The sequence below is a fragment of the Leucoraja erinacea genome, chromosome 9, assembly GCF_028641065.1.
Source record: "Leucoraja erinacea ecotype New England chromosome 9, Leri_hhj_1, whole genome shotgun sequence".
Lineage (NCBI taxonomy): Eukaryota > Metazoa > Chordata > Chondrichthyes > Rajiformes > Rajidae > Leucoraja > Leucoraja erinaceus.
In genome coordinates, this window is record NC_073385.1 from 50,895,668 (window position 1) to 50,967,119 (window position 71,452).

General features: G+C 42.9%; 4 protein-coding genes and 1 long non-coding RNA gene across 7 annotated transcripts in view; 4 read left to right on the top strand and 1 right to left on the bottom strand.

Annotated features, from left to right (window-relative positions):
* The window catches only part of LOC129700364 (cysteine-rich motor neuron 1 protein-like), a 191,288-nt gene extending 183,357 nt beyond the window's left edge, over window positions 1–7,931 (top strand). The window contains exon 14 of the mRNA XM_055640788.1: window positions 5,357–7,931. Coding sequence (XP_055496763.1) covers window positions 5,357–5,551 — 195 coding nt within the window. The 3' untranslated portion in view covers window positions 5,552–7,931. The remainder of the gene's footprint in view (window positions 1–5,356) is intronic.
* Window positions 1–13,647, bottom strand: part of LOC129700365 (uncharacterized) — a 14,608-nt gene extending 961 nt beyond the window's left edge. Inside the window, exons 1-3 of the long non-coding RNA XR_008724046.1 lie at window positions 13,481–13,647; window positions 5,267–5,408; window positions 1–2,306 (exon numbers count right to left, since the gene is read on the bottom strand). The exon at window positions 1–2,306 is cut by the window's left edge and continues 961 nt beyond it. This is a non-coding gene — a long non-coding RNA (uncharacterized LOC129700365). The remainder of the gene's footprint in view (window positions 2,307–5,266; window positions 5,409–13,480) is intronic.
* Window positions 13,648–28,919: 15,272 nt separating this feature from the next.
* LOC129700368 (acyl-coenzyme A thioesterase 1-like) lies at window positions 28,920–41,190 on the top strand. 2 transcript variants are annotated; one of them, XM_055640791.1, is made up of 3 exons: window positions 28,920–29,497; window positions 35,791–35,993; window positions 38,201–41,190. In XM_055640791.1, the coding sequence occupies exons 1-3, from the start codon at window positions 28,945–28,947 to the stop codon at window positions 38,789–38,791; spliced, it is 1,347 nt and encodes a 448-aa protein (XP_055496766.1). In that variant the 5' UTR covers window positions 28,920–28,944; the 3' UTR covers window positions 38,792–41,190. The 2 variants fall into 2 exon arrangements, with proteins under 2 accessions (XP_055496766.1, XP_055496767.1); XM_055640792.1 differs by lacking the exon at window positions 28,920–29,497 and adding an exon at window positions 29,510–29,675.
* A 3,081-nt stretch (window positions 41,191–44,271) lies between these two features.
* Window positions 44,272–52,265, top strand: LOC129700366 (acyl-coenzyme A thioesterase 1-like). Of its 2 annotated transcripts, none has more exons than XM_055640790.1 (3): window positions 44,272–44,869; window positions 48,675–48,877; window positions 49,922–51,076. In XM_055640790.1, exons 1-3 carry the CDS (start codon window positions 44,302–44,304, stop codon window positions 49,928–49,930), a joined length of 780 nt encoding a protein of 259 aa, XP_055496765.1. In that variant the 5' UTR covers window positions 44,272–44,301; the 3' UTR covers window positions 49,931–51,076. The 2 variants fall into 2 exon arrangements, with proteins under 2 accessions (XP_055496765.1, XP_055496764.1); XM_055640789.1 differs by lacking the exon at window positions 49,922–51,076 and adding an exon at window positions 51,083–52,265 and having other exon boundaries at window positions 44,283–44,869.
* A 12,270-nt stretch (window positions 52,266–64,535) lies between these two features.
* On the top strand, window positions 64,536–68,719 carry LOC129700369 (acyl-coenzyme A thioesterase 5-like). The gene is made up of 3 exons (XM_055640793.1): window positions 64,536–65,404; window positions 67,227–67,429; window positions 67,926–68,719. The coding sequence occupies exons 1-3, from the start codon at window positions 64,723–64,725 to the stop codon at window positions 68,493–68,495; spliced, it is 1,455 nt and encodes a 484-aa protein (XP_055496768.1). The 5' UTR covers window positions 64,536–64,722; the 3' UTR covers window positions 68,496–68,719.
* Window positions 68,720–71,452: the final 2,733 nt, after the last annotated feature.

Genomic DNA, 71,452 nt, shown 5'->3' on the forward strand with positions numbered 1-71,452 from the left:
ATTTAAGATTTTACTAAAAAGAATCCTTTGGAAATGAGAGAAAATAAATTATCCAAAAACAGGGGAATGGATAAAGTGAGCACTCAAACTTTTCCCAAGAGTAGATGATTCTAAAAAGTTGAAAGCAATGGTTTAAGGTGAGAAGAGAAAGATTCAAGAGGGGCCTCAGGAACATATTTTTCACTCAGTATCTGGAATATGCAGAAGTGGATACAATTATGACTTCCAAAATACATTTGGACATATATATGGACAGGAAGGATTTAGAGGATCATGGGCCAAATGTTGGCAAACGGGACTCGCACAAAATGCACAAGTCGGACTGAATGGTCTATTTCCATGCTGCATGGCTCTATGACTCTAAAATGTAAAGAATAACTTAATTTGTTTATTTGTGCGCAAATGGTTAAGGTGATAACTATACCATGTTAGAAGTGTAACCATGAATTTTCTTGTTTTCCTAACTGAAATCAGTATGGTACATCAGTGATTGTATTTGATGTTTGCGATTTCCATTATTACTGATTTTGATGTCCAGAATTATATTAAATGTTCCCCTAACCTTGGTCTTCAGTGTGTTCAAAAGTGAAGTTTATCCTCTCAGAACCTCAAGATGTTACAATCCTAGTTAAGTAGTTGCTGTTCTAATCTAGCATCGAATTTCAAAACTTACGCTGCATTGTTACAATATCGTTGGCTGAAATATTAATATTGGTGAAAGGCAGCAAGGGAGACCGCAGTGCTGCACAATATGCCCGTGGAATAGTTTTTCTCCATTCAATGGTACTCCAGTTAACATTTCACCTGAAAAACAATGTTCTTACTACTGCAGTGGATCACCAACCTAGATTTTGTCCTCATTGAAGTGAGGCTTGAACCACGTGGGGAATTGAGCGCTGCCAACTGAAACTCAACTAACACCTCAGCATCAAAGGATAAGCTTAGCATTAAGTGGATTAGTTAAATAAATCGGAATTGTTTAGAAATTCTTGAGTTCAACAACATTCAAAATATCAAAGAGACCTCCATCACCTTTTCTTGAACATTACATTTGTCTGGTTAAAATTCCAACTCAGTTGAGAAGAAAATGTTCAATGCATTGATTCAAAAGCTTAAAAGCACTGTAAGGAAAAATGTTAATCGTTGTGATCTGAAAGAAGATTTTATTTGGTTAGACACTTTTATTCTGCAAATGTTTTGACCTCACCTTCAGTATTGGGGTATTTAGGGTCTGCTGAGTAAAGGATCCAAATAGATGTGGGATTGGTCCCTTGGATTGAAGGTCATGGAGGAGCAAGGGATATGTCAGGTCATAAAGCTACACTTTGCGGTGGTTCAATTCTGCTTCTGCTTAGTTGCTTTAGTATCCCTTGAATGCTATTTTCAACCAGTTAGATTTATTCAGGATTTTATGCCCATTTAGGGCAGCAGGGCTGTGAGAAATCTCCAAAAATGTTCATGACTAACATAACCAGATCTCAAGGGGTTCCTCATAGTTTTCACAAAGGATTCCTAAAGCTGCTTGCCTAAATTAAGACAAAATATCATCAGCAGCAAGAATAGCTTAACATAACAGGGAATTTAATGTATATTTTGCAGAAAAATCCCCAAAAAATGTCAATGCCATCATCCTGCAATAGCCTTTGGTATTCCCTTAGGAAATTAATTGGAGAAAATATATCTTTGGTGATCTGCCATTACATTGAGCAAAGATTGTGATATTCTCCAGCCTAAAACTAGCACAGCCTGACTAGCCACACTCCCTAAAGGCCTCAGCCCACATCTATTCCCTCGTTATTCTGCAACGGATCACCTAAAATATTAAGCCTTAGGCAAAAGATTTTTTATAGATTTACAAATTAAATGGGTAGAATCATCTCCATAGTTTTTAATATTTTATTTTTAAATGATTAAAGGCGAGAGGGGAGTTGTCTTTAATTTGGTAATAAAGGAAACAATGGTTCAATGGTCCTTTATTGTCACGTGCACCTTGAGGTGCAGTGAGATTTGATTTATCATACAGTCATATCAAATAAAAGCAACAAGATACAAAACTACATAAAGATTAAACATAAACAGCCACCACAGTGGCGTGTGAGAATCCACCCGGGCACACAGCATAAGCAGAGACCCACAGCTACAGTTCAATGTCCGGGCCACACACACTCCTTCACCGTGATGTGACCAGAGTTGTACCAACCGCTGTCACTCTCTCTGCAGTCCTTGTCTGCCCGAACAGTCAGAAAGCCGTCCTCACTCGCACCAGACACCAGGATGTCCTCATGGCGTGATGTCCGCAGCAAAATCTAAAAATAACACAACGTGTTTTAAGTAGCAAATCAGAACATCTATGGCAAAGGAAATTATTAATGTTTCAGATTTTGCTTTCATCAGAAATGTAAAAGCTTAAGAATCCATTAGATTTTATGACAAAGTATAGAAGAGGGAAATGGAGAAGAATGAACTGCAGATGCTGGTTTAATATTGGGAGGTGAGAAATTGGGAGAATGATACAAGAAAGAAGGAGATGTTACAGGACAAGAAGCAAATGAGATTTAGAGGAAACAATGGAAATATCAAAACCTCAAGTTGCTCAACCAATAGAGGAGCCCACTTCAAGAGCACCAAATATAATTTATTAAATAGAAAGTCGAAACACTGCCTCTGCTGGAAGGTATAAATGAAGCTCTGGTTTATGGAATGGAAGAGATAAAGGGGCAGGCATTTGTACCTCCTGATCTTGCATGGCAAGTTGCTAGGAACGTGCACCAGGGTGTTAGACGAATAAACCATGATATCGCAAGGGGCTACTGTGAAAGTGATAGGGGTGAAAATTTGTGTTGGGTTGTAGCATCACGTTGGAGTTGCTCTTCCTTTAATTGCTATGATCAGTCCGTGGACTCGTATGAAGTTCAGGTCATTAAATACACTGGCAATTTGCTGAAAATATTTTTTTTTTCCGCTCCCTATCCCATGTCTAGGGGTGAACAGTCATCAATGGTCTTGTATATCAAGCATATTAAACATGGGAAAAGCATGCTTCCAAGTCAGTAGCTTTTTATGTACACATGAGGTCATAAAGAAGTTACAAGTAGTTACTATGTAGCTAAGTTTTAATTGTCCTCCATGTCTTGGCTGCTGTTGTAGTATTCCTATGATCGACACAAAATGCTGGAGTAACTCAGCGGGACAGGCAGCATCTCTGGGGAGAAACAATGGGTGATGTTTTGGGTTGAGACCCTTAAGAATGGTTGACCTTCTTAAGGGTCACGACCCAAAACGTCACACATTCCTTCTCTCCAAAGATGCTGCCTGTCCCGCTGAGTTACTCCAGCATTTTGTGTCTCTCTTTGGTTTAAACCAGCATCTGCAGTTCCTTCCCACACTTTGTAGTATTCCTGCTCTCTTCAGTTTTCACAGGGAAGGGTGGGAATGGGGGCATGGCTGTAGACATTTTTTAGGAAAATATTTTTTATAATGTTGTCTAAATTCCTTTACAATATCAACCACTTTCTTGGCATATGTTTTTTATTTATTACAAATTTGGAAAAATAAGTGACTCGCACCTCCTTGCCATTTGCTCACCGAAGTTCTGTCACTCTTACTTTTACAAAGTCCTCAGTGTTAGTCATCTTTAGCAGTCTCAAATTCACAAAAATGTGCACAAATATCTTATGATTTGACTTTTTACAGAAGAATCCCCAACCGCAGCCTGCATCACACTGTTAGATTAAAATTACATAATGCCCAAACTTTAAGCCTAGTCTACCATACTTTAAGTGTAACCCAAATAAGTTCTTGTAGAAGTACAACAATGTAATCTTGTCATCTTTATTCACTGCAATACAATCATCAAAATGTTGCTACTAATGGAAAATTATATTAAAACGTTCATTGATCATAGGTTTTACTGAATTATGGTTCTATATGAACAGCATTTGTTCCAGATCTTGCCTTTTCCTATCCTGGCTATTATTCATGTTAAAATTTGATGGTTCTGTGATTCCATCAATTCTTCCATTTAGAGATGGCATGCAATCTTTTTCCTGTTCTCATCATATTCACACATGCGGTTATTGATGGAATGCTGTGCATTGCGGTGAACATTTCCTCAGTTGATTTTTTGTCCTTTGTTCATAACACTGAGATGTTGAGGGGTGCATATCAGCATGAGCTGAACACAAGCTCAAACATTTTACATTCTCATTGAGTGCTATAATGTTAAATATATATTTCTTAAATGTAGACATTTCTGCATTGTAAGGAATTGTTTCTGCAGTGCAAGGAATTGTAGCAACCAATATGCAGACAGCAATATTGCTCAAGGCCCAATGAGCTAAAAGACTGGGCAATGTGTTTTGAGCATTGGATGAGAGAAAAATGTGTTCCAGGACATTGAGAGAAAGCCCAGTACAGTATTTCATAGAAAGGTCCCACAGTATATTTTATGTGCAACACAGAGGCAGCATAGAGCTTTCCTTAAACTGCAAATCCAAAAGATTACTGTACACCTTTGATTATACTGAACTGCCATGGCAGCCCAGATTTATGTGCTCATGTCTGTGCAGTTAGAATGGCTGACTTTTTGATCTTCACTGCACCGGATGCACTCTGTTTTCTTAAGAATACAGAGGATAAGCTAACACTGCAATAAAGGATAGAAAAGCTATCTTCTACATTGATTATAATCGAATTGTAGATTTCACAGATTCTTCTGCTGAGTCCCAAATTCCAATTACACATCCAAGGATATTCCCTTCAGAAGCAAGAAGAGGAAACTCTTAAAGTAAAAAATGGGAGTCACAGCTACGTAATTTTAGAATGCGTTTGTAATATTTTTTGATTTGTGGGTGGACTTGAAATCCACTCCACAATTAATTAAATGGATCATCTTGTCAAGACATGGAGAATTGCTTTAAAATAACAGGTACAAAGAGGCAGACTAATTAAAATGAGGTGGAAGGGAACAATTATTTTGTTTGATTGGTTTCAGCAGTCACATTTTCATCACATATTTGGCCTGAACTCCAACCCTCATACATCACATTGTCATGGCGATGTTTGACAAAAAGCAGCTGTTTTGCCAATAACTAATGCTTTTGCACCATCAAAGTTGCTAAGTCAGGACCAAAGCTCTGCTTCTTGTAAAACCATCTATGAAAAGCCACTTTTCACTGTTACAAACTGAAATTGTGCAGTTGATGGGGAAGAAGCACATCTGTTTTATGTCTCCATTCAAGAAAAAAGTGTTTGATTGTTTGTGTACCTGCAGAATTAGTTGTTACTGATTCGAATATTTCATACCAGCTCAGGAATGCTTTCATAAAATTGTCTTTCATCTTTGCTTCTGAAACAGACGCAGTTTTTGAAAAATCCAGTTGACAAACAAACTGTGGTCTACATGGACTCTGTGAAGGGAAACAAAATGCACAGCATTAATAACTGCTGCAGGAAGGATCTAATGGTGGAAACAGATTCCCAGTGCAATGAGAAATACAGTGTGCGTGCAGAAAAACAAAGCAACAGCCAGCAAAACAAACTGCTTGGATAGAAACATGAAAAAAGTTGGCTTCCGAACTGATGGAGACTTGGCAATAATTCAAAGAGTGTGCTCCATTCACCAGCCTTGCCTCTTCTGGTTTCCATTATATTTTGAGTTAATGATTCCAGCTTGCTATCTGTGTATGATTCAGGTACTTGCAAATTAACAATTACTTTTAAAACCATATGTCTTTATTGACTTTCCTGTTCATTTAAAATGCCCAAAAGAATTAAGGGAAAAACTTGCCAAAAAAGAGTAACCAAGCCAGCAAATAAACACCAATCTTTTCAGTACTTTTGTACGATATAGTGGAAAAAATGTGTGGGGATAACACATGGGAGGAGTAAGCCTTTAGTCATTTACTTAACCACTTTATTCAAAGAGTATTTAATCAAGCAATGGCTTCATTCAAATCATCCCCAATGTTGTAGAATAAGCATTTTCAAACACAGGTGGATTTTAGTTTGTTTAAAATTGATGTTTGGATATGTGGTAATGGAATATATATTTCTTAATGTCTTGAGAGAATAAAGTAGAATTTTTCCTTGTGAAGGAGAAATCTTAAATGATTATCTTTCATCATGACATTTTTCAGGTAAATTACTGGGAACCAGAAAATAGCCTAAATCTGACACTTTATTCCACCTGCAGGATACATGCAAGATAGTAACATTTTTACTAGGCTTTTGAGTGGTGGAATTTTTCATTAATTCCAAGGCAGCACTATAAATCCCAAGAGAGATGTACAAATGATGAAATAGGAAATTGAGATACCAAATTATTACTGCAGAACTATACCTTTAACTATTGCATTATTAATATTGCTGTTAACATTTGCAATGGCAGTGATTTACATGTTGTATCAATTCCTATATCTGTACTCTATATTTTCATTGTGTTGAATGTATCCACAATTTTTGTTTGTGGGCAGATTTTCATTCCAGTTTTTAAAAAAAGAATTGAATAGAGCATTGTTGCTTTATTTGTCTGGCAATAATAAAGCTCAATACAAATGCCAAACGCAGGAACGGCCAACAGTGTATTATCAGCTTTAAGTTAAAGTTGTTGTCAAATTTCTGAGGTATAATGAAACCCAGTTACGCACCACCTGGGAAAGATGGGTCACAGAGAGGTGAATATTGCTAAAATATATTTGAGACTCGGTAATCTGATTGGGGGAGGATGGTGTAAAGGAGTTGAACATAAGTAGTGAATGAATGATAAAGACCACTCACCTCCCTCAGCAGTTCTAGCTTCACCCAGGCTTAAAATGCAGGCTTTACCCATTTACAGTGCTCTAGATGGCTGAGATTAGGATAAAAAGAATTTCAAAATATTTATGGTATTTTGAGGTGACAAGGAAGAATGAAATGTTGTAACTACTCGAGTAGTTTAAAATGTGAGAGCACAGGGGATATGTTGGTAAGCGGTGGCACTTTGTAGTCAATGTTACAAATAACATTAAAAATAACCCTATTGATAGCAGGCTGTGAGCGTATAAATTCTTTTAAGTTGTAAGAAGTTTCAAGTATTTTTGTAGATACTTAGTTTGCAGATAATTGAGCAAAAGGGAGGAGAGTTTCTTAATTTATTTTTTCAAATAGCTTAATTTATTAATCTAAGTAGAATCTGTATAGAAGAATAGCAGAGGGCTTAACAATTCTGTTTACTTCTATTTGTTACTGTGATTGGTTGCCCAATAAGTTAAGATGTGGCAAAGCTCTTTGGCCATGCAGTGTTGCTGGTTGTTATGCTGAGATATTGCTATTACCTGATCATATGCCTTTTAAACAAAACCTGTAAATCCCTTTGCTGTACTTTTTACGTAAGTTCCTATTTTTTTGGTTTAACTCTTTACTGTTGAAATATAGAGATCTAATTTGCTTATTTATTTACATTAATGTGTAGTAGCACTTGTAAATGCACATGGCCGAGCAGCTGGGTTGTAACTAGTAAAAGGCATTTACTCCATTAAATAAATTTTGTTGTGGAAGTTCTTTGAATCTGTGGTAACATATTTTCCAAATTTGCTTTGAGAAGCAATTTATCAATAAGAAGTGGCATATGTTACAGTTTGAGAATATGCTTCAACCTAGGCTTCAAGAAAATATTTCCAGCATTGAGAAATATATATTTCACTATCAAGAGTAATACTCAGCAAGAAAGATTTTCTCATTCATCGTCTATTCAGAAAAGCAACCTCTGAGAAATTACCGTGCTTGATAAATACCTCTTGATAAACAAAATTTTGAAAATTGAGTCTCATCGTGTAACTTTCAGTGTGATTAGGCCTTGTTTTGGAGTATGTTTGGCAAAGTAAACTGTATAACACATTTTAATAACTTTCAGTCAGCAATGGATTGCTAAAATAAATAGTCAGTGTCCTCACTGGAAATTGCTTGGAAATTCACTTCTTTTTCGGAACATTGATATTTGTGTGTGTATTTTTATTCTGTGCTACTCTCTACACGTAAATTAAAAAGACAAACAATGTTTCTAATGTGAAATTACTTTGAAAATTTCTGACCCATCTCCCAAAACATACCAATCTGCTGCTCACAGCAATGGAATTCATTTCTAAAACATATTCGGGAAGCTGCAAACATCATCTTTAATGATTCAATAGCCTGTAAAATCTATTAAGTAACCGGAGGTGAAGAGGGCAAAATTCATAAGGTAAGTGACTTCACAGCCCTGTTTGTGACCAGAGGGAGTCAGCTTTGACAAGATACCCAGTAAACATATCCTGGACTGGAAGTAGACAGAAACTTCTTCAAAGAAACTATAGGAAACATGTTTCAACAATACCAATAAATTATGGGTTTGGGCCTTCCTCTGGTGTGTTATTGCAATATTAAAAGTTTGTCAAGCATTAGAATGACATTCACGCAATCCAATGTGCTTGCACGAGTGAGCAGGCACTAAATCACCCAATCTACTGTAAACTGCCTGTCAATCTAAAACCAGAGTGGAATACTTTGCTGGGAACAAGAATGAAACTGAGTATTTGCTGCAGTATAAGGAGAATGTTAAAGGGGAAATGCCTGAAATTCCAAAGCTGCCAAAGGAACCAATGCAGAAAGAGACTTCCAGCTGCCTTCAAATCATGTTGCTGATTCCATCAGAAACTGTGGGTTCACGCAAATTCAAAATACAGAAAATACTGCCTCACGTCACAGCTATTATTAAAGACTCAAGAGTATGGAGGGAATTTCAATTATTCATTTCATCCACTGCCACAACTGATCCAGAGTAGATGCAATCTTGCTGGCTCTTCACTCTGTGCTACACCATTTGCTGGTGTTTATCGACTACTGCTCGGAGTTCAACGCCATCATCCCTTCCAACTTCGTCCTCAAACTCGGTGAACTGGGTTTTGAGATGTTACAGCTCCTCCCTATGCAACTGGATCCACTACTTCCTCATCAGCAGACCTCAATCGGTACATTTCCTTGCTAGCCATCAGTACAGGAGCATCTCAGGGCTACATGTTCAGTCTCCTTCTCCACTCTATACCCCTTACTGTTTAGCCAGATACATCTCCAATGCCACCTTTAAATTCACCAACAATACCACTGTCATTGGACAAATAGCATATATTTTGCTTACAGATCCTGTAAAAACAGATGTAGCATCGAGCACAGGATCCATAATCCTATTGGTTTGCATGTGTCAAAAGGAAAAATGAAGTACTGTGGGTACCTTTCTAAATATTTTTAATGATTCTTAAAATGTTCTGGTATGTTCTTTGCTTTTTCTTTCAGCAAATTAATTTGTAAAACATATTTTCCCAGTATTGAAATATTTCTGAATGTTAGAGTTTATTGAAATATTTGAAGAACTTTACAGTATTAACAGCCAACAAATCTGGGGGAAAGACTGCCAACTGTTAAAGGCTTCCAGAGGAGTTTCAACAGCTGCAAGGGTTTGTTCAGACCCACCTTAATCATTGAAAATCCTACCAATGCTTGGACTCTGGGATGCTGAAGACCAGCAAGGTAAGCCAAACATTTCAGGTTTGGGTAAGATAAGCAGCGAATGGAGGAAAGAAAGGAAAAAAAACGAGTTACAGCCCACTCCTGTAAAATCCTCTTTTGGTGCATAAATAACTTAAAAATGACATATGGGGAAAATGTCAAAGTTTAAAGATGACACTAAATTTGGAGATGCCAAGTGGAAAGAATAAGGAGAAACTATTTAGTTCTCGGCAAAGTTCCCTACACGAGGAATTTCAGAGCTGGCTGTATATGTGTTAAAGTTAGCAGACATGTTGAAAGGGCAGGTGGTAAATCATTTAGGTGTTTGGGCTTAATAAATAAAGACATGGAGTGCAAAAGCAGGGAATAATGTGTCTCACAACAATAATATTCCATTCAATTGTGGTTATCACCAGTGAGAAAGTCTATATACTAGAGATGATGCAGGAAAGATTTACTTGCTCCAGAAAAAAAAAGAAGCAACTTTAGTAATTAGATTACACTGGAGGAGATGGGGTTGAAGCAGAGTAGACTAAGAGCAAAGTGCTGGAGTAACTCAGCAGGTCAGGCAGCATCTCTAGAGAACTTGGATAGGTGACTTTTGGGTTGGGACCCTTCAGACTGATTGTGATAGGGAAGGGATGAAGGCTGGAGAAGTGGGGCAGGACAAAGCCTGGCAAATGATGGGGAGGGTGATGATTGCATATAGGCCAGAGATGAAAATGTGTGAGATAAGGATAGAAGAGTTGCAAATCGTGACGCCAGAGGAAGAAATGTAGATGGAAAGAAGGGGAAGGGAGAAATGGGTGCGAGTCCTGGTGGGGCACAGGAAAGGGGGGAAGGGGGAAGGATAAGAGGTTAAAGAAGACTGAGGGATACAAAGATTGAGAAGAGAGTTGATCGAGCTGTATGTGACCAGGATGGGGATCAACTGGATAAAGAGAGGGAATCCTTCACATCAGTAGATGGTTCGAGGACCAGGGACACTGATTCACAGTTCTGGGCCAAAGTACAAGTGTACGAAGTGGAAAAGCACTCTACGCAGTAAGTGGTTCTAATCAGGATTTGGATTAGCACTTGAGCAAAAATAATTCACAAGGGTAAGAGCAGAGTACAAAACTGCTCTACACAGAGCCAGTCTGAGCTCAATGTATTAAATGGCGGCCTCCTGTGCCATAGGAATATAATGATTTATTGTAGGCTGAACTCCATTAATAGCTGTGTATAGGGTTCAATACCCCAATTGTCATTCAATCAATGTAGATTGTTGGAGGTAAAGATTAAATTGAGTTTACAATTTGAACTTTTCATATAGTCTTATACCAAGCAGGATAATTTTTTTATGTCTTCCAGACATTTTTTAAAAAGGCACATTCTGATTAGATTATATCACTTTACAAAATTATTTTGTATTTTTCCTTTCTCTTCTTGTCAGTACATTAAATTTAACTAATTTTCATGCAGTCACGGGATTTTGTGATATGTAACTTAAAATGAACAATATTGGGCAGTATCATAAGAATAATCGTAGCGAAACACATTTCATACGTAGAATAAACCTGATCAGACGCCTTTTTCCTTCTGATGTTTTCCACCCATGAAAAATTGAACAAAATGTAATTAACTGATAATGTGATTGGCCACTTCAAAGCATTATTGATCTTCCTCCGTGTGCTTTGATTGACCAGATTAGCCTGTCAAAATTCATCCACAGATGTACATAATGTAACCATAATTTGTTCAGCTTTATTTATTGTAACCTGATTTTTCCCGGTCGTATGTGAGTATTTAGGCATAGCTTGCACTAGTTATTAATCCCAATGTATCCTGTTATGATAAGTTTATCTGTGTGAGACATTCATCAATGATTGTTGAAATTTGAGATAAGACAGGATGTTAAGACAAGAAAGTGCTTTTTACTACAACTTCCCTCAATCGTTGCTACATTGCAAAAAGGCTAAATAAATTCAATATCTGCTGTCCAACTTAACTGGGATAGTTCTTAACTACCATAGTGCATTCTGTTATCAAAGGGTTGGCACAGTGTCACAGTGGTAGAGTTGCTGCCCTACAGTGCCAGAGACCCGGTTTTGATCCTGACTATGGGTGCTGTCTGTATGGAGTTTATCCGTTCTCAATGTGAACATGTAGATGTTTCCGACTGCTCCGATTTCCTCCCACATTCCAAAGACGTGGAGATTTGTAGGTAACTTGTCTGGTGTCAATTGTCCCTTGTGTGTAGGATAGAACTGGTGTCTGGTGATCATGGCTCGGTGTGGACTCAGTGGGCTAAAGGGCCTGTTTCCATGCTGTATCTCTAAACTAAACATGATATTTTTGCACGTTTCTCTGATGTAGTTACTTTGGTCCTGTATTTGACAAATGGCACCACACAATAACTCTGGCAAGAGTGAAGATGATTCCTCCTTGATAACATCACAACAGCCAAAAATTTCAGTCAATTTCACTAAAATTTCACTTCAACTTTCAATAACCAGTACCTGTGCATAGCTAACAGAAGGATTTCACTGCTGGCTTTATGCAAAGGCTTCAACTGGGAAAGGTTTATCAAATGCGATATGGCTTATTGTCGAGATATTTTTGAAGCCCATTGAATTTTGAATAGGAATCGAGACATGGCACCTTATGACAGCACAGTTATGCAACAAATAATTCTGCTGCTACATTCTCCCCATGACCATGTGGTTTTTCTCCAAGTGCTCCAGTTTTCTCCCAAATCCCAAAAGTAGACCAATTGGCAATTGTAAATTAACTTGCATGCAAGTGAATGCCAGGAGAATCAGTGAGGTTGATGGGGATATGAAAGAGAATATATTATGGAGAGTGGGACTGATGGCACTGCCTTCCCTTGAACAGGCGTAGTCAAGGGGTTAAATGGCCTCCTCCTATATCATAATAAGATTCTCATTGACATAAATAGCAAATTATCTGGAAATCCAAGAGAGTTTCTATTTGATCCCAGCAGAGGAAGCAGTACAATCAAATTAATAAGGATGTAAAAACATAGAGGTAAGTAAAAGAATAACTATAATTGGAAAAATGTGAAGGGATAATAGAGGAGTTAACACTGGAAGGATGTAAAATGTGGCGAGATGTCCAGTAAACATGAAATACGCAACAGGAAGTTGGAATTGATTCAGTTAGATACCTGAGATAAAAATAAACAAAATTATAATTTAGGCGTTTGGAACAAAAGGGGAGAGTGTTTTAGGACCGAGATGAGAAATTCATTTTTTACACAGAGAGTGGTGAATCTCTGGAATTCTCTGCCACAGAAGGTAGTTGAGGCCAGTTCATTGGCTATATTTAAGAGGGAATTAGATGTGGCCCTTGTGGCTAAAGGGGTCAGGGGGTATGGAGAGAAGGCAGCGATGGGATACTGAGTTGGATGATCAGCCATGATCATATCGAATGGCGGTGCAGGCTCGAAGGCCTTATGGCCTACTCCTGCACCTATTTTCTATGTTTCTATGCTCTACACGTAACAATAAACTAAACTAAACAGTTTATATCTTCAAAACAAGTAAATAACAATGACCACAAAAGGTTACGTGTTCAGACCAATTATTTTTGAATGGGTATATCTCATTAAATCTCAACACACAATCGTATATCTTATTTGTTTATTAATGTACCTGATATTTTAATTCCACTCATGATATTTGGATTCTTAGAATTTGTTAAAAAAGTTCATTAGAAAATTTAACCATGGACTGCCAACATCTATTTTTCTAACATCTCTCAAAGGATTACAAGTTAGTTAGTGCTTTGGAATAATTCAGCAGAACATCAAATACATTATTACACAAGACACTAAGACACGATGAACCAGTAAGCTTTACACATAAGCCTTAACTTGTTCCAGTTGTACTTGGCAGACCAATAATGTAACTTGCTATCCTTCTCAGAAAACCCTCCAAAGATATATTCGACAACTTACGCAATGTATCAGCACCTTCGACATTACAGAATCGGGAGAACACATCAATCAACATATAGTGCTCCTCAGTCAGCATGCCATGTGGTTCTGTGCCTGAACAATTTTTGCCTTTCGTTTTCCGTCAAACGGCCACAAAGGATGAATGGAGATCTTTTTCATATAGCTTTGCACTACCACCTACAGGCTAAAATAGAGATGACAGCAAACTTTGCAGAGTGTGAAGGAAAATCTGGTAATAGCAACAATTCCTAGTCCGACATTCCTAGAGGACATTCTGCAGTTGTGAAATAAATTATTTTGCAAAATTGTAAATCTTTTAGTTAAGAAATTACAAATATGTTACAAACTCCTAACAACTGATTGGATATAACTTTAGTTTTCAGATGCTAGCCCTCAATAAATCATTTTTTGGGCAAGTAATAATAATAATAATGCATTTTATTTATGGGCGCCTTTCAAGAGTCTCAAGGACAAATACTATAGTCATTGGGTCCCTTTATTTTAACACTGACAGGAAAAATGTAACATGGGAGTTTGGTGCAGTGCTAAAGTGCGATAGTCCATGTTGACTACTCATCATTTGCTTCATCCTTGGTTGCGTCGTAAGTCCTGAGATTAAGTGTATGCAGAACTATAGATGCCTATAAAAGGCACTCTTCGCTCATTCCGGACAAATGATAGAGTTTGGGAATGGGCGATGACAAGTGTGTGTGGATAACTAATTTCTAAATGGCACCATCCTACTCCATTTGTGCTTCTACTGACAGGCAATGAAATTATGAAAATAAAAGGTCACTTTTCAGTCATCACCAATAATCAGTTGCTTTGTCTCTTCTCACCTCAGTAGAAAGGAGGGCATTGGAGTCATACAGCATAGCGACACGTTGTTCGGCCAAATATCATCCATGCTGACCAAGACGCCCTATCTCAGCTATGCCCACATTTGCCCTCTATACCTTTAAATCTTTCCTATCCATAAAACCTTTCCTATCCATTGTACACATCTTTACACTCACATCAGGAGATCGACATAAAAAGATCAGAGCCCAATGCGTCCATGTTTCTGTCACATATTGCCCTCCAAACTAGGCATTTTGGGGCTAGCAAATTAAACTATTAGGAGACTTTGGGGGATTGGTTCCAAACTTGTGAGTTGCCACCAAACTTAAAAACAGTTTAAAACCAGCTGAAGGAGAAGAGATGTTAGCATATTAAAATGGAGCAGATTTACCATTATGTTTCTTGCTCTTTGTTCCATTAAGTCAAGCAATCAAAATCAAAAGGAATATGCGCTTTAATTAGCATCAGTATAAGATTTACAGCATTCAGCAAAGTCCAGGTGTATTCTTTATCTTCTAAATGCCCTTCATAAATTCCCTTTTCCAGTCACATCTGTATTTGAAATCAGCTCCCAATAACAATAATCCAGCCACATCTCCAATGTAGTTACATGCCTGTCTTAGCGCAGAACTCTCCAATCCCAGAAATCTGCACACCTGGTCGTCTACTAAAGGCCCATTTATTATGTCCGTTTGACATGTGTTGGTAGACAGGAACAAAGCACATGAGGATAATTTTCTTGGGCTTCTTTCATCCATGCTCTTAATCTACAAATGACACCAGATGTGTAGTTTAGTTTAATTTATTATTGTCACGTGTACTGGGGTACAGTGAAAAATTAAAAGGCAACGTTTCGGGCCGAAACCCTTCTTCAGACCCGAAACGTTGCCTATTTCCTTCGCTCCATAGATGCTGCTGCACCCGCTGAGTTTCTCCAGCATTTTTGTGTGCCTTCGATTTTCCAGCATCTGCAGTTCCTTCTTAATACAGTGAAAAGCTTTTTGTTATGTGCTATCCAGTCAAAGAAAAGATTATAATCAATGGTCCACAGTGCACGGATAAAGGGTACAACATTTAGTGTAAGATAAAGTCCAGTTAAAGATGATCCAAAACATCTCCAATGATGGTCAGGGCCGCACTATGGCTGGTGAAAGGATGGTTCAGTTGCCAAATAACGTCTGGGAACAAACTGTCCCTCAAACTGGATATATGCGTTTCAAACTTCTGTACCTCTTGCCAGATAGGAAATGGGAGAAGAGGGAGTGACTGCATGTACAATGCATTAAATTGTACAGCAGCTTTAAGGGAATGCTACATTTACAAATGCTTCCTGTTCTCTTAATTACTTAAGCAAAAATGGTTTCCTTGCTCATTCTTTTTGCAACAGGAATTTGTAGTGAATATTATAGGATTCTTCATTGATCATTTTATCAAATTAATATTGCATTGGAGAAGCCTCTACATCTGTGGCAGAAGTGCTGGCATTTTTACAAAAATTGGGGCGATTGGAACACGCTGCTTTGACAGCAAAAGTATTGGACAATCAGCTCTGGAAACAGAGCAAATAAATCTTCCTTCTTGTGGGATAAGAAAGGAGGGGGGGGGTGGGATTATGTAGTTACCTAAAATCGGAGAATTCAATGTTCACTTCATTGGGATGTAAGCTACCCAGGTGGAAAAAGAGGTGTTGTTCCTCCAGTTTGCATGTAATCTCACTGGCAATGGAGAAGGCCCAGGGCAGAAAGGCCAGTATGGGAATAAGAAAAGGAGTTAAAATAGTTAGCAACCTGGAGATCCAGCAGACATTGGTGGACTGAGTACTAGTGTTCGGCACAACCGTCGCCGTATCTATTCTTGGTCTCGCCAATGTACAGAAGCTCATATCGGGAACAACGGATGCAATAGTAGAGGATAAACCTCTGCCTCACCTGGAAGGGCTTCTGGAGTCCCTGGATGGAGGTGAGGGAAGAGGTATAGAGACATGTGTTACTTCTGCAGTTGCAGGGGAAAGTGCCTGGTAGGGGGTGGTTTGGCTGGGAAGGGACGAGTGCTCCAATGAGCTCAGAACATTAGTTTAGAGAGCGAGAGAGAAGTACTGCAAGCTGCAACAGTCATTCAGAATACTGCAGCAATTCCACGTGAAGTCACACTGGTCACTCTTGATTCAAATTTAAATTAGAACGTGTTGCAAGTCTGCAGCATAATGAAACATGTTGGATGTGAAGTCAAAAACACATTGGATGCTTGGTTATTGTGATGCTATTTTGGTGGGGGGAAAATAAAATAGCAGCTGAAACTGAAACATGCTTCACAGCTAGCCTGGGATGTACAACAAGAGATTATTACTGAACACCAAGCAGAAGGGGCGGCACGGTGGCGCAGCGGTAAAATTACTGCCTTACAGCGCCAGAGACCCGGGTTCAATCCTGACTACGGGTGCTGTTTGTACAGAGTTGGTACGTTCTCCCTGTGACTGCGTGGGTTTTCACCAGATGCTCCTGTTTCCTCCCACACCCCTTAGGTGTACAGGTTTGTAGGTTAATTGGTTTTGTAAAAAATTGTAAATTGTTCCTAGTGTGTAGGATAGTGCTAGTATGCAGGGATCGGTGGTCAGCGCAGATGGTCGGCCATTGGCCTGTTTCTGCGCTGTATCTCTAAACTAAACTGAACTAAACTAATCCCTCTAAACATTCACACATTTACGAGTAGCAGCTCAGCAGAAAGCCAAGGATATCCTGTTTGCAGTGAGAGTTCAGAAGTTCACCAGAACACAGCCACCTGAGATGGTGGATCTCCATGTATGCTATCAGAAATGAAGTTGAAGCTGTTTGGTACAAAAACCTTGTACTTAATTTTGTTTTAAAAAATTTCTAACCTCAGTAAAAAATGCAAGAAATTATATATTGGATGAAGTATTGAAACAACTCCACTTTCTCATTCAGAATTAAGTGTGGAGATGCATCTGTCTTCATCTGAGGTTGTAAAAGCCTGAAGTACATTAAAGATCAGGTGGCAGCTGTTGTGAAAATCAAGCATCCAGAAACTACTGTATCAGAGGGTTTTTTTCCATTCAACAACCAATTCAATATTATTCCAGATTCATGCCTGACTCGTATTCATATTATTGTGGATGTTCAGCAACTGTGCAGGGCTTGAATGCCATCACCCCCTACAAGGTGAAATCAGGAGGCAGCTCAAGCGACAGCAAAGCATCACTCCCTGACGAGCTCAATGCGTTCTACGCACGCTTTAATAGGGAGAACACTGATGTGCCTTCCCGAGCCCCCAAATGCCCTGATGGTATTACAGTCATAAAGGCCGATGTCAGAAGATCCTTCATGATGGTGAACACTCGGAAAGCATCTGAACCTGATGGTATACCCGGTTGAGTTCTCAAAACCTGAGCAGACCAACTGGCTGGAGTTTTTGTGGACATTTTCAACCTCTCATCACTGAGGTCTGAGGTTCCCACCTGCTTTAAAAGGGCATCAATAATACCGGTGCCCAAGAAGAGTAAGGTGATGTGCCTCAACGACTATCGACCAGTGGAACTAATGTCCATGGTGAAAAAGTGCTTTGCAAGGTTGGTTATGGTGCATATCAACTCCTACCTCAACAAGAACCTCAACCCACTACAGCTTGCCTACCGTCACAACAGGTCAACGGAGGATGCAATTTCACAAGCTCTCCACTCCGCACTGGACCACTTGGACAATAAAAACACGTCAGGCTGTTGTTTATAAACTACAACTCGGCGTTCAATACGATCATCCCCTCCAAGCTGGTACCAAGCTCACGGAACTGGGTCTCTGCGCATCCCTCTGCAATTGGGTCCTGGACATCCTCATCCACAGACCGCAGTCTGTTCGAATTGGCAGAAATACTTCTTCCTCATTAACAATCAGTATGGGAGCACCTCAAGGCTGTGTGTTCAGCCCCCTGTTCTACTCACTCTATACTCATGACTGTGTAGCCGGACACAGTGCAAACTCCATCTTAAAGTTCGCCAATGACACCACCGTTGTTGGAAGAATTACAGACGGTGATGAGTCGGAGTATAGAAGTGAGATCTATAACCTGGCTCGCAATATTAGTAAAATGAATGAACTGATTGTGGACTTTGGAAGAGGAAGGGTGAAGACCCACAATCCTGTTTTCCTGGTGGAGAGTCAAACACTTCAAATTCATAAGCGTGCATATTTCCGAAGATCTTTCCTGGACCCAGCACACTGATGCAATTATAAATAAAGCACATCAACTCCTCTACTTCCTGAGAAGATTACGGAGATTCAGTATGTCAGCGAGGATTCTCTTGAACTTCTACAGGTGTACAGTAGAGAGCACATTGACTGGATTGCATCGTGGCCTGGTTCGGCAACTTGAATGCCCAGAAGCAAAAAAGATTGCAAAAAATTGTGAATACTGCCCAGTCCATCACCGGCTCTGACCTCCCCACCATCAAAGGGATCTATTAGAGTCGCCACCTCAAAAAGGCAGCCAGCATCATCAAGGACCCACACCATACTTGCCACACACTCATTTCACCCCTGCCATCGGGAAGAAGGTATAGGAGCCTGAAAACTGTAATGTCCAGGTTCAGGAACTGCTTCTTCCCTACAGCCATCTGGCTATTAAACACTATAACCTCAAATAAGCTCTGAACTACAATAGACTATTATTATTATTGCACTGTACATATATATATATATATTATATATGTGTGTGTGTGTGTCTTTTTACAACATTGGAGAGATTTTGAGGAACAAGATTATTATTGTTTTTTACACCAATACACTGTTCTTAACAAAAATCTACCCATCATGTGAAACCTTATAAATACCAGATATAAATTAGATAACTTCAAGACCGAAAGTCAAAAACTTTTTCATGACAGACGTTTTACCACCAATTTGGACACCAAAAATGTGACATTAAAAACGCTGCCACATTTAGTCATGAATATTTAATTCATAAATAAACTTCATATGTCCCCTCATACATATACGTTTTGATAATGATCTAGGGAAATATCATCAATACCAGGAGAAAAATACAGTAACATAAAGATAATACAGTACAGTAAAGTCCATTGTCACAACGACCGTTATCGAGGTCGGCACCTCCGTAAGTTAAATCACGGAGGCTCCAAACATCTTAATGCTTTTCAAAAACCCAACGAGGTATCCTATGGTAGTAGCGATATTTGGGCGAGTTAATTTTTTTTTTCCAATTTAATATTATCAAAAACATCGTGGTGTCAAAAACGCAACGACCGTTTATGATATATTTTCCGACTTTTTAAAATCAATAAAAATAAATCTTTGGACATAAATTGGTCATAAAAACTAAGAAACTGAGCCAATCTTCAATTTGGCAACACACTGTCTCTTGTTTACCTTTCGTACGGATGCTAAAAGTCACTAACTTCATTCCTTCGTGTCAACTTCAGGAAGCGCCACAACGACCGTTACGGAGACATTTTGCTTACTAAAAAATTAGCCCAAAATCAAGTGTTCTGACGAATCATCGGCCATCGATAGCTCAAATCCATAAGGTAATGTACCGTTTAGATCACATTGGTGAATATTTTTGGTTTTCGCTAATTATGTAACGTTCATTTTCTGCGACACCAAACCTTTTAATGTTCACGTATGTTTGTGTGTATGATGTGTAGCGCGCTTTGCGGTGTCCACTCAGATGGATGCAGTATTCTACTACATGATCAGGTGAATGAAGTGGAAACGGTGTTTGCAATTTTATTGTTCCATGTGGTATTCATAGAAAGGAATAAGAAAGGAAAGGTCACTGGTGGACACCACAAGACAACTGTTCCACAAAATGTATCTGTGTATTCTGATGCCATTTTTGGAAACTTGCCATCAATATGCTATCTTCTCTTAGATTTTTTGTTGATACTATGTTAGTCATGAACCCAATAAAGTGCTTGTCAACTTTTTTGAAGGCATTTGAAATTTGATCCTCTTTGTCACATTTTTATGGGCAGTAATATAAAAAGACACATATATATCCTCTCAGATAATCATTTAAAAAACATGCATTTTTGAAACAAAACTTAAAATAAACAATCTGCTCTTTAGCATATTGTTGTCTGTTAGAGCTTGTTGTCCACAGATTGGCTGCCCAATTCTCAGCATTACAGTTGGCTCTCTGAAGAAGAAGAGTCTCGACCAGAAACGTCACCTATTTCCTTCGCTCCATAGATGCTGCCTCACCCGCTGAGTTTCTCCAGCATTTTTGTCTACCTCAGCATTACAGTAGTGACTTTGTTTAAGTATTACATTGGGTTGGAGAGAAAAGACTTTGCCTTCCATCACAGTGAGGAGGAGATTCACTGTGATGGATGTTTTGTGTAAATTGAATTGTATGTATGTCTTGTAGGAATTGTCTTTGTTTTTATGGCTGTGGAAATGGGGTTTCGGTTGAGCCTCACTGAGGTTCAAATGACCTGTAATTAATATTGTATTGTATTGTATTGTATCGCCATATCCTGAAACTGTTGACAGAAATTTATGTGTGATGAGAAAATGTGTTGGTCCTCATCTAATAAGAAATGATTGCCAGTGTACAGAAACTGAGCACATGACATAACACATTCATTCGGTTTGAGCACAGAATGGTGTTTAAGTGCAGGTTTATGACAGTTATTAGCTCGTATGATATTTAGTCTTTAAAACCAAATCCATTTGGTGCATCTTGTGCAAATCCTACAAAATGTAATCCAACCTTCCATAATGCACATCTATGCAGCATATTTTATGGTCAAATCACAATGTCCTAAAATCCTTTGCAGCCAATTAAATATTTTTGAAGTGTAGTCACTAATGTAATATAGAAAACATGAATGCACAGAGTATAGTAATACAAGGAAGTTCTTCTTGGTTACTTGGTCCTCCAAAATATTCCAACATTGAATTTAAACTGGAGGTGGTGAAGGGAGGGATTAAGCCAGAAATGGTTATTGGGAAGAAAGTGCTACTTTAAATTTAGTTGCATCTGGTTGGGTAACTATAGTTTGGTGGAGATTATTCCATGCTTTAATTGTGCGGGGGAAGAACGAATTGCTGTACACATCTGTCTTTGTAGCTGGGATCACAAATTGGATCGAATGCCCTCGTCTGCTCCTAATAGGTTTGGGGTTGGTGTAGGTCTTGTGATCTATTTTGTAACATTTTGTAAAAACAGGTCAAACGGTGAGATATTTTTCTGCAGAAACCAAATGCAGATTGGGTGGCCATTTTGCAGAGCAGCCCATTCCGTCTAGAAGGATGAGCCTGAGCATCCACACTGCTGTCATTTAATTCTCCATCCCACTCTGGCCTCGGCCTTCAGCCTTCTACATTATCCCAATGATGCCCAACATAAGTTCAAGGAAGAGTACCTCATCTTTCATCTCGGGATGTTGCAGCTCTTGAAACTTAACACTGAATTTAACAATTTCACGCGAGTTAGTTTTCTTTGCACAAACCTGGCTGCATAGAAACATAGAAAATAGGTGCAGGAGGAGGCCATTCGGCCCTTCGAGCCTCCACCGCCATTCATTGTGATCATGGCTGATCGTCCCCTATCAATAACCCGTGCCTGCCTCCTCCCCATATCCCTTGACTCCACTAGCGCCTAGAGCTCTATCTAACTCTCTCTTAAATCCATCCAGTGACTTGGCCCCCACTGCCTTCTATGGCAGGGAATTCCATAAATTCACAACTCTCTGGGTGAAAAAGTGTTTTCTCGCCTCAGTCTTAAATGACCTCCCCTTTATTCTAAGACTGTGGCCCCTGGTTCTGGACTCGCCCAACATTGGGAACATTTTTCCTGCAACTTTCTGTTTTGTATTTATTTTACTTTGCTCCAATTGATGTTTTTTTAAAAGGTAACTTACTGTCACAACTCTGGTCTGCATCTTAAAGACATTACCTCTGTTCTCCGGACCCCCTCTCCTCTCTACAATTAAAAATCCATTTGCTTCTTTATTTTTATTTTTCCATTGATTGAAAGCATCAGTTCTGTTTCTCCTCCCATGGAAGATCTCTGAAAGCTTCCAGCATTTTTCATTTTTGTTTGACAAAGAAGGTGGTTGGATTTATTCAGTGTTACAACAAACAGATATGATAACGACCAAACATCATGTTTCAGTGATGTTAGTTTAAGGACAAATATAGGCAGAACACTGGGCATAAATCTCCTACTCTTGTTCAAATAGGACCTTTGGATCCTCTGCATCATGCCACTGATAGTGACCCCAACCTGATAGGGGATAATTCAAAAATATCTCATAACACCAACTTGATGATCACATTATTTAGCAATGTTACAAAATGTTGAGATTTAAAAAATCAAGTCTGCAATTTTTCTCAACAGATAAAGCAAAAAAAAAGTTTAATTTGACACCTAATTCACTTTCACTCTTTAAAAAAAAGTTATGGCCATTTTCATACTCGGAAATTAGCATCTTGTTCCCTATTGCTTTTCCATTGATTTAACACAAAAGTTGGGATCGAGGACAGTCAAAATCCCATAACTTTCTTAAAAATTAAGAGAACTGAATGAAATTTTCAGTTTAGATTGAAGCATTCTGAAACAAATATAAAACACCTTACTTGGATGACCTGAAATTAAAGCATATAATTAGTTAATCACCTATTGTAGCTAATTACAAAATTGACCATTGTGACGGATATAGTAATAAACACCCAGACTGCCTTGAAAATTCAAAAATGTGATATTCTCAAGATCAGAACTTTAATACTATTGTATAATATGCTGTGTCCGTAACAGATAGGTAAATAAATTACAATTTCTAGTAATAGACCAAGTCTTTATGGAGAAGATCAGTTGCTAGCTGGTACATTGGCATATCTTAATCAGTAGCATCATCATACTCCGCAGATTGTAACCAATAGGCAACTCTGTACGCCTTGTTTTTCCTCATCTTTTTAATTTTGGCATTGTAAACTACAAGTTTTTGCTCTTCAAATCACACATGACATGCCTTTTGGCCCACTACTTTCCCATTAACAATGTCCTGTAGATTCCATTTCTTAAGAAAAGGATTTTTTTTAAATAGCCTAAGTATCCAAATAACAAACTAATCCCATTCATACAAGAATTCACAATATAACATGATTTTTAAATTTCACTGTCATGAATTTATATCCCAGATGGAAGGAGTTTAATGTTTAATTCCCATAAATTAATCTAGAAACATCCACCCAAAATATAATAAAATTATTGTTTATTGCATAATACATGTGACTCAAACTGTTGTGAATATTTAGTTAAAAAATAATGATCATGGAGAGAGAGAATAACATAAAATATAGACAATTTAGACGGCTTATCCAAAAAAAATGGGCATTTTAATCATCTTGCTTCTGGAACGCGATCGATTGGAACGTTGCATTTGAGGTGAATTTGAACCCCAAATCGGCAGGAAAAACACTGCCGGTTCGTATGGGGCCCAAATCACATTTTCGCAATGTAAAATTAGATTAAAGCCATCCCAAGAAGCAGGATTATATGTAAAATAGACGACGCACTCTGTTTTGTCCCGTTCTTGCGATCCATCACGTAGGCGTTGAGGGTGTTCGAAGTCACTTTTTATTTTAATCCAAATATTAAATTGTCCAGCGATTCTTTTTAAAAAAAAATTGTTTTAAATATAGCGCGAACGGGAGGCGGATCAATTATTCTGCAGCAGCTTAGCAGCCCGAGGAAGTCCGCCTCCGATAGGCAGTACAAAACGGCATTGCAATCCCGCCCCCCCCCCCCCCCCCCCCAAAGGCTCCAAAGTCGCGCACACGGCCAGTGGCAGAACTGCAGTGCCGCTGAAGGTAAGTATTGTAACATCGCTCCATTATTGTGAATGATAAAAACTGTTTTGATGTGCACAATTTTATATAGCTATTGCTGTATTATTTTTACAGAAAATATACTGCAATTTTATTGAAACTAGGTTTGATCTTCAGCTTTCCCTGCTCTTTATCTTGTCTAACTTCTGAGTAAATGGACAATTGCAGTCATGTGCCATAATCCACTCTCAATCACATGTTATTGTTGATGGACATTCTCTCCACATCCAGCTGAGGGCACAGAATGGTCCTTGGTTAAACTCTCCACTTAAAGAAGCATCTTTGGCAATGTGCTATTGCACTTGTGAAAGCTGAACTTTTATTCTCAAACCTATCCAGTTCCCTTAAACCCAAGACTCAGTATACTGTGACACCAACTGACCTGATAATCCTAAAATACACACAATATGCTGGAGTAACTCAGCGGGACAGGTAGCATCTCTGGAGAGAAGGAATGGGTGACATTTAGGGTCAAAACCCTTCTTCTGTCAGATAATCCTAACTTTGTTCTATGCAGAGTTTATAATGTTGTACAAATCCACCTCACTTCTGCTTAATTCCGGCACAGTACATCTCCAATCCATAGCTCTTCATTCAAATAATTCTATGGCTTTAACTTCGATCAAAATAAGTTGCATCTGTTTTTTATATTAGTCTCCATGCCACTCTGCCTGATGCCAATAAATCATTTTACCTTCAATCTAACGCATCTTAAAGAAGGTCTCTTACTACGGTAGAATCAAAAAGAAAATCAGTCTGAGACTCAATTTTAAGCCAGATCACCATGCCTCACTGGTTACAAGTGTGCATTTGGAGATGCACAGCTTGAAAAAGTCACTGATTCATGGCTTTGAGTTTGACAACCTATGGGGTCACATGTGGAATTTTAGTTCCGTGAAGATAAAAGGAAAAATAAATGGCATGGAAGAAACTTTTGGACTTTCTTTACAACTCCAACCTGCAATTAAATCTTCACAAAACTTGCAGCTGTGTATTTGAGTTGTTGCGCTAGTCTGTCAGTAAATCAAAGCAAAGCCTGTCTGCTTCTGTATATCAGTTCCATACCTGCGTTGCTGCTCCAGCAAAGTAACATGTATGTTCACTGTGATTTTCTGTCCGACAAGTGTTTCAAATATTTAAATAAAATTACATTTGTCTAAATGCACACAAAGAAATGCAAATTAATAAGATCCTGAACTAAGCATATTAACCACTGGGATTCATTTCAGGAGGTGTAGAATTGAAAACAAAACACACAAACCTATATTTGAACTTGTAACAGGTCTAGGTTCAATCACACTGAGCCATGTAAACAGTTGTGATTTCCATTAAATATAGTCATAGAAGTATGAGAAAAGATGCAAAAAGATTTACAAGAATATCTGGGTTTATCTGTCTGAAAAGAGTGAATAGTTTGGGTTTTTCATTTTGGGAAAGAGAAGACTGCAGAGAAACAACAAGTGTAGACAGAGGCAATCCCACTGATGAGGGTATCAGAACCAGGGCTCAAAATATAGATAAATAAATATCTCATCAGTTTCCTCAGACCAGCATGGCATGTCTGTCTTGGTTTGGCTTTAGTAATCACAATCTAGTATATTTCAAGACAATAATCAAAAGTGGATCATCTGAATGTTCGTAGATTGGAAATAAAGGTGACTTTAGAGCATATGAATAGAATTTGAGATAATACCAGAAATACAAATGTATACACATCAGGAAAGGATGAACTGATTGGATATCTTTTCTCTTGAGAATAGATGCTGAGTGTGATGTATATGTAATATAAATGCCAGCGCCCCTTGAGGCCAAAAGCAGAAGCTGGCAAATGTGCCTGTGCCTCGTGACTGAGGTCAGGTGACCTTCTAGAAGTTTTGGTTGGTTGTTCAGATTAAATCTTTCTTACAAGATGGCGGACGTGTATTAATTGTGCTAGTCACAACAGGGCCGTACAGCAGACATTACATGATGTCAGAAGAAAAATACTAAAGAAAAGAATGGCTGGACTCAAGCCACCGGGACCACTCTCCATGCAAGGGAACTTGGCACAGAATTGTAAGGACTGGATAAGGGCATTCCAGCTGTACTAGACGGCAACAGAATTGACGAGTAAGCCTGAAAAGATTTGGTGTGCAACATTCCTCCACGTGGCAGGGCCGGCCACTCAGCTTTATGAGACCTTACGGTTCACCCCTGAGGAATGTGACAAAATACAACCGCTGAAGAATAAGTTTCAGACATACTGTGAACCAAAAAATAATTTAACTGTTACAAGATACATATTTAATACACGTAATCAGCGGCGAGGGGAGTCCTTCTCCAGCTACCTGACTGCAGTGAAGTATTTAGCTAATGATTGCGAGTTTGGCATTATCCATGACTCGTTGTTGCGAGACAGAATCGTCTGTGGCATCACCAGCCAGCCGCTCCGGGAGAAACTACTACAATGCGAAGATTTAACACTGGAAAAATGCAGTGACATGTGTATTACCGCCGAAGCATCAGCCAAGCACGTGCAGCAGATTGCCCCAACTGCCATCGACACCGAAGACATTGCTGATTATTTGAAACGGGACAGCGCCAGTCGGCCATGGGGTCGAGGCAGGGATTCGCGACCCAGACAACCACAGACAGAAATCTGTGATTTTGGTAAGGATACCGTCTGCCGGACATGCACCCGCGGCCACAAAGGCAATTACTGCCCCGCTCAGTACATGAGATGTCACAGCTGCGGAGAGATTGGACATCTTTCCAGATTCCCCGACTGCCCGGTAAATAGAGCACCCAACAGCCGCCCACGTTCCCGACAACATGACCGGCTAATCAGACAAAAGGCCGGGGGACTGGAGACGTGATGTCCGCGACATTGATTTCCAGATGAACGCTTCACCGCTGCCTGAGCCAGTGGCCAACGACGTTGATGTATTATACATTGACGCCGTGACTGACGCTGTGATTGAGTCCACGCGTGAATGGGGACAGATGTGCAGCATCAACAATGTGGACATTGAGTTCAAACTTGACTCTGGCGCTCAAGTCGACATCCTGCCAGAGCACTTGTTCAGAAAGACTGGTCTTGCCTTACTGAACACGAACATGACATCATACTCTGGACATACAATGAAGCCTGTGGGACAGGCAAAGGGGAATGTCAAAGTAGATAAGAAAGAATATAGGGTTGTCTTTCAAATAGTGAGGGGGAATGTGAACCCCATATTTGGGAAACTAACCTGTGAAAAGTTAGGGCTTCTTGTGCGAAAGGAGGCGGTTGATGGTGTGAGTGCGAGCCCATCATACACTGTAGGTATGTTACAATACTTACCTTCAGCGGCGCTGCAATTCTGCCACTGGCCGTGTGTGCGATTTTGGCGCATTTGAGTGGGGGGGGCGGGGTTAAAACGGGTTTTTTTTCTGCCCTGGTTCTGGAATATATTTGTTGGAGTGCAAGATGTTGCTAAAGAATCGTTCCTACGGCCATTCTGTGTGTTTTTAAAAAAAATTCGCCCGACAAGTTAATCGCTGGAGTCATTTTAAAATCAGCTTCTGAAGCCGTCAATGCCGGCAACGGGGACGGATTTCATGTAGGTGGCAGGTGAAAGAAAGTAGTTTATTTTTATGTATAAAGGTGTTTCTTAAGATGCATTTAATTCACATTTTAAGTTGCAAAACGGTGATTTTTTTCCCCGAAGAACCGGCAGTGTATTTGCTGCCGATATGGGGACTAAAATCACCGCAATCTCAGCGTTCCAAATAGACCCGTTCCAGAAAATCCCACCAGCAAGCTGATTTAAATGGCCGTTAATTTACAGGTATTTAACATTAAATTCCTTCCATTTGGCCTATAAACCCATGACAATGAGATTTAAAAATAATGTTATATTGTGAATTCTTGTGTGAATGTTATTTGGACACTTAGGCTATTTAAAAATGTTAATCTATTCTTAAGAAATGGATAGGTGTTTAGATCTAGTAATTGAATTTTGTAATTAGCTACAATTAGGTAACTAACTAATTATATGCTTTAATTTCAAGTCATCTAAGTAAGATTGTTTCATTTGTTTCAGAATGTTTCAGTCTATAATAACTGAAAATCTCTTTCAGTTCTCTTAAATTTTGGGCTTTTAAATGTCCTCAATCACAGCTTTTGTGTTAAGTCAATGAAAAAGCAATAGGGAACAACATGCCAATTTCCGAGTATGAAAATGGCCATAACTATTTTAATACTGAAGACATGAAAGTGAATTAGGTGTCAAATTAAACTTCTTTTTATGCTTTATCGGATGGGATAAATTAAAGACGATTTTTTTTTAATCTGAAAATTTTGTAACATTGCTTTACATTGCGAAGATCATTGAGGAAAACTGCGAGACAGGGCGCACGACATGATGAGACACCCAAATGTCACCCCAGGGCAGGGAAGCACTGTGCATTACCACGGGTCACTGCATGCATCACCACGCCTCACCATGCGTCATGCCCATGTCACGACCATGACGCGACAACCTCTTTTTAGCTGTAGCCTAAATGTCGCCCAAGTGAGACAGGCCCTTTACTTTTCAGAAGCTTTTTCTTTTTGCATGTAAAAACCCACTTGAGAACCATGGACGATTTAAAAATTTTACAGCCAGATTTATCACTTGTGAAACTTTGGCCTGAACCTTGGTCTCGCAATGCTCTTCCCGTTGCCAGGCAACGTGCCGGGTCAGGCGCGTGCGCACGGAGCAGGCGGCGGCGGCGGACCCATCGGCGACCGGGCCAATGTTGTGCGGGACCAGGGCTGCGGCCGCGGGGCGGTTGTTGCTGCTGAGGAGCGGGTTCGGGTCCGGGTTCAGGCGCCACGGATCCGGGATGGCCGCCCGCGTGTGGTTGGAGCCCGGCTACAAGTGCCTGAGCGACGAGCCGGTGCGGGTGCGGGTGGGCGGTTTGTCGCCGCTACAACCGGTCACCATGAGGGCCGGCCTGAGCGACGAGAAGGGCGAGACTTTCGGCTCGGCGGCTTTCTACCGGGCGGACGAACGGGGCGAGCTGGACCTGAACCGCTCGCCATCCCTGGGCGGCCACTACACCGGCACCGAGCCCATGGGGCTCTTCTGGTCGCTCACCCCCGTCAAACCTTTCAGTCGGCTGGTGAAGAGGGACGTGGCCGGATCGCCGCTGCGGGTCCACATCGAGGTGTTTGACGGGCACGACGGCGACCCCCAGGAGCGGCCCCTGGCCTCCTGTGTCAATGAGCGGTGGTTCATGAAGGAAGGGGTGACCAGGATCCCGGTCAGAGAGGGCAGGGTCCGCGGGGTGCTCTTCGTCCCACCCGGTAAGACATTTGCAGTACTTAGTTCACCGGGGTGAACGTTTCCTGCATCTGCCGCTCGACTACTTGTTGTTTTGATCTGCTCCCACTTTAAAAGTTGCGAAAAATATGGGAAAACTAAAACGAAAACTAAACACTCGATCTCCAGCCAGCAGTTCGATCGCTGCAGAAGTATTTGGACGTAAGTTCTACCTTTAAAACATTTAGTCCGTGGGCCAGAGGGGCCTACCGTCTATCCCCCCCCCCCCCCCCCCCCCACCTTCTTGAGTGTCATTTTGTTCATTGTTATCTCTTCTGTCGGAAAATTGATGTCCCCAAAAAAAATCTATGTCAAAATTGTGTTTTTTCACACTTTGCCCTCTTTCTTGAGGTCTTTGAATTTGGTACTTGCTTCTTCAGAAACTCGTAAACACTCTTGAACTGTACTAAAATCTGGATTTGCTTTACGGTTGACTTTGGATGATGGAAGAGGGCCTTCATGTTGAATATCCAAGGAACATTCTTTGGTACGAACTACTGATGGTACCGGACCAATTGTATCTCCAGCAGATTCAGCGTTTGCGATCTCCTGCATCATAATCCCATGGGCTGTGTGGACAGAACCAGAACCTGTCAGGCTTGAAACTAATTGGTCAAAGTTATCAAAGTCTGGATGGAAGACTGATGGCTCCACAGGATGGTGGATTACTTGTCTAGATAGAATGCTAGATGTTTGCTGCAGAGCTTGTGCAATAGCGGTTTCAAGCTCAAGTGAAAACAAATAGATTTCTGAATGAATGAGACGGTTCATGAGTGTGATTAATTGAGCACTGCGAAAGATGTCTGAGAGTCATGCATACAAGAATGTGCTTGGACATTTTCCACTTTCCATTTGTGGCTGCTCTGCAAATATCTTGTCCAATAGATGTGACCAGTCTAGTGACTTTGTGATTGGTGAGATGGATTTCCACCCAACAAGTAGCTCAGAAACATCTCAAGCTCAACAGGAATTTGGTCATCTCTATTTGCAAGGGCTTCTGCAGTTGACAGCCAAGGAAGAGTTTCAGACTCCTCAAATGCATTGGTAATCATTATGTGGAGGAAAAGTGCTACATCTCCATTTGTATTAGCAGCTCAGCTCATGTGTACTTTGTATTGCCTTATCTATACTCATCCCCAAACTATAAATCAAAAAGCTTTCGAACTTACCCGTACCACCTATTTTACAAAAGGATGTATTGTCCGCTTGGGGGCAGGGGAAAGGGGAGTTCATTCTCCACTTTCTGAATCCATCCCTGTGAAAAGTTATAGAGACTGTGATTGGATCTGGAAGCGCACCAGTGCATAAATAAAACTGAACGACTCAGACATCTTTTCATTTGCATAATTGATTTAATTGTATTAATTTTAATATATTAATGTTTAAAACCCATGCATTGAAGGAAGAATATTTTACAGCCCATCTGTGGTCCCTAACCCTAACCCTAAACGAGCGTCACCCACAGGACAGGATACGTCAGCGTGTGACGGCTCACGGCATGATGAGACACCCAAATGTCGCCCCTGGATTTTGAACATTCCAAAATCCTGGGGCAACAGGGAGACACCGCGCATCACCTGCACATCACTATATACGTCACCAAGCGTCACGCCCCGACCACGACGCGACAACCTTTTTCCAGGCTGTCGCCCAAGTGGGACAAGCCCATTACTAATCATCACCAATCCTCTCTACAACATCATGCCAACCATCAAATTCAAACATTGATGTGTTTTCAGTTGTCCAAGAGCTTTTCACTTTCACTGATTTTGGGCCTTTCATTTTACAAAAGATACAATCTGTTCAAATATGACTTTATCAACTGAAGATCTGGAAAGACGGGAAGTTAAAGGACCTGCGATATCAGTTGAGGTCTCTGTCAGTCGTTTGAGATTCTTCGTAAATACATGATAACCGTGTACATCTGAAATGTCTTCAGGAATGAGGTTGCAAACCTCTGCCATTCTAAATGGAGCGCCATGAGGTTGGGAAAGTCGTTGATCACGAATGCCTTCCAATATGGTCATGCGTTCTTTTGGATCCTTGCTCTTACATATGTACGTGAAGGGTCCACAATTGGAACCTGGACAATGAACAATACTGACTTGTCACCGCTTGTTCACACTCTCGACTGTTTCTGTATGCTTCCTTTTCTCCCCTCTCTGTTGACTACCTTCCATGATGATGAAGTCAGTCAGCTAAATTTTAATATGAAATATTAAGAGAATAATGTTAAGTGTGAAATGTTAAGAGAAAGTAGAAGAAGAAATTATCTGTTTGCCAACAAAGTATATAATGATAAAATATTTTTCCTTTTTATTAAAAACGTGTTTATTTGATGTAGATTGAAACAAGGGGTTAAAAAACATAGTCCAAATTCGTTTTTTTTTTCTTGGGAACATCATGTTTCCGACAGAAGAGATACCAATGAACAAAATGACATCTAAGAAATAGGATCACAAGCACGGTAGGCCCCTCTGGCCCATAGACTAATTGCCCATTTATAACTGCCTTGGGAACATAGTTTGGGGATTATATTCCCAACATAATCGTGAAATTATAGGGAGAGAATGCTTCTGTTCTGTTCTGAACGGATGCTGAAAAAGTTGAAAATCTTGTTTGGATCACCTTTGACATAAATATTTATTTAATCATTGTCATTCCAAAAATGCAATGTCAATTCATGGTACAGGTGCACAACCTTTTATCCGAAAGCCTTGGGACCAGACACTTGTCGGATTTCGGACATTTTCGGATTTCCGAATGGAAGATTTTTAGCGTAGATTAGGTAGGTAGCACGGGCGGCTTCAAAAGTCTGGAGCGGCTGCCTCCTTCCCGGAGACCGGGGAATCATTGTAAATCATTGCATAAATGTTAGTCAGTTAGTTTGGAGGGATTTTATGTGGTGGTGGTGGGGTGAAGGGGGAAACTTTAATTCTTAGTCCCCTACCTGGTCGGCGACTCCCAACATCGCGAAGCTGGGGGCTCCGTCCGGCCGCGGGCGGCGCCGGTTGGAGCTCCGACCCCAGCATCTCTACCCCTGGCTGCGAGGCGCTCCAAATTCAGCGCCGCCCGCAGCCGGACGCCTGCAGTCCCAGCTCCGCGAATGCTGGGAGTCGGCGGCCACAGCGCTCCGGAGCTTACCGCACGGCGACCCGGTAAGGCATTGCCTGCTCCCCGCTGGTATCCCAGCGCTGCAACGCCGCCGACTCTCAACATTCGCGGAGCTGGGGCTGCGGGCGTCCGGCCGCGGGCGGCGGTGGATTTGGAGCGCCTCGCAGCCAGGGGTCGGGTTGCCGGGGGCGGAGCTACAACCGGCGCCGCCCGCGGCCGGAGACCCGCAGCCCCAGCTGGGAGTTGGTGGCCACAGCGCTGCGGAGCTTACTGCACGGCGACCCGGTAAGGCGTTGACCGCTCCCCGCCTCTCCGACCAGGTAGGGGACTAAGAATTAAAGTTTACCCCTACACTACACCACCTCACCTCCCCCCCCCCCCCCCCCCCCCTTCACATAAAAGTCCTCCAAACTAACTGACTAACATTTAAGCAATAATTTACAGATGTTTAAGTGTCTCCCCGTTCTCCGGGGAGGAGGCAGCCGCTACAGTAGTACAGACCTGGGTTGACCGTGGGTCGTTTCAGGTCAAGTTTGACGCCAAACGCGAGCTTTGATGTGCAGACGACATCCTGAATAAAATGGCTGGTTTTCGGAGTTTTTCAGTTTCCGGAACTCCGGATAAAAGTTGTGCACCTGTACCTTGTTACAGCAGCAATGTAGTGTATGTATGACATTAGTTTTCCTTCATGTTCGTATTTCAAAGTTCATCCTTAGGCAAAATGTATAAAAGGTTATTAACCTCCAGTTTATTGCAGCTTGGTTTCTGCAGTTTGAAACCAAGCTGCAGTAAAGCTGATTTCAGTGCCATAGCAATAGCTATCCCATAGCACAATTAATAGCTAATTAATTATACCTTTTAGCATAATTGCACAAATTTAATTACAGAGGTTTAAGTTCCATCGAACACGGTCTTCAATCATCTCAGTCCCCCATGTCACTAAATCTATTAAATACTAGACTAAGTGGGACCCGTTGAGTCCCATGTTCACATGGGAGGGCTGGACCCCCAACGCAATATTCCACCTCTCCACCAATTCCAATATTCGTGACCAGAGGGTGGGGGGAGGGGGGCTTTCTGGAGCACTAGCATGGGTGTTGTGGGCTGAAGGGACTGGTTTCCAGAGGGCTAGTATGGACATTGTGGGCCAAATGGATTCTAGGGCTGGCAGCGCAGTCACTCAAGCCTGGCGTGCTGGCTGGTGGTCTGGCAGTTGACACGGCTATTCCTTGAAATTCCATTTCAAGCAGGGTGCAAGGCCACCAAATTCAAATGCCGTTTCCTACCATTTCAAGCAGGGTGCAAGGCCACCAAATTCAAGTGCAGTTTCATACCACTTCAAGCAGGGTGCAAGGCCACCAAATTCAAATGCAGTTTCATGCCATTTCAAGCAGGGTGCAAGGCCACCAAATTCAAGCGGAGTTTCATACCATTTCAAGCAGGGTGCAAGGCCACCAAATTCAAGTGCAGTTTCATACCATTTCAAGCAGGGTGCAAGGCCACCAAATTCAAATGCAGTTTCATGCCATTTCAAGCAGGGCCACCAAATTCAAGCGGAGTTTCATACCATTTCGAGCAGGGTGCAAGGCCACCAAATTCAAATGCAGTTTCATGCCACTTCAAGCAGGGTGCAAGGCCGCCAAATTCAAATGCAGTTTCATACCATTTCAAGCAGGGTGCAAGGCCACCAAATTCAAATGCAGTTTCATGCCACTTCAAGCAGGGTGCAAGGCCACCAAATTCAATTGCAGTTTCATACCATTTCAAGCAGGGTGAAACCACCACAAAACCACATAAAAACCACACTCAGTTCAGTAGACATTCAGTGTGTTCAGTTGGTTCACAGCAAAGACAGAGAGTTGTGACCACTCTCTTCCCCCATCTTGCAGCGGCTGAGCTACGCCCACACTTGATAGTCCCTCCTCCCACCAGATCAGGTGGGGCCTTCATGCCGTGATTGACTGGAGAGAGAATCTCAACATTTTTTTAAACACTAATAACTTATTTTTCATCGATGATGGATTGAAGTGCTCCGTGAGATGTTCAAAGCTTGGGATATTTTGTTATAACCTAACCCAGCTTTAAACCTTTCCACAACTTTATCCCTGACCTGTAAGGTGTGTTCCTTGGGCTTCATGATGCTGTTTGTTCACTAATGTTCTCTAACAAACCTCTGAGGCCTTCACAGAACAGCTGTATTTATACTGAGATTAGATTACACACAAGTGGACTCTATTTACTAATTAGGTGACTTCTGAAGGCAATTGGTTGCACTGGATTTTATTTAGGGGTATCAGAGTAAAGGGGGCTGAATACTTTTGCACGCCACACTTTTCAGTTTTTTATTTGTAAAAAAATTTGAAAACCATGTAACATTTTCCATCCACTTCACAATTATGCGCCATTTGGTGTTGGTCTATCACATAAAATCCCAATAAAATACATTTACGTTTGTGGTTGTAACGTGACAAAATGTGGGAAAGTTCAAGGGGTATGAAAACTTTTGCAAGCCACTGTAGGCAATGTGCAGGCAGATAAAGTTACCAACCTTGCCCCAAGCCTTAACAACGTGGTACAATGAGAAAATCAATATCAAAGGCCTCAAGAATTCCACAAAGGCTGTTCTTCTCAAATTGTACTTCAGAGACAATTTCCAGAGAATGAACAGCTTATGAGCTGCCTTGAAGTCCTCCAAATTCCCACTCTTGGCTTCCTTACTAAAAAGGATGGTGATCCATGCCTTTAAATGCTTCTGTGACATGTGCTATCTAAGTGGTCATTTCTGGACACTGGAAAAGCATTAGTTCTCCAAACTACTTCACGTTCACTGGAAGTTATGTGAACTGTTGTTTGTAATCTCTTGCAGACTAACATCACCAAAATTAGTTATTGTGAGTGGGCTATATTGAGCAGTCCATTATTAGCATTCTTGATACCCAACGCTCAAAACATACATTCTGTTCCAACCATTGACGTGCCCAAAGCATTGGTATATATTCTGCATAGCTGGGGCTTAAATACTGACCCGGTAGGTTCACCCTTATCACTGCCAGCCATCTATCCATTTATATTCATTGTTTCTTGCTTAATACTTGGTAGACAGTGATCCGAAATATACTGTCAATTTCAGTAATAAATTACTTGTGATATTTGTATCTTCCAGGCGATGGTCCATTTCCTGGAATTATTGATATGTATGGGTCAGTCGGTGGAGTGGTTGAGCACAGAGCTAGTCTCTTAGCAAGTCGTGGATTTCTGACATTGGCTCTAGGATATTTTGGATACGATGACCTTCCAAAGGATTTTCTTAACCTTGATCTTGAATATTTTGAAGAAGCTGTGAACCTTCTGAGGCACCATTCAAAGGTAAGATTCCTTATGTTCCATTTAGAAAATAACTTGAAATATAATTCTTCAAAAAAGTGGAGGAAATTATCAACTTGTTCAATGCAAAATGGCACAATTTGCACAATTTTCCTTGCCACAATGTGTAGTCAACTAACATCTTGGAAGAGGCTAAAAAAATGTCAGTTCAGGAAATTCTCCAGAATATAATTCCAAGACATTGGAAACAATCAAGGAAATCCTTGTGGAATATCACTGGACAGTCACAAAAAACGAGGGACTGCAGTGAGCTCAGATTTACATTGACATGGCTCACCTGACAGTGCCATTCAACCTGAGTGCTTCTCGCTATCCTTGGGCATGCTTAAGGGTGGCGGGGTCTGATTTCATGGTGTTTGGACGCAGCAGTCCTGGCATGATCCTGCTCCCCAGACCTGGCATATTTTAAGGAGTGGTGTCCCCCCTACTACGTGCAAAAGCAATTCATTTTGGCTATGCTGACTGCAGCTTCGAGGCCAATGCAAATTACCCTGAGGCTTTGTTCTTAATAGCCGGCAACTTCAATCAGGCTAACCTCAAGAACGTGCTTACAGAATGCTATCAGCACATCTTCTGCCCAACTAGAGGCCCAAATGCCCTCACTCATAACCATCAAAAATGCATACTACACCTTTCCCAGACCGTACTTGGGTTAATCTAAGCACCTGGCTGTGCTCCTACTCCCGGCTTATAAACAGAAACTGAAGCAGGAGGATCCGATACAGAAAGTTGTGTAGTTCTGGTCTAAAGAAACAGACAAGATCCTTCACAACTGCTTTGAGTTGGTGGACTAGTCCATATTCAAAGACTCTGTGGCTAACCTAAATGATAAAGCCACTGATGTCACTTACTTGATCAGCAAGTGTGCAGTGGATTGTGTACCAAAGAAGACGAGATATGTAATCCCCAAGGTAAGGTCCACTCCCTGGGGAAGTCTAAGTCTCCAGTGTTAAAGTCTAGCAATCCCAAGCAGTACAAGAAATATATCTACTACCTTTGCAGAACCATTAGGATGCTAAGTGGGAACTCCGAACCAAGCTGAAATCCCAATGATGCTGTAGATTGTGGAAAGGCTCGTACACTATAATGGGCTCCAAAGCAGAGGCAGACACAATCACTGGTAAAAATGGGACCCATCCGATTGAGCTCAATGCATTCTGCACAAGCTTTGAACAGAAGGTCAGAGGAGGAAGGTCATGAACTCCGACAGTCTCAGGTGCACCTGTACCAATAGTTACTGTGGCATATGTTACATCGGCCTTCCTGAGAGTGAATCTGCAGAAAGCAACTCGTCCAGATGGAGTCTATCACTGTGTCCTCTGGGTCTGTGTGGATTAGTTGGCAGAGGTACTGACAGATATCTTTAACCCCACACTACTCCATTCTGACCTATCCACGTCTTCCAGAATTGCTGTCGGACCCGTTGAGTTACTTTAGCACTACTGGAGCCTCAACTTTCTTACCCACAGACCACAATCAGTGAGGATAGGTGACAACATGTTATCCACAATCATTCTCAAGACCGGTACCCCATAAGGATGCGTTCTGTCCCCTACTGTGCTCCCTATACACTCGCAACTGAGTGTAATTGGAAAATTGCCTATCCTGTGCCCATTTTTCACATTATTTTCACAATCAGACCAATCCAGGCTCTACTTGGTCTAGAGACACTGGACAGATACAACTACTCAGGATATTATGTTTCGCTATGTACTCTAAATTGGCTAGAACTTCAGTCACAACACCCTTCGACTTTGAAATTGGGGCAATTAACACCATTCAAGGATGTAAACAAACCCTTGATTTACAATCTAACATGTAAAACTATATGGTTAATTTGTGTTAAGATTGCAGATCTAGAGAATATGAAGATAAAAGGGAAGACTGCAAATGCTAAAGATCTGAAATAAAATTAGAACATGCTGGAAATAGAAAATCCAGCAACATCTGTGGAGAAAGTTACAGAGTTAACATTTTAGGCTGATAACATTTCATCAGAACTGGTAAATATTAAAACTACTCTAAGATTATTCTGGCTTCATTTACCAGAAGCACATACCATAAAGTTGGAAAAAAACCTCAAAGTGCTAAAGTAACTCAACGGGTCCGACAGCAATTCTGGAAGACGTGGATAGGTGTGGTTTCTGTCGAGTTGATGATTTTAACATGTATGTGAATTACTTTTTAAGGTTAAAGGTCCAGGAGTTGGAGCAATAGGAATATCAAAGGGAGGAGACCTAGTTCTTTCAATGACCACGTTTATTCCGCATGTGATAGCAGCGGTCAGCATTGGTGGATGCAATGCAAATACCTTGGGTAAATTGCATTACAAAAACATCACTCTTTCAGGCGTGGGAATTACTTTGGACCGAGCAAAATTTTGTGAATCAAATCTAATTGATATCTCTGAAGTGACAAATAATCCAAAGGATGAAGAAAATAAAGATTGCATCATCCCATTAGAAAAGGCTGAGGGTCATTTTTTGTTCGTGGTTGGAGAGGATGATAAGAATTGGAACACACCTCTCTTTGCGCAGCAAGCTGTTGAACGACTGAAAGAAAATGGAAAAAATAACTATGAAATTCTGACTTACCCAGAGTCTGGACACCTCCTGGAGCCTGCATATTTTCCATTCTGTTATGCCTCTTTTCATCGGTTGGTAGGGCTACCTGTGATATGGGGAGGGCAAATGAAACCACATTCAATAGCCCAAATAGATCTTTGGCCTAGGATACAACAATTTCTAAGAAAACATCTGGAAAAACAAAGCAAATTGTAAAAATATCTACTTCAGGCATTATTGTGTAATGAATTCCACCTGTCATTTTGTGCACTAAGAATAATTGTAAAACTTCACCACATTGAAATTAGTAATTTGTCCATAATGTGATATTTGCCTATTAATTGTATTAAAATGTTTTGCATAAATATATTTGTTTGCATTTAAACCAATATTCATTATTGAGAATATATGAATTATAGAGCAGAGGGTTGAGATTGGCAACAGCCTGAAGCTATTTGTCTTAAAAAAGCAAACAAGTGCAAAATTATAAACTGGGGAGCAAAATCAGAACATTTTAGCCAGGGACTTTATATTCCAAATCCATGGCCCAATAAAACTTAGCAAATCTGGCATATGATTGTTTGGAAAATAGATGATCTGGGCACCGTGTTCCCTCATTACTCTGCAATGTGAGCCACTGGTCTGGAGTACAAGTGATGTATGTGGACTGTGGCAGAATCCAAGGTCTGAACTGTATACAGTGCGGGGTTGGGGAGTGTTTGGTACTCCAGGAGTCAGGAATGTGAGTCAGATTGCATCCGGAGCCAGGATCCTGAGCACTTGCATATTTTCTCTTAATTTATATATTAGATTCACAGGAGAAAAAAATTATTCTACTGTGTAACATAAAATAAGTTTTCTTGCATGTGAAATGGAATAACATCCATTGGTCTGAAAAATGTGCTATACCAACACCACTGTGGCCCAAGGGTGCATGATTATTGAAGCCTTATTTTATATTAAGTGAAGGAAAAACATTACAGATTTCTCATGTCATGTTCTGCAAACACCCTTTTGACAGTGCTCATTGTTATGCAAGTTTTTTCATAAATTTGCCCATAATTCTGATGAGGACTGCAGACTCAACATATTGATTAATGCTGTACACGGATGCTGCCTGGCTTGTTGAATTCCAGCATTTCCTGGCGTATTTTAGATTCCAAGCAACCAATGTTTTTTTAATTTTGCTATCTACAATGCCCTACTTATTACTAGCCACTGATCTTTTCCTCATAAATACCTTCTGTACTGTCCGATTTATCACTACCCCATTGTCGACATTGGATTTTATCTATGGAACTGTTGTGCTGCAATGCCAAGAACTATTTTCTGCACTCTATCTTCCCCTTTGTTCTACCTATTGTAGATGAGTTTGAATTGATTGTCTTTCAGTATTATACAGTGACCTCCATAATGTTTGGGACAAAGACCCATCATTTATTTATTTTTCTCTGTACTCCACAATTTAAAGACATGCAACAACATTCTAAACATGACTACTTTCATTTACATGACATTGATGTGTCCCAAACATTATAGTGCCCTGAAATGAGGGGACTATGTATAAACACTGCTGCTATGGCCTGGGCATGTATGACTGCTGAAGGTACTGGCTCACTTATCTTCATTGATGATACAACTGCAGATGGTAGTAGCATAATGAATTCTGAAGTTCATAGACACATCCTATCTTTTAGTTTAGTTTAGAGATAGAGCGCAGAAACCGTCCCTTCAGCCCAGCATGTCCATGCCAACCAGCGACTCCCGCACATTAACACTATCCTACACCCACTAGGGTAAATTTCTTACATTTAACAAGCCAATTAACCTACAAACCAGTACGTCTTTGACGTGTGGGAGGAAACCAAAGATCTCAGAGAAAACCCACGCAGAGCACAGGGAGAAGGTACAAACTCCGTACAGACAGCACCTGTAGTCAGGGTCGAACCCAGGTCTCCGGCGCTCTACCACTACTCCACCGTGACAACCCAAGTTCTGCTCAAGTTCAAACAAATGCCTCAAAATTAATTGGCCGGCAATTCATTCTACAGCAAGACAATGATCCCAAACATACTGCTGAAGCAACAAAGGAGTTTTTCGATGCTAAAAAATGGTCAATTCTTGAGTTGCCAAGTCAATCACCCGATCTGAACTCAATTGAGCATGCCTTTTATATGCTGAAGAGAAAACTGAAGGGGACTAGCCCCCAAAATAAGCATAAGCTAAAGATGGCTGGCAGCGCATCACCAGAGAAGACACCCAGCAACTGGTGATGCCCATGAATCGCAGATTTCAAGCAGTCATTGCATGCAACGGATATGCAACAAAATTTCGAAACATGATGTTTCGGGCCGAAACCTTAAAGAAGGGTTTGTCTATTTCCTTCGCTCCATAGATGCTGCCGCATCCGCTGAGTTTCTCCAGCACTTTTGAGTACTTTCATTTACGTGGCATTGCTGTGTCCCAATGATTATGTAGAAACACTGCTGTAATTCCTACATGGTGAAATCAAAATGTTTAAAAATGGCTTTTATTAAAATCTGACAATGTGCACTTTAACCACATGTGATTTCAGAGACAAATAAATAAATTACGGTTCTTTGTCACAAACATTATAGAGGGCACTGTATATCTGACCTATTTGGATAACCTGCAAAACAATTTTTTTCACCACACTTCATGACAATAACAAAACTAAACTTTTCCACAATTGTAGCATTATTGTTGGCTTTGTAAATATCATACTTTATGTATTGCAGCTCTACTTGTTCATTTTGTACTTAATGTTTGACAATTATAGAATCTTCCTTTTTTTTTAAATGCATGATAATAATACAATAAACAGGTTACTTATCAAATGCAGCTAATCTATCTATTCTATACATAACTAAAACTGATTGTGTTATCCTCCGGTTTGCGCCGTCATTCTATTTGCGCAAAAATGGTCGGTGGTAGCGCTACGATTTTTCGCCAGCTTATTCACCATTCTCCTCTGCTGCGATTGCACCAAGTTTCATTCCAATCGGCGGTCTAATGTAAGAGTTAGCGAGGTTTAAAAATTGTGTGTGCGCAGATCGATCTACTTTCCTGCCAATCGGAGCTGCGTGGATTGGTCTTTTCTCCTGTCACTCCGCGGGAGGCCCAGCCCCTTCCTGCACCATCGCATCTTTATTGGAACTCAGGGACGCTCTGGATGGCTGGGGTAGATTTCCAACCAGACACAATTTTCGGAGGGAACGGAAACGGCCCAACACGGAGTCCGAGATGTCGCCAGATGGAAAACGAGACTAATCCCGGCGGAGAACATCCAGCTGTGAGTCCTCCAGCCCTTCCCCTCTGGTCCCCCTCGCTGGCTCCTGCCTCCCTCCCCGTTTTCTCCGAGCGTTGGGGCAATGGGTTGCGTTGGGGGAACGGGTTAGTGGTGGAATATTACATTGGGGAATGGGTTGCGTAGGGGGAGTGGTTGCATTTAATGATGACAATTAGAGCAATGGTCAACAGAAAGATGAAGCCATAATGTATCGGGGTATTCCAAATTCCACCGACCCAATCGAAAGCCCATATTTCTTACCATATCCATGCATGTCACTGCTAACCTTACAGATCCTTTTCATTTCTAGGGAAATGTGGACAGCTAGGTCAGTGATATTAGAGGATTTATCAGAGATATAGATGCAATACTCTTGTTCTATTATAGCACAGGTTCCCCCGTGTGTACCATCCATTAAAATTATTATACTTGGGTTGCCTGTGCTTAACAGTTCCATTCCCATGTGCTTGTGGGTTCATTTGGCAATGGCTAGATGCTATGATGTTGCGAAAACAGAATAGGGCCACCCTTTCAGTCATATTTAGGGGTATTGGCACTAGTGGTACGCCTATTGCGCTGTTTGGGGAACCTGAGTGCACACCCAACAGTTGCTGCCATTCGAGTGAACTCATAATTCATAGACAAGAAGGTGTTCATCCAGGTCATCTGGGTCATTCCCATGACCTGCAACAAGATTGGTAGTGTCTGTACCATCATGTTTTATTTCCCCTTTTCTTTTTTATTTAAGCCCAATTTTTTTGCAATTGGTGAGATGTATCCAGCGAGAGTTGTTTTCGACTTTAACAGCGGTTGGTGTGGATAGCAGTACTTGGTACAGCCCTTTCCACTATTCGTACAACTTTTTCCGATCCCAATTTCGTATCAGCACTGTCACCTGGTTAAACCTTTTTTTCCCCCGAGTCTCCGTCAGGTAATGGCCTCTGTGATTCCTTCACCTGTATTTCCTAGGCTGTACTTGATCATCTAAACCTGGTGTTAGCTGGTACCTTTAATATCTAGGCTAGCCTAGATTGGCCAAGGGCCCATTTTGGGGGTCTGGTAGGCCCAATGCAGCAGATAATGTTTTTTTCATTATATATGAATTATTTTATTTATATATATATGCATGTATTTATATGTGTGTATTTATACATGTAATTGCCTTTATGGTTTATATACATCATCTGACAAATAAGATAAAGAGAAATAGTGTTGCTTTAAATCAAAGTTGCTTCTGATCCAAGAGAAGGAACTTTGAGATCTATTTATCTCCAACTTGCCTTTCACACACAAACTCATATATATTACATATGATAAATTTAATGTTGTGCACGGTGTGTGATAAATCAATACAATCACAAAGGAGGGGACTGGGGAGGAAGGATGGGAGGGAAATGGGCAGAAACAGATAGATTAAGCAGGGGGGAAATATTTAAAAATAAAATATGTGAAGGGATAGATGACACTGTTCCCCTACACCGCTGATTACACTGCGAGCGGCATAACGGTGATCGCGTTTTGCATTCAACGATGGCGTCCGTGACGCTCCGTTGCGGACTACACCTCAGTGCATTGGATTGCGCAGGAGTGGAATATCTTGCTCGCTCCAAAGATCCTCTACTATAGGGTGATTTCACTAAAGGTCACTGGAGCGTGGATCCGCACCCACGTGACCAAAATTCTCAGGTGGAGGACACATGAGGGTCCCGGTACATGTTAGTGGATGGGAAAAATTTTCGCATTTTCCCACCCGTTAAAAACATAGAAAACGGCGAGGTTGAGAGCTGCAATTTACTGTGCCAGTCGGGGTGACTGTGAGGCACAGCTACCTAGATTTACAGGGGAAAAAAAAGATAGCAAGTAAGGTAAATTCAAGAGGGAACTGAAGGTGCCTATCCACCGGAAGTCAGGAGCCGACAATTGCCGAGGATATTTAAAGGTCCAAAATATCGGGAAATACCGCGTTTTCCCGCTGAATTTCATCAAAAGTAAGGCATTATATACTTTTTTATCTTTATTCATTTGTTAGATGAGAATTTTTAAAAGTGAAAAATCACTCAGTAAAAGTTCAAAATCGGCCATGGTTCTCAGGTTGGTTTTAACATGCAAAATCAAAACGCCTCTGAAGCTGCATTTACCATTTAAATAATGATAAACTATCAATGCATTTTTAAATAAATTTCACTCAGATGCAAGCTAAGGAATGTGATAATTGTCAGCTGTCAGTTGGACAAAAATTAGGACATTTTATTATTTGCCAAAATATATTTCTCAATGTTTCTTGTTTAAAGCCTGCACATTCACCCAAACAACTTATGTATTAATTGGGTGAATGTGGGTGCGGATCCACGCTCCAGTGACCTTTAGTGAAATCACCCTATAGGATCTTTGCTCCGCTCTATGATGTTTGAGGCCAATGTTGTGCGGGACCAGGGCGGCGGCGGCGGCGGCGTCTGCGGGGCGGTTGTTGGTTGCTGCGGTGGGACGGCCCGGGTCCGGGTTCAGGCGCCACGGATCCGGGATGGCCGCCCGCGTGTGGTTGGAGCCCGGCTACAAGTGCCTGAGCGACGAGCCGGTGCGGGTGCGGGTGGGCGGTTTGTCGCCGCTACAACCGGTCACCATGAGGGCCGGCCTGAGCGACGAGAAGGGCGAGACTTTCGGCTCGGCGGCTTTCTACCGGGCGGACGAACGGGGCGAGCTGGACCTGAACCGCTCGCCATCCCTGGGCGGCCACTACACCGGCACCGAGCCCATGGGGCTCTTCTGGTCGCTCACCCCCGTCAAACCTTTCAGTCGGCTGGTGAAGAGGGACGTGGCCGGATCGCCGCTGCGGGTCCACATCGAGGTGTTTGACGGGCACGACGGCGACCCCCAGGAGCGGCCCCTGGCCTCCTGTGTCAATGAGCGGTGGTTCATGAAGGAAGGGGTGACCAGGATCCCGGTCAGAGAGGGCAGGGTCCGCGGGGTGCTCTTCGTCCCACCCGGTAAGACATTCGCAGTACTTAGTTCACCGGGGTGAACGTTTCCTGCATCTGCCGCTCGACTACTTGTTGTTTTGATCTGCTCCCACTTTAAAAGTTGCGAAAAATATTGGAAAACTAAAACGCTAGATCTCCAGCGCTGCAGAAGTATCTGGACGTAAGTTCTACTTTAAGCATTGCCCATTAATAAATCCGTTGGGAACATAGTTTGGGGATTATTTTCCCAACATAATCGTGAAATTATAGGGGGAGGATCAGGGCCGGGTTTAGATGAAGAGAGGCCCTCGACTATTTCACTTGTGAGCCCCCTTCCAATCCCACACCCCCATGACCAAAGATCCTAGAGGGACAGGAGGATCTTTGCCCATGACTACCCCCATGACAGTGTGACACTTTTAGATCCTACTGTATCTGCTTTTAATCCTGTCATCAAACAGTTGGTTTTAAAATACATATTGGATTCACCGCAGAGCGGGCGATGCTTTACCTGGATTGTTGTTTGAAGCTCCGGAGTGTTGGGCATGCTGCTTCAACATCAGAGCTGTGGTTTGCGGAGTTCCCAGCCTCAGGCCGCGCTGATTTCAACATTGCGGAGCCCTGGGATCCCTTTGCCGAGGGCCTCCAGTCTGAATCTCCGCCCAGGTCAGCCTGTGGGAAGTGGCTGGTTCGGAAGACCAAGCCGCTGAGAATGTTCTCCCGTTCCAACGTCGGATGGTGACCCCAAATTTCACTGCATTCCTCATAGGCATCGGACATTATCTCAATACACCTTACTGGGATTAATCTGGGCTTCCTCTCTCATCAATTGCTAGGTGCAATTCAAAGTCTGTGGGGTCATGGTCCAAGGATAAGTAAGAGAAGGTGTCTGAGAGTTGGCGTGTGGCCTCAGCCTTGTGGAGATCGGCTCGCCAGACTACCACGGCACCTCCCTTGTCGGCAGGTTTGATAACCCAGTCTGGGTTGTTGCGGAGTGAGTGGATGGCTGTGCGTTCAGGGGGGGAGAGGTTAGAGTGAGACGGGAGTGGAGAAGTTGAGGCGGTTGATGTCCCGCCGGCAGTTTAAAATAAAAAGGTCTAAAGCCGGAAGATGACCATGAGGGGGAGTCCAAGAGGAGGGGGTCCGTTGGAGATGGGAAAAGGGATCATCAATGGGGGGGCGAAGGACTCCTTCCCATGGAAGAACGCTGTGAGGCGGAGGCGACGGAAGAAGAGCTCCAAATCGCAGCGGGCGTGGAACTCCTTGAGGTGGGGATGGAGAGGGACAAAGGTGAGGCCTCTGCTGAGGATCTGAGAGGGGGAGGTTAGGTGAACCTCCTATTGGGGCCGGAGGAAGGCAGGTGAGTGGATTGACGCCGAGGCGATATCTGGTGGGAGGGGGGAGGGGGGTATGAGGACTGTAGTGTGGGTGGGGAAGAGCTGGGGTCACTGGTTTTAGGAGGATGGGGAAGACCCAGTGAAACAGCCACAGATGTTACCAGGGTTGGGGGGACTGGCACTAGGACCCAGCGCAGTCAAACCCAGGGGAGTTGGAGTCTGCAGCGTGAAAACTTCAGGCCGGGTGCTGAGTCCAGGATTCAGGTAAGGAGACAGCTGCGGCCTGCTGGGGAGTGGTGGAGTGGTGAGGGTCGGTGGAGTCAATGGTGGAAGACCACGGGGAGTGGAGTCCGGGTCAACGGGACGAAGCTTGGGAGGTCACGGTGGGCGGATGGTTGGTGGGGCGGTGAGGTTCGGTCGGCCCGGTGAGGCGGCGAGATGAGTATGCCCCGGTGCGGTGGCAATGTTCGGCGGGCCCAGTGCGACAGGGATGTTCGGTGGGCCCGGTGAGGCGGCGATGTTCGATGGACCCGGTGAGGCGGCGATGTTCGATGGACCCGGTGAGGCGGTGAGGTGGGTAAGCACCAGTGGGGTGGCGAGGTTCGGCGGGCAAGAAACCTCCATACCACAATATGAATTTCAGAACCGTTATGTCAAGACCCTCACCACCAATCCCAACAGTGAAAGTACTGAATTATGTTGTGCAACAAAAGTTTTTCACTGTACCTCGGTACACATGAAAATAAACTAAACTGAACTGTTGCCATACCACAGGAACTCAGATGCTTCAGCATTACTGCATTGCTGAGGTGTGTTGAACAAGAGATAGTTTAACGATCTGGGAGAGGAACCGAGTCTTTCTAGAGGTAGCTTCACCCTAAAAAAAAAAAAAACGGACTTATCTGATATCTGACCGACTGCTCCCGTAAAATTGGCAAACATCAAAGAATGCTTTGGCTGATTCTGACACGAAACCAACAGATTATGGTCACCAGTGCTTATGTCACAACTCTGAAAGCTTGAGATGAAGCCTTGACGAACATCAAACTTGAAAAATCTTGCTCCGCATCACGAAGAGAGAAAAACTGATCCTCCTGGGATACATCTACATCAGGGTTGGCAGTAATGCAATTCACTAGCACAGTGCATAGCTTAATGGGCCTGTCCCACTTGGGCGACATTAGTGTGTCATTTACGCGACAGCCTAAAACTAGTTGGCGCATCGTGAGGCGTGGTGACCAGAGCTCTCACTTAACTTTTTTTCTCTGTTTCCAGTCGGGCAATCTAGGCAGCTCTTTTGGTTGCCAAATGACAGTTTAGGTGGTCATTTAAGACGGTTTGCATGACGCGTGCGATAATGTGCTTTGACGAAGTGCGTAGTTACCAGTCGGAATTATGCTCAATGAAGCATTCACATATTATTCCTGTCCTCCAAATTGCCACCTGTAAAGACACTCTTGGCTTCCTTACTAAAAAGGATTTTATTCTATATCCTGAAAAGGAACCAAATTCCTCTATAAGCTTTAGTATACTTGGAATACTAACTTAAGAGTTGGTAATATAAAGTAATACATCATCTGCATATAATGATATTTTATTATTGGAATATTTAGAATTATAGCCGTGAATATTCGGATGAACTCTTATAGTTTCCGCTAAAGGTTCAATCGAGAGGGCAAATAACGGGTGTTAAGCACAACCCTGTCTATTGCCCCTGGATAGTTGAAATTTAGGTGAGAGTACCTGATTAGTCAGTATTCTGGCAGTCGGCTTGTCATATAGCAATTTTATCCATGAAATAAAATTTTCTCCCAACTGGAATTTTTGCAATACTGTAAAACTTACTAAAAAGGATGGCGATTGGTTTGATATTAATAACCTAAAAGCAGAGCAGGACAATCCAAAAGGTGGGTGTGTACCTGGAGAATGTAGACACCTTTTCATTGCTCAGAAGTCACTGGTGTGCGAAGGCTGACATCAGTGATGAAAGTCACCATTACCTTCAATGTGTCAGCACAGCATTCGGTCAGTTGTGGAAGAGGATAATTGAATATCAAGGCGTCATACCCAATGCATGGCCCATGGGCGTGATCCATGCCTTTATATGCTTCTGTGACCTGTGCTATCTAAGTAGGCATTTCTGGACACTGGAAAAGCATTGGACATTCTCTGTCCAAAATACTCCATTTCACCAGAAGTTATGTGAACTGTTTGTAATCTCTTGCAGACTAACATCACCGAAATTAGTTATTCTGACTAGCCTATATTGAGCAGACCTTTATTTGCATACCGTTCCAACCATTGACGTGCCCAAAGCATTGGTATAAATTCTACATAGCTGGGGCCTAAATACTGACCCTGTAGGTTTCCCCTTGTCACTGCTAGCCATCTATCTATTTCTATTAATTGTTTCTTGCTTAATACTTGGTAGACAGAGATCCGAAGGATACTGTAAATTTCAGTAATAAATCACTTGTGATATTTGTATCTTCCAGGTGATGGTCCATTTCCCGGAATTATTGATATGTATGGGTCAGTCGGTGGAGTGGTTGAGCACAGAGCTAGTCTCTTAGCAAGTCGTGGATTTCTGACATTGGCTCTAGGATATTTTGGATACGATGACCTTCCAAAGGATTTTAATAACATTGATCTTGAATATTTTGAAGAAGCTGTGAACCTTCTGAGGTACCATTCAAAGGTAAGATTCCTTATGATCCATTTAGAAAATAACTTGAAATATAATTCTTCAAATAAGTAGAGGAAATTATCAACTTGTTCAATGCAAAATGGTGCAATTTGCACAATTTTCCTTGCCAGCATGTGTAGTCAAGTAACATATTGGAAGAGGCTAAAAAAAATGTTAGTTCAGGAAATTCTCCAGAATATAATTCCAAGACATTGAAAACAATCAAGGAAATCCTTGTGGAATATCACTGTACAGTCAAAACAACTGAGGAACTGCAGTGAGCTCAGATTTACATTGACATGGCTCACCTGACTGCCATTCAACCTGAGGGCTTCTCGCTATCCTTGGGCATGCTTAAGGGTGGCGGGGTCTGATTTCTAACTAGCTCCGCCTGGTGCTTGGACTCGGCAGTCCTGGCATGATCCTGCTCCCCAGACCTGGCATGTTTTAAGGAGTGGCTATGCTGACTGCAGTCTCCATTCCACTCGAGGCCAATGCAAAGCTTGCACTTCAGGAACCACACACTCGCAATAGCTTTGAAATGAAGTACCCTGAGGCTTTGTTCTTAATAGCTGGCAACTTCAATCAGGCTAACCACAAGAACGTGCTTCCAGAATGCTATCAGCACATCTTTTGCCCAATTAGAGGCCCAAATGCCCTTACTCATAACCATCAAAAATGCATACTACACCTTTCCCAGATTGTGGTTTGGTTAATCTAATCACCTGGCTGTGCTCCTACTCCCTGCTTAAAAGCAGAAACTGAAGCAGGAGGATCTGATACAGAAGGTTGTGTAGTCCTGTCTAAAGAAACAGACAAGATATTTCACAACTGCTTTGAGTTGGTGGACTAGTCCATATTCAAAGACTCTGTGATTAACCTAAATGATAATGCCACTGCTGTCATTACTTGAACAGCAAGTGTGCAGAGGACTGTGTACCAAAGAAGACGAAATGCGTGGTAAGGTAAGGTCCACTACTTGGTGAAGTCCAAGTCTCCAGTGTTAAAGTCAAGCGATCCCAAGCAGTACAAGAAATATATCTACTACCTTTGCAGAACCATTAGGATGCTAAGTGGGAACTCCGAACCAAGCTGGAATCCCAAGGATGCTTGTAGATTGTGGAAAGGCTCGTACACTATAATGGGCTCCAAAGCAGAGGCAGACATAATCGCTGGTAACAATGGGACCCATCCGAATGAGCTCAATGCATTCTGCACAAGCTTTGAACACAAGGTCAGAGGAGGAAGGTCATGAACTCCGACAGTCTCAGGTGCACCTGTACCAATAGTTACTGTGGCATATGTTACATCGGCCTTCCTGAGAGTGAATCTGCAGAAAGCAACTCGTCCAGATGGAGTCTATCGCTGTGTCCTCTGGGTCTGTGTGGATTAGTTGGCAGAGGTACTGACAGACATCTTTAACCCCTCACTACTCCATTCTGAGGTGCCCACCTGCTTCAAGAAGATCACTATCATCATGGTGCCAAAGAATACTGTCTAGTTCTAACATTTACCATGATGAAGTGCTTTGAGGGACTGGTGATGAGACGCACAAACTCCTGCCTCCCGTCCAACCTCGATCAACTACAGTTTGCTTGCCGTCAAAACAGGTCCAGAGCAGATGCCAATTCCCTGGCTCTAAATTCATTTCTGGAACCTATAGGCAACAAGGACTTTTATGTTAGGCTCCTATTTATCGATTATAGCTCCGCGTTCAAATCATAATCAGTACCCAGCCAGAACTCCACTCACAACATCCTTCGACTGAAATTGTGGCGATTAACACCATTCAAGGGTGCAAACAAGCCCTTGATTTAAAAACTAACATAAAACTGACTTAAATATTGTTAATTTTTGTTAAGACTGCAGATCTAGAGAATATAAAGATAAAATCTAAAGATAAAAGGCAAGACTGCAAATGCTACAGATCTGAAATAAAATTAGAACATGCTGGAAATAGAAAATCCAGCAACATCTGTGGAGAAAGTTACAGAGTTAACATTTTGGGCTGATAACATTTCATCAGAACTGGTAAATATTAAAACTACTCTAAGGTTACTCTGGCTTCATTTACCAGAAGCACATACCGTAAAGTTGAAAAAAAAATACAAAGTGCTAAAGTAACTCAACGGGTCCGACAGCAATTCTGGAAGACGTGGATAGGTGTGGTTTCTGTCGAGTTGATGATTTTAACATGTATGTGAATTACTTTTTAAGGTTAAAGGTCCAGGAGTTGGAGCAATAGGAATATCAAAGGGAGGAGACCTAGTTCTTTCAATGGCCACGTTTATTCCGCATGTGATAGCAGCGGTCAGCATTGGTGGATGCAATGCAAATACCTTGGGTAACTTGCATTACAAAAACATCACTCTTCCAGGCTTGGGATATACATGGGACCGGGTAAAATTTAGTGAATTAAATCTTATTGATATCTCTGAAGTGACAAATAATCTAAAGGATGAAGAAAATAAAGATTGCATCATCCCATTAGAAAAGGCTGAGGGTCATTTTTTGTTCGTGGTTGGAGAGGATGACAAGAATTGGAACACACCTCTCTTTGCGCAGCAAGCTGTTGAACGACTGAAAGAAAATGGAAAAAATAACTATGAAATTCTGACTTACCCAGAGTCTGGACACCTCCTGGAGCCTGCATATTTTCCATTCTGTTATGCCTCTTTTCATCGGTTGGTAGGGCTACCTGTGATATGGGGAGGGCAAATGAAACCACATTCAATAGCCCAAATAGATCTTTGGCCTAGGATACAACAATTTCTAAGAAAACATCTGGAAAAACAAAGCAAATTGTAAAAATATCTTCTTCGGGCATTATTGTGTAATGAATTCCACCTGTCATTTTGTGCACTAAGAATAATTGTAAAACTTCACCACATTGAAACTAGTAATTTGATGCATACCTTTTTCTTGTCCATAATGTGAGATTTGCCTATTGTATTAAAATGTTTTGCATAAATATATTTGTTTGCATTTAAAGCGATATTCATTATTGAGAATATATGAATTATAGAGCAGAGAGTTGTGATTGACAAGAGCCTGAAGCTATTTGCCTTAAAGCAAACAAGTGCAAAATTATAAACTGGGGAGCAGGGACTTTATATTCCAAATCAATGGCACAATAAAACTTATCAAATCTGGTATATGATTGTTTGGAAAAAAGATGATCTGGGCACCGTGTTCCCTCATTCCTCTGCAATGTGAGCCCATGGTCTGGAGTAGGTTGCATGTGGACTGTGGCAGAATCCAAGGTCTGAACTATTGGGGGTGGGGGGAGAGGGGGTGTTTGGTACTCCAGGAGTCAGGAATGCGAGTCAGATTGCATCCGGAGCCAGGATCTTGAGCACTTGCATCTTTTCTCTTAATTCATACATTAGATTCACAGGGGGGGGGGGGGGGGGGGGGGGGGGAATTCTACTGTGTAACATAAAATAAGTTTACTTGCATATGAAATGGAATAACATCCAGTGGTCTGAAAAATGTGCTATTCCAACACCACTGTGGCCCAAGGGTGCATGATTATTCAAGACTTATTTTATATTAAGTGAAGGAAATACAATACAGATTTCTCATGTCATGTTTTGCAAACACCCTTTTGATAGTGCTCATTGTTATGTAAGTTTTTTGCCCATAATTCTGATGAAGGCTGCAGGCGCAACATATTGATTAATGCTGTACACGGATGCTGCATGGCTTGCCGAATTCCTGCATTTCTTTCGTATTTTAGATTTCAAGCATCCAATGTTTTTTTTATTTTTCTATCTACAATGCCCTACTTATTACTAGCCACTTATCTTTTCCTCATTAATATCTTCTGTACTGTCCGATTTATCACTACCCCATTGTCAACATTGGATTTTATATGTGGAACTGTTGTGCTGCAATGCCAAGAACTAATTTCTACACTCTATCTTCCCCTTTGTTCTACCTATTGTAGATGAGTTTGAATTGATTGTCTTTCAGTATTGTACAGTGACCTCCATAATGTTTGGGACAACGACCCATCATTTATTTATTTGCCTCTGTACTCCACAATTTAAGGATATGCAACAACATTCTAAGCATGACTACTTTCATTTACATGACATTGATGTGTGCCAAACATTATGGTGCCCTGAAATGAGGGGACTATGTATAAGCACTGCTGTTATGGCCTGGGCCTATATCACTGCTGAAGGTACTGGCTCACTTATCCTCATTGATGATACAACTGCTGATGGTAGTAGTATAATGAATTCTGAAGTGCACAGACACATCCTATCTTTTAATTTAGTTTAGCGTTACAGCGCAGAAACCGTTCCTTCAGCCCATCATGTCCATGCCGACCAGCGACTCCCGCACATTAACATTATCCTACACCCACTAGGGACAATTTTTTACATTTAACAAGCCAATTAACTTACAAACCTGTACGTCTTTGGAGTGTGGTAGAAAACCAAAGGTCTCAGAGAAAACCCACGCAGATCACGGGGAGAACGTACAAACTCCCTACAGACAGCACCTGTAGTCAGGATCGAACCCGGGTCTCCAGCGCTGCATTCGTTGTAAGGCAGCAACTCTACTGACAGGGACTAGCCCCAAAAAAAAGCATAAGCTAATGATGACTGGCAGAGCATCACTAGAGAAGACACCCAGCAACTGGTGATGTCCATAAATCGCAGATTTCAAGCAGTCTTTGCATGCAAAGGATATGCAACAACATTTTGAAACATAACTACTTTCATTGACATGACATTGCTGTGTCCCAAACATTATGGTGCCCTGAAATGGGGGGACTATGTATAAACACTATAATTTCTACATGGTGAAATCAAAATGTTTAAAAATGGCCTTTATTAAAATCTGACAATGTGCACTTTAACCACGTGTGATTTTTTCTATTACAAATCTCACATTGTGGAGTATAAAGACAAATAAATAATTTGCTGTAAATGGTGGCGTGGGTGTATTGGCTTGAAATTGAAAGGCACTACTTATTACAAATGGTTGCATGAAGTTGAAAGGCACTTACTGCAAATGGTGGCTTGGGTGTGGCTTGAAGTTGAAAGACACCACTTACTGCAAATGGTGGCATGAAGTTGAAAGGCACTACTTACTGCAAATGGTGGATTAGTTGCTTTGGCTTGAAGTTGAAAGGCACTACTTACTGCAAATGGTGGCTTGGGAACTTTGGCTTGAAGTTGAAAGGCACTACTTACTGCAAATGGTGGCTTGGGCGTTTTCTCTCTGCTGTCCCTGAGGGAGGGGGAGGGACTATAAAACCAGGAAGTGGTGCGCCTCACTTAGCCTCTGCAAGATGGATGAAGCCAAGGGTCATGTCCCTCTGAGCTCTGAATAACACTGAACAAATGTCAACACAACTGTGAGTCCCCTTAATGTGGTTTGAAAATGAAAATATGGTTTGTTTGAAGTAAAAAGGCACTGCCTGCAAATGGTTGTTTGGATGCTTTGGCTTGAAGTTGAAAGGCACTACTTACTGCAAATGGTGGCTTGGGTGCTTTGGCTTGAAGTTGAATGGCACTACTTACTGCAAATAAGTAGTAGGAGGGGGGTGTGGAGGGGGGGGGGGGGGGGGGGGGGGGGGGGGAGGAGGGTGTGGAGGAGGGGGGGTGTGGAGGAGGAGCTGCCTTAGCAGGGCAAAGAAGATCATCAAAGACAGCTCCCATCCTGCGTTTGGACTGTTCGACCTGCTGCCCTCTGGAAGGCGCTATAGGTGCATCAAATCCAGGACAAATAGACTCAGAAATAGTTGCTTTCCGAGAATTATAACTACTATTAATTCTAATTCACACATGCACTGACTTCACTGCCCAACACCACGGACTTCCATCTGTATAATATGTATGTAGCGCCGCAGAAATTGTGCACCTATCCCCCCCCCCCCCACCCCCCTTCTCCCTTCTGTTTTTTGTTTTTCTGTCTCTTGTTTTTTGTGCTAAATTGTATGTATGCACCGAGTACGAGCAGCTTTCAGTTTTACTGTACATGTATAGTGACAATAAATGGCATATCATATATCATATCAAATGGTGGCTTGGGAGCTTTGGTTTGAAGCTGAAAGGCACTACTTACTGCAAATGGTGGCTTGGGAGCTTTGTCTTGAAGTTGAAAGGCACTACTTACTGCAAATAGTGGCATGAAGTTGAAAGGCACTACTTGCTGCAAATGGTGGCTTGGGTGCTTTGGCTTGAAGTTGAAAGGCACTATTAACTGCAAATGGTGGCTTGGGTGCTTTGGCTTGAGGTTGAAAGGCACTAAACTGCAAATGGTGGTGGGTGATTTGGCTTGAAGTTGAAAGGCACTTCTAACTGCAAGTGGTGGCTTAGGTGCTTTGGCTTGAAGTTGAAAGGCACTACTTACTGCAAATGGTGGCATGAAGTTGAAAGGCACTACTTACTGTAAATGGTGGCTTGGGTGCTTTGGCTTGAAGTTGAAAGGCACTACTTACTGCAAGTGGTGGCTTGGGTACTTTAGCTTGAAGTTAAAAGGCGCTACTTACTGCAAATGGTGGCTTGGGTGCTTTGGTTTGAAGTTGAAAGGCACTAATTATTGCAAATGGTGGCTTTGGTGCTTTGGCTTGAGGTTGAAAGGCACTACTTACTGTAAATGGTGGCTTGGGTGCTTTGCTTGAAGTTGAAAGGCACTACTTACTGCTAATGGTGGCTTGGGTGCTTTGGTTTGAAGTTGAAAGGCACTACTCACTGCAAATGGTGGTGTGGGTGCATTGGCTTGAAGTTGAAAGGCACTACTTACTGCAAATGGTGGCATGAAGTTGAAAGGCACTACTTACTGCAAATGGTGGCTTGGGTGATTTGGCTTGAAGTTGATAGGCACTACTGCTCATAGTGGTAAGAAACTGCACTTGAATTTGGTGGCCTTACACCCTGCTTGAAATGGTAGGAACATGGATTTGAATTTGATGGCCTTGCACCCTGCTTGAAATGGAATTTCAAGGAATAGTCATGAGTCAACTGCCAGCCCACCAGCCGTGAGTGAGCTGCCAGCAGATCAGGCTTGAGGGACTGAGCTGCCACTCCAAGAACCCATACCAGCACTCCAGAAACCCCCCCACTGGCCACCAATATTGGAATTGGTGGAGGTGGAATATTGCTTCGGGGGACCAGCCCTCCCGTGTGAACATGGGACCCAACGGGTCCCACTTATCTAGTACATAACTAAAACTCTGATCTTGTTATCTTACGGTTTGCACGGTCATTCTATTTGCACAAAAACGGTAGGCGGTAGCGCTACGATTTTTCGCCAGCTTACTCACCGTTCTCCTCTGCTGCGATTGCAAGTTTCATTCCAATCAGGGGTCTAATGTAAGAGTTAGCGAGGTTTTGTAATTGCCCGTGCACAGATCGATCTACTCTCCTGTCAATCAGAGCTGCGTGGATTGGTCTTTCCTCCTGTCACACCGCGGGAGTCCCAGCTCCTTCCTACGCCATTGCGTCTTTATTGGAGCTCAGGGACGCTCTGGATGGCTGGGGCAGGTTTCCAATCAGACACAATTTTCGGAGGGACTGGAAGTGACCCAACGTGGAGTCAGAGATGTCGCCAAGCGGAAAACGAGACTAATCCCGGCGTAGGAGAATGTCCAGCGACCAGCGCCCACTGTGAGTCCTCCAGCCCCTTCCCCTCTGGTCCCCCTCGCTAGCTCCTACCACCCTCCGTGTGATATCCCCCCCCTCATGACCCCCGTCTTTTCTCCGAGCTCTCTCCACATAACACCCCCCCCCTCCTCCACACACCCCCCTCCTCCACACCCCCCTCCTCCTCCACTCACCCTCCTCCCCCCCGCCTCCACACCCCCCTCCTCCCCACCTCCACATCCCCCCCCCCCCCCCGTCTACATCCCCTACCCACAGCCTCCACACCTTCCTCCCCCCCCGCCTGCTCACGCTCCTCCCCTCTGCCTCCACCCCCCCTCCAGCTCCACAAGGCTCGCTGCCGCCCTCCTGCACAACCCCTCCTCCCCCCCCTCCAACACTCCACCCCACACACCTCCCCACACACCTTTCTCCCCCACAACCCCCCTTGCCCACATACCCACACCCCTACTCCCCACCCACACACCCCTGCCCCCGCCCACACCCCTTCTCCCGCCCCCACACCCCTCCCCAAAGCCCTCTTTACCCCGCTCCCATGCCCCTCCCCGCCACACCTCTCCCCCTCCACACCCCCCTCATCCCCCACACATCTTCCCCCCTCCGACTCCACAACACTCGCTACCCCCCCCTCCTGCACACCCACTCCCCGCCACCCCCCCTCGCTCCCCCCCCCCACACTCCCAACACCCCTACCCCACAATCCCCCCTTGCTCCCACAAGCCCCCCCCACCCACACCCCCTCATCCACAGCCCCCACACATACCCCTCCCCTCCCCACACACCCTTCTCCACCCCCCCCCCCACAATCCCCCACACCCACTCACCCCCTACTCCCCTCCCATACAACCCTCCACGGCCCACACACCCCTTCCCCTGTCCCCACCACCACCTCCACAAACCTCCTTACCCCGCCCACACCGTCCCTCCCCTCCACACCCTCTCCCCCTCTACACTCCCCTGCCCACACACACACCCCCCTCCCCTCCCACCCCACACCCCCCTGGCCACACATCCCCCATCCTCCCCCCCCCGCTCCCTCCCTCCCTCATTGTCCTTCTTCCCTACAGCCTATCAGACTATTAAACACAACTTCAAACAAACTGAACTATAACAGCCTATTGCACTTTATCTGTTTATTTATGTGTGTGTGTGTATCTATCTATATATTACTAAAAGTCTGATCTTGACCGCTTTTGCTTCGTTGTGGTGTGATTTCCTAGAGAACGTCACCACCTACAACCGTCATTTTTGGCCACCTCGCTCAGAGCCCCCATCCGCCTTCCGGGACCGGAGGATTTTTCCCATTGATGAAAAATCAGAGAGATATAAATTTTTTTTTTAAATTCCCCATTCTCTCTGCTGCCCCTGCTGGCGGTAGGGGGGCGGGACTATAAAACCCAGAAGTGTAGTCCCTCACTCAGTCTCTGCCAGACCCAGGAAGCGAGAGGGTCATGGTTCTCTGAGCTCCGAATAACACTGAACGCACGTCTACTCCACGGTGAGTCCCCTCGATGCGACTGTAAGGTGGCTACTGCCCAATTGTTTGCCTCGCCTTTTTAACGAGTTTGCGTTTACAAAATGAATTTTGGTTGTCGGGTGGCTGCTGCCCAATTGTTTGCCTTGCCTTTTTAACGAGTTTGTGTTCACAAAATGAATTTTGGTTGTCGGGTGGCTGCTGCCCAATTGTTTGCCTCTCCTTTTTAACAAATTTGTGTTCACAAAATCAATTTTGAGAATTTTATGCCTGATTATTGTGTTTAAGTTCAAGATTTGCCTGCCACCCAGATTCTCCGGTTTGTTTCATTTTGGACATAAATTGTAACAAGCCTGCAATATGTCAGCTTTTGATATTTCCCAAGGTGTTTATTTTGCCTGGGAAGTCATATGTAAAATGTTATTTACATGGCATACCCCACAGCCTAAAATAATTATAGATGCCAATTATCTCCCATTCATAGCCCATTTTTATGTTTGTATTAACTCACTGTCCACTAAAGGAGTCTTGTATTAGTTCTATACCACAATGAACAAAAACTTTGCCCACAGAAGTGTTACATTTTGAAATGAATTGCAGATCATTATTTTTTGAGACTGTCTGGAAAGAAAGCTAAACCTACAAAGTAAATGTTCTGGTTCTTCACAATACAACTACAGGTACACAACCTTTTATCCGAAAGCCTTGGGACCAGACACGTCTCGGATTTCGGAATTTTTCGGATGTCGGAATGGAAGATTTTCAGCGTAGATTAGATAGGTAGCGCGGGCGGCTTGGAAAGTCTGGAGCGGCTGCCTCCTCCCCGGAGACCGGGGAATCATTGTCAATCATTGCTTAAATGTTAGTCAGTTAGTTTGTAGGGCTTTTATGTGTTGAAGGGAGAGGGGGGGGGGGGGGTGAAGGGGAAACTTTAATTCTTAGTTCTGTACCTGGACGGAGAGGCGGGGAGCGGGCAATGCCTTACCGGGTCGCCGTGCTGTAAGCTTCGGAGTGCTGTGGCCGCCGATTCCCAACATCGCGGAGCTGGGGCTGCGTGCGTCCGGCCGCGGGCGGCACTGGATTTGGAGCACCGCGGAACCAGAGATCGAGTATTAAAGTTCTCTGGAGAATTAAAGTTTCCCCCTTCACCCCCCCCCCCCCCCCCCCCCCCCACCACCACCACCACATAAAAGCCCTCCAAACTGACTCACATTTAAGCAATGATTTACAGATGTTTAAGTTTCTCCCAGGTCTCCGAGAAGGAGGCAGCCACTACAGTAGTACACACCTGCGTTGACCGTGGATCATTTCGGGTCGAGTCCTGGAAAAAATGTCCGGGTTTCTGAGCTTTTCGGTTTCTGGAATTTCGGATAAAAGATTGTGCACCTGTATTGCCAAACGTTAGTAGAGTGAAAGAGGATAGGCAGGTTTTATATTTTCTGTTCTCATTCCCTCATTTAAAATGTCCTCTTCACCTAAACTAGAAATATAGGAACATAATAGCACTGATATCCGTTCTATAAGCAAGCTCGGTATTCTGACTGCGCATGTCCAGGTAATAGGACACTATGGATAAACATTGGAGGGTGAAGATTTGCTGTGTGTTATCTTTGGCTGACAGACCTTCTTTCATTGAGTGCTTTATGCTTCGTGTTGCTTCGTGGGGTCAGTGTCCATGGTCGGGCGCGTTTCTCCGGCGCTGCCGCTGGGCTGTCCCGACTACGGCTGCTGTCTGTATGGAGTTTGTATGTTCTCCCCGTGATCTGTGTGGGTTTTCTCCGAGATCTTCGGTTTTCTCCCACACTCCAAAGACGTACAGGTTTGTAGGTTAATTGGTTAATTGGCTTGATTAATTGGATAAAAATGTAAAATTGTCCAAGTTGACGATATGCAGAGTACTGCCGACTACAAAATTCAGAAGGTTCAGAAGGCTGGTGGAGGGCGTTGAGACTCAGTCGGAGGTTTGGTGGAGGCAGGGGCCGAGCGCCGGATACCGGCGGGGACGCACACGGGGCACCGCGGCGGGCCAGGCAATATCTCCGGAGAAGGGTCTCGACCGGAAACGTCACCTATTTTTCTCCGGGGTTGCTGCCCGTCCAGCTGAACTGCCGCAGCACCCCGTGCGCACCCCGCCCAGGAAGGGCCAGCATCCCCGGAGAAAAGGAATGTGTTCATCGGGAGTAGGAGCGGGGCCAGGCTGGAGCAGGCATCTCTCACCCAGCACTGGCCTGTGGGCCGCCGCTCCAGGGTCTCTCTCTCCCCCCCCCCCCCCCAAGGCGGGAACGGGACACCCGGGGGGGGGGGGGGAGAGAGACGGGGCAGTCCAGCAGCAGCACGGCTGCGACCGCGGCGCCAGGGACACGGGCTCAACCCGGGCTGCGGATGAGGCCCAGGTCCGTGTGCGCTTTCCCCTGCCCCCCACTTTACACCCGCCCTCATGCTACCTGGCACCCCCATTCCTCGAATTAAATATATTTTTACCCGTAAATCATGAATAAAGATAAGAATTTACATACAGTTTATGCAGCCACGCTTCGTTCGCTATTTCTTTATAGCGACAAAATCCCGTGATTCCTTGCGAATACCGAACTCGTTTATTGTAACTATCTTAGTAATATCAACCAAAGATACTAGAGGAGCAAGATAGACCACTAGGCGAAAAATAAATAAATTAAAGGGTATTTGAAAAAAGTAAGGTTCGGCAGTTATTCGTGGAAAGAGAAACAGTCAACGTTTTGGGCCTGTGACTCTTCTTTCGACAGATATTTACCAGACTTTATCTTTCCTGCCTGACAGCCTGACCGTTTGATTTCCCCCAGATTTTTTACATGTATATCAGATATCCAGCATGCGCATTTTTTTTATTTTTCAGAAAAATTTGAATCCGAATAATAGATTGTATATAGATTGGTGGGCAAAATTGAGAGATGGTTAATATAGAACACTACCAAACTCGGTCCAGCACAGCCAATTAATGGTATAGAAAGTAACTACTTTCAGATGCTGGTTTATGACGACGGTGGACACAAAGTGCTGGAGTAACTCAGTGGGTCAGGCAGCAACTGTGAAGAATGTTGCGGGCAGGGCCGGATTTACGTATAAGCTTGACAAGCTTAAGCTTAGGGCCTCGAGATCTGGGGGGGGGGGGGGGGGGGGGGCTCGCAGAGCTGGATTTCCCACTAGGCTTCATAGGCTGAAGCCTAGCGCCTCGAAATCTAGGCGGCCAAGGCAGGACACCTGCCGTTCAACTCTGGGTGGGCCCCCCTCTCTATCTCTCTCTCTCTCTCAATCTCCGTCTCCGCCCGCCATCCGTATCCGTGTCCGGGCTGCCGGGTCTCCGTTCTTCGCTCGCTCCTCATCCGCCGGCACGGCAGGCCGCCTTGCACATGCGCATTGCTACGGCCAGCACACCCTCCCCCCTGCACATGCGCATAACCACGGCCAGCACTTCATCGGCCGCCCTACGCATGTGCACTGCCACGGCAACTGGTCAACGCTGGGCACTTTCTCCTTCGCTTTGAATTGTGGGAGATCTGGCCGCCATTGCTGTCCGGTCGTCGCCTCGCCGCCGAATTTGCCAGCAGCGGTACAATAAAAAAGAACACACAATACACAATAAAAATTATAATACAAACATCCACCACAGCATTCATCACTGTGGTGGAAGGCATAACATTTGGCCAGTCCTCCTCCATTTTCCCACCGTGGTCGAGACCTCAACCCTCCGCAGTCTCTGCTGTGGGCGTCCAGATGTGCAGACAGGTAAAAGTCCAGGTAAGTCCTGAATCGGTGCCTCCCCACCGGAGACTTCAAGATGGTGTAGGCCGTATGTCGGCGGTCGAAGATCTATATATATGGTCTATGGTATATAAACACACTGAACTTTTATCTCCTGTCCTGTATTATGTTTACATATTCTGTTGTGCTGCAGCAAGCAAGAATTTCATTGTCCTATCTGGGACACATGACAATAATACTCTCTTGACTCTTGACTTATATCTTAAGCAAAAAAGGGTTCTTGGGGGGAAAAAAAGAGGTACCTTAAATTTAGTTGCTTCTGGTTGGATAACTATGGTAGGGTGAAGATTATTCCATGCTTTAATTGTGCGGTGGAACTTCATGGAGCAGCCAACAACTCTGGATAGAAGATATTGGGTGACGTTTCGGGTAGATACCCTTCTTTAGACTCCCTCTGGTTTTAGTGTTTTTAGTTTAATTTAAAGATACAGCGTGGAAACAGGCCCTTCGGCCCACCGTCCATGCTGAGAATTTTTATACTGACGAATTGTAATGTTTATGTTGGCCTAAAATAGGACACCATGATAGTGTCCTCTGTGATGTTCAAAGGAAAGACTCTGAACTCTTGAAGTCCACCGTCCATCACCCGTACACTAGTTCTATCCCACACATTAGCGGAGTAAGTCAAGAGTGTTTTATTCTCTCACGTCCCAGTTAGAACAATGAAATCCTTACATGCAGCAGCACAACAGAATATGTAAACATAGTACTCTGTAAACAATGTTATAAACTAGAAAACAAGGTGTGTATTTATATATGTATATATAACTATTTAAGTGTGTGTGTGTGATATCTACCCACACACACACAATTTCCCTCCTGGGATTAATAAAGTTCTATTGTATAGTACCGAGTGTGTAGGAAGGAACTGCAGATGCTGGTTTAAACTGAAGATAGACACAAAAAGGTGAGGTCACTCAACAGGTCAGCCCGAATCTCTGGACAAAAGGAAAATATGACGTTTTGGGTTGGTTCTGAAATAGCTTCCTGCACACCTTTGGAATGTAGAAGGAAACAAGAGCACCCGAAAAAAACCCATGCGATCAAACGGAAAAGGAGCAAGCTCCTTACAGACAGCACCCATATTCAGGATCAATTCCGGGTCTCTGGCAATTTTAGGCAGCAACTTTATGGCCAATGTACTGCCCCATAGTCTTGAACTTAATTAAAACATACAGTAGCTGTAAAGGGGGATATAGCGTCACTTGGAGATTTAAAACTGAAAATTGATATTTTCATTTTTTTTAGTAACCAAAGTTATCAACGTATAATTTGGTGTGTGTTGGAAAACAATATATAGTGGCACAGCTGGTTGACTTGCTGCCTCACATGCCAGAGATCTGTGTTCGATCCTGTCTTCGGGCACTGCCTGTGTTGAATTTGCACATTCTCCCTGCAAGCGTGTGGGTTTCCTCCCACATCCCAAAGACGCATTGGCTTTGTAGGTTAACTTGTCTCTGTAAAATTGCCCCTAATGTGTAGGGAGTGGGTGAGGAATGTGGATAGCGGAACTTCTGTGAATGGGTAGATGCTGGAGAAACTCAGCAGGTGAAGGAAATAGGCGACTTTTCGGGTCGAACCCTTCTTCAGACTGATATGAGGGTGGGGGGGACGGGAAGCAGAAAGGAAGAGGCGGAGACAGTGGGCTGAGGGAGAGCTGGGAAGGGGAGAAGAAAGCAGGGATTACCTGAAATTGAAGAAGTCAATGTTCATACTGCTGCGGTGTAAACTGCCCAAGCAAAATATGAGGTGCTGCTCCTCCAATTTACGATGGGCCTCACTCTGGCCATGGAAGAGGCCCAGGACAGAAAGGTCGGAAACGGAATGGGAGGGGGAGTTGAAGTGCTGAGCCACTGGGAGATCAGGTTGGTTATTGCGAACCGAGCGGGGGTGTTGGGCGAAGCGATTGTCAAGCCTACGCTTGGTCTCACCGATGAAGAGCAGCTGACACCTAGTGCAGTGGATGCAGTAGATAAGATTGGAGGAGGTGCAGGTGAACCTCTGCCGCACCTGGAAAGACTGCTTGGGTCCTTGAATGGAGTCAAGGGGAGGTAAAGCGACAAGTGTAGCATGCGGCGTAAACTACTCAAGCAAATATGAGGTGCTGCTCCTCCACTATGCGGTGGGCCTCACTCTGGCCATGGAGGAGGCCTAGGACAGAAAGGTCGGATTCAGAATGGGAAGTGGAGTTGAAGTGTTGAGCCACCAGGAGATCAGGTTGGTTATTGCGAACTGAGTGGTGTTGTGCGAAGCGATTGCCAAGCCTGTGCTTAGTCTCACCGAGGTTGATCATACGATGAATAATCCAACCACATTTTTGTTTGAAAGTGTAAAGAAATAATAGAAATTGCATTCATTGCAACTTGTAAAGAGTTGAGATATTGTATTATAATTTTGCTGCACGTCATTGTGGTATATATCATGTCTTGATTGGTGAATATGTTTAGTTTGTGACTTTATTTGAAGCAGAAATAATATGCTTCATGGAGCATAATTCTGACTGGTTTCGACTCAAGATCGACTGGAATTATTGCAAAGGAGGCAATTTTGCTACCGGTATGAAAGCAACTTTTGGCTCTCACTTTGTACCCCAGCATATGCTCCCATAACCTTTTTTTTTTAAATATGTCCATCACCCTTTTTGAATGTCATTGTAAATGCTTTGGAAGACGGTAAAACGGCGATGAGTTTTCAGGTCAATACATTTACTTCACTACCCAATAACTCGTCCTCGCCCTCGCCCAACCCGCTTTTTCCACTCTTTCCCGCCCCAAATGTCATAGCGACCGGAACTCGCCCAACAACAAACCTTCAATTTTTAAGCAAACAAAAAAAAATGCGAGTTTATTTTACTGGGGCATGAGTAGCTGTTATTGTTGGAGACATGTTTCGGCTATTGGCAAATCAAAGTGCCGATCAGTTGCAACCCTTTCGCCTGTTTCAACGATTGAGTCTGCGCTTGCATGATTGATTCCGGTGTGACTGCAAGCCTCTGCTTCATGTTGCTTTGTAGGGCGCAAAGATCTTTGGTTGGGCGTGCGGTGCAAAGGTCACCGTCGCTTTATTTGGCTGCGGTGATGTTGGGACGGGCGGCCTCCTGGTTGCTGCGGGCTCACCGCGGGCCGTGGCCGTGCCCGGGCACCAAGAGCCGCAGCCCGGGCTCCCGCGGCGCAGCCACCTTCTCGGTCACGCCGTGCAAGAGCCTAGCGGATGAGGACGTGTGCATCCGTGTGGCCGGCTTATCCCGCCACCAGGAGGTCACGCTGCGAGCCCATGCATTGGACGAGAGGGAGCAAATATTCGACTCCTACGCCCATTACCGCGCCGACAGCCACGGGCTGCTGGACATCACCCACTCGCCCTCGCTGGGCGGGGACTACCTTGGCGTGGTGCCCATGGGGCTCCTCTGGACCCTCTCTCCCGCCACCATGGAGATGCCCTACCAGAAGCTGAGGCCTTACACTAATCTGATCGGCATGCCCATGCGAATCGATCTGTTTTTGCACTCAGGCCACTCGCAGACCCGCGTCGTCCCCGGACAGATCCTGGCCAAGCAAACCATTGAGAGGTGGTACAGCAAACCGGGAGTCCGCTGGATTAAGCTAAGGGAAGGCAGTATAAGGGGCAGCTTGTTTCTGCCTCCAGGTAAGCAAAGGGAAGAGATGCTTCCGGAGTAGTGAGGAAGGTGTAACATACATTAGTCAAGTTGATAATCATATGGACAAGCACACTGAGTATACGTCCAATGAAAATCTTGCTTCCCGCAGCATCGCTGGCAACACAAAAATATAAATGACACATTCTACAATAATATAAGACATTAGTGCAAAAATGCACAATGGAACAGTCCAGTACAGGACCAGGCCTTTTAGCATCCTTTCGACACCCTTCAGCTGAGCTGTTAGGGTTAACGGAATCAAGGGATATGGGGAGAAAGCAGGAATGGGGTACTGATTTTGGATGATCAGACATGATCATATTGAATGGCGGTGCTGGTTCGAATGGCCTACTGCTGCACCTATTTTCTATGTTTCGACACCATGTCAGCTCTAATCATGGTATCAAACTAAGAAATCCTAACTGCCTACACAAGGTCTCTCATTCCCTGCCTCTCCATGTCAGTCTAAATTCCTCTTAAATATTATATCATATCTGCACCTAGCACCTACCCCTGGAAGCGTGTTCCTGACACCTGCTGCTGTGTGTGTGTGTAAAAATATAAACAAAATTGCCTCACAGTCTCCTTTGAACTCCTCAACCCCACCCCCCTCCCTAACTTTGAACCAATGCTCTCTAATATTTGACATTTCCACCCTGCAAAAAAGACTTGAATACCTACCTTATCTGTGTCTCTCATAATTTTATATACTTCTGTCAGATCACCTCTCAGGCTTCAACGGGTCAGAGAAAAGAACCCAAGTTTGTCCAGCCGCATAGCTAACACTTTCCAATCCAGGCAACATTCCTATTCCCACATTCGTGTAATGTGATGGCCATTACCCTAAACATGACCAATAAAAGCCAGCATGCTGTGGGATGCATTTACCACCTTATCCATTTGTATTGCTACTTTCTGGGATCTCTGGACCTGCATTCCAAAATCCTTCTGGATGTCAACGCTCCTAATGATAATGCCATTGACTCCATGCTTTCCTCATGCATTGAGAACAACATCTCGCACTATTGACCATACGTGCCAAAAATCTTCAAGAGCCCAAAACGTCAGCCATCTGGTGAAAGGTCCCCACCAGAGATGTTGCCTATCCATTTCCTCCACAGATGTTGCCTGACCTGCTGAGTTACTCCAGCACTTTGTGTTTTGTTCAAGATTGTGCAGTTCTTTGTGTCTTGTCCCAAAATCCCAAAAGTTATTTTCTGCATTTCACATGCAGATAAAATGAAAAGAATGGTCCATTCTGAGCTAACAAAGGGATTTAATTTTTACAGACATTGATACCTTGATTTCATCCATTAGTTGGAAAATATACAAGAATCACAATGTAACCTATACCTCCATGGTATTGTAACAAATGGCATCAAACGCATATGAAACGGGGGGAAAAACGAACAATTACCAGAGGTGGAGAGAGAGGGAAATTAGTTCTACCTTTCTATATTGGACTCATGAATTTAATATGGGAACCCATTGATATGTAGGAGTACCACAAATCGGGCATTCATAACCCAGAAATGGTTTTATGCTGATAGTTCTCGAGAACCTCTTAATCTAGCACCATTAACAACAATCTGAAGCAGTGAGTAGAATTTTCTCTTCCTGTGCTATATTTGGAACCGTTGCCAGAATTAATTTTAATTGGAACTTGATGTCGGCATAATTCTGTTCTTGAACTGTGATATTAAAACATGCGGCAAAATTATTGGCCATATTTAAAATGTTTCAGTAAACTAAAATCAATAATATTTGTTAGCAATTTTTTTAAAAGCATTTTTGTCCTTGTTTTCTGAGGGGACGGTCAGTTTCCTGGAGTGATAGATCTATTTGGCGATGAAGGTGGTTTGACTGAATTCCGTGCCTGTCTCCTTGCAAGTCGAGGCTTTGCTACCCTTGCTCTTCCTTACTTTGGGTTTGAGGATCTACCACGTGCCTTAACAGATCTTCGTTTAGAATATTTCGAAGAGGCTGTAGATTACTTACAGAAGCATCCTAAGGTAAGTGCTGCCTGTGGTAACCTTCACAGTTGTTAGTTGAGGTACAAATTGCTTTGTTGACCAGTTTATTTATAATGCAAGTACTGGGATAACCTAAGGATCACAACCGTACAGTGATTATTATAGCTCAAGCATAATGACATGTGACCTATATCCATGCAAGATGAGACCCCTGCCCTAGAAACATCCAGTTGTTTCAATCAATCAATGACACATCCCTCTAAAGATCATTTGTACTCAACAGGTCTGTTATTGATATCCATAATTCCTCTGATGACCAATTGGGTTTACAAACCCATCTCCCTCTCCGCATTCAGGGCGGAAGTTAATTGTTTTAGGCCATGCTTATCACCCCTTCATCTCATTTCAAGCATTTATTGAACAATATAGATTGCATGTTGTGAATATATACAATTTTTCTGAGCAGTTATGCACGGATACAAAACATTTGTGTTATTTAGAGTTGGTTGCAATAATGGAATTTGAATTTTTGTAGGTGAAAGAATCTGGCGTTGGAGTAATAGGGTCTTCAAAAGGTGCGGATTTGGCTCTATCAATGATCACATTTATACCAAAAGTGGTGGCATCTGTTTGTATCTCTGGTTGTAATGCAAACACTCTATTTGATTTGTATTACAAAGATGTGTATCTCCCCAGTGTTAAATACAATATAGATGATATCGTCTGTTTGGACTCGGGGGTTCTGGATGTGTCTAAATTGATTCGTGACCCTCAGCAAAATCCAAAGAGTATCATCCCATTGGAAAAAGCTGAAGGACACATTTTGTTCGTGGTAGGAGAAGATGACAAGATCTGGGAGAGCAAGGTCTTTGCTGAGGAAGCGATCAAAAAACTGAAAACACACAGGAAAAATAATTATGAACTCCTCAGTTATCCAGGAGCTGGGCATCATATTGAACCTCCATGTTCTCCATTTTGTGTTGCGCGAATCAACCGGTTCCTTGGACATCCAGTACTGTCAGGAGGAGAACCCATAAAGCATTGCTATGCTCAACAAGATTCTTGGCAAAAGATTCTACAGTTTTTCCATTCACATTTACATTGATGTGAGCCACAGAATTAATGAGATTTCTTTTTTTAACAAAAGTGTTACTTGGTCTCAGAAGAATTTCTGTACTTTATGCAAAAGAACTGTAAGGAACGCAATCCAAGAACACCTGAAACTCCTACTCTGAACCACCAATACATTACTGATGTCATGCTTTTTGTACAAAAATACTTTATTAAAAGAGTTATGTTAATACAGTGCTGTCATCAGAAAACCTAGTACTGTGATGGCTTATTTTACTTTTACACCAAGACTTGAAAGCAGTTCACTGTAATTGTTAGTTACATTTTGTCTTCATGGTGACAAATGTAGTTTTATTTCACCATTTATTCAATTGACTTTCTTTCTTTTCTGCTTCCAAAAGTATGTAACAGTTGCGTGTAGAGTCATGACTTCCAGATGAAGAATTTTTATATGTAACCATAATCTTTTTTCCCCTCTATCTCTCCCTTACCCTGTCAACTTGATTGTGTTTGTGGGAAAATTACAGATAGAAGAGTGTTCACCACTGGAATCAGGTCTTGGCCTTCCAAGCAATGGGATTCCCAGCCAAGGTAGTTGAACAGATAACAGGTACAACGTCTGTGGTTACTTTTGTTTATTGTTCCTTCCTGAGCCCATGTACTATCAACATAGAAACATAGAAATTAGGTGCAGGAGTAGGCCATTCGGCCCTTCGAGCCTGCACCGCCATTCAATATGATCATGGCTGATCATCCTACTCAGTATCCCGTACCTGCCTTCTCTCCATACCCCCTGATCCCCTTAGCCACAAGGGCCACATCTAACTCCCTCTTAAATATAGCCAATGAACTGGCCTCAACTACCCTCTGTGGCAGAGAGTTCCAGAGATTCACCATTCTCTGTGTGAAAAAAGTTCTTCTCATCTCGGTTTTAAAGGATTTCCCCCTTATCTTTAAGCTGTGACCCCTTGTCCTGGACTTCCCCACCATCGGGAACAATCTTCCTGCATCTAGCCTGTCCAACCCCTTAAGAATTTTGTAAGTTTCTATAAGATCCCCTCTCAATCTCCTAAATTCTAGAGAGTATAAACCAAGTCTATCCAGTCTTTCTTCATAAGACAGTCCTGACATCCCAGGAAAGAGAGAGAGAGGTAAGGGAAGCACGGGGTATAACATCCCTTTTATGCTCCCATTTCTCTTTAGGGAACTTCTAAACATGAAAACTTCAAGCACCTAATGTTTCAATCCTCTCAATTTAAAACTAATAGAATATCAAAGCTTTTGTTCCTTGGGAGTTTTTTAACTATGGTATTATGGCATTTGAACATGCATACAATTAAAAAGTGCACTTGTTTTGATTGTCCAATGGCAATAAAATCATCCACTTTTTATTAAAAGCCGGACCTTGGGGTGTAGAGGTTTGTGGAGGGAGGACAGAGTAATTATTGCCAGACAATGTTGCAATGAATAAGGCCAGTATTAGTGATTAACCGATAGGTGAGAAATGCTGAGACAATGCTGACAGAACTGCCGATGCTGGAATCCTGAGATAAACACAGTGTTGGAATAACCCAGTGGGTCAGCCAGCATCTGGATAGGCGACGTTTTTAATTGGGACCCTTCTTCGGACTGATTGTAGTGGCGGGAGAACACTGGAAAAAAGTGGGGGGGATAAACAATGGCAAGTGGTAGGTGGATATAGGCAAGGGGAGTGTGAATAGCAGATATGTGTAATAAGTGACAAAGGCTAAAGATGACAAGGAGACAGAACAGTATCAGATAAGGATAGAAGAGTGAAATGTAAAGCCAGAGGCAGATATGAAGGGAGAAGGAAATAGGAGTTGAATAGTAGGAGAAATGGGTGTTTACTGAGATGAGGACATAGGAAAGAGAGAGAGAGGTAAGGGAAGCACAGGGTATAACTTAAAATTGGAGAATTTATTGTTTGTAAGGTTGGGTTATAAACTATCCAGGTGGAATATGAGGGTGGAAGGAGGAGTAGAGAAGCTAGCCACAGGCTAGACCATTTCATATCCAGATACTAGAGAACAAAATAATGAAAACAATGATAGGAAATAACAAGGAAGGTGAGCTTGAATAATTGGAGGTGGTGGAATGAGATCATGTCAAGGAGTTTAAGATGAAGGCAGCACTGGCACAGCAGTGGAGTTACTGCCTGGTAGCGCCAGAGACCCTGGTTCGATCCTGACTGTACAGAGTTTGTACATTCTCCCCGTGACCTGCATGGGGTTTCCCTGGGTGCTCAGATTTCATCTCGCATTCCAAAGACGTGCAGGGATGTAGGCTAATTGGCTTTGGTAAAATTATACGTTGTCCCTAGTGTGCAGGACAGTGCTGGTGTGCAGGGATTGCTGGTTGGTGCAGATTTGGTGGGCCAAAGGGCCTGTTTCCACACTGTATCTCTAAACTAAACAAAGCTGTTGAATAACAAATGTGGCAAGGAAAAGGGACATAAATAATAAGGACTGAGTAATTAAGAGAGGTCGATGTGAATGAGATTGGAGAGGATATGAAAGTTGAAAAGTCATTCTGGTCCCCAAAACAATGGCTCCATGAACACTTCAAAACTCCTCTTCCTTTATTATCAACCTTGGGTTTGGAGTTGTAAAATGCCCAATTGTGTGATAATTTCTTTAAAACTCTCATTAGCTTGGCTTTGGATGGATCCCCTGCCTAATCAGTGCCTCAAAAGCCAATCCATAGATACATAGAAAATAGGTGAAGGGGTAGGCCATTCGGCCCTTCAAGCCAGCACTGCCATTCAATGTAATCATGGCTGATCATCCACAATCAGTACCCCGTTCCTGCTTTCTCCCCATATCCCTTGATGCCGCTAGCCCTAAGAGCTCTATCTAACTCTTTTGAATGCATCCAGTGAATCGGCCTTCACTGCCTTCTGAGGAAGAAAATTCCACAAGTTCATAACTCTCTGGGTGAAAACGTTTTTCCTTATCCCAATTCTAAATGGCC

Excerpts from the sequence above, each read along its gene's own strand:
- LOC129700366 (XM_055640789.1), top strand. The coding sequence starts at position 44,302 with ATGTTGTGCGGGACCAGGGCGGCGGCGGCGGCGGCGTCTGCGGGGCGG. Across the intron at positions 44,870-48,674 it reads GGTGCTCTTCGTCCCACCCG|GTGATGGTCCATTTCCCGGA; the intron begins GTAAGACATTCG and ends TGTATCTTCCAG. Across the intron at positions 48,878-51,082 it reads TTCTGAGGTACCATTCAAAG|GTTAAAGGTCCAGGAGTTGG; the intron begins GTAAGATTCCTT and ends TTACTTTTTAAG.
- LOC129700369 (XM_055640793.1), top strand. The coding sequence starts at position 64,723 with ATGATTGATTCCGGTGTGACTGCAAGCCTCTGCTTCATGTTGCTTTGT. Across the intron at positions 65,405-67,226 it reads CAGCTTGTTTCTGCCTCCAG|GGGACGGTCAGTTTCCTGGA; the intron begins GTAAGCAAAGGG and ends TTGTTTTCTGAG. Across the intron at positions 67,430-67,925 it reads ACTTACAGAAGCATCCTAAG|GTGAAAGAATCTGGCGTTGG; the intron begins GTAAGTGCTGCC and ends GAATTTTTGTAG.
- LOC129700368 (XM_055640791.1), top strand. The coding sequence starts at position 28,945 with ATGTTGTGCGGGACCAGGGCTGCGGCCGCGGGGCGGTTGTTGCTGCTG. Across the intron at positions 29,498-35,790 it reads GGTGCTCTTCGTCCCACCCG|GCGATGGTCCATTTCCTGGA; the intron begins GTAAGACATTTG and ends TGTATCTTCCAG. Across the intron at positions 35,994-38,200 it reads TTCTGAGGCACCATTCAAAG|GTTAAAGGTCCAGGAGTTGG; the intron begins GTAAGATTCCTT and ends TTACTTTTTAAG.